Source organism: Megalobrama amblycephala, linkage group LG8, assembly GCF_018812025.1.
Source record: "Megalobrama amblycephala isolate DHTTF-2021 linkage group LG8, ASM1881202v1, whole genome shotgun sequence".
In the NCBI taxonomy this organism is placed as follows: domain Eukaryota; kingdom Metazoa; phylum Chordata; class Actinopteri; order Cypriniformes; family Xenocyprididae; genus Megalobrama; species Megalobrama amblycephala.
The window spans coordinates 920,035-980,982 of record NC_063051.1 but is presented as its reverse complement, the minus strand read 5'-3'; the positions used below and the strand labels follow the sequence as shown (position 1 = coordinate 980,982).

Sequence of the window (60,948 nt, the reverse complement as noted above, 5' to 3'; positions counted from 1 at the left end):
TTTTTATTGCACACCTAAGTTATATTTACATTTAAGTACACACTTATGAACACTTGAGTATGAAATGATTTAAAGAAACACCACTTCCCCTCCAATGCAAATCAAAATGTTAATGTAAATGTAAACTGTCATATACCTGAGGACATTTACATTGACAACAGTATGATTTATCCTTCTCTTTTAACTGCTGTTGAATTGAAACAACCTATAGGGAAACTCGCTTTACTGCTCGCTGTGAAAGGGAACTCAAAGAAAGAGGAACATAAATCAGCATGTTTATCCAGTTATTTTTTATTATTTCAGAATCATGCATTGTATTTGACTTCAGGGTATGTTTTTAACATCACTAATTTGTGCAAATACTGTACACATTTGCTGAAATGCACCATGAACACTGCCATCATAATGAAGGACAAAATGATCAATTTTTAAATGTGATCATCTGCAACTTTCTTTGGAACATGAATAAATGTCTCTCCTTCACAAACGTACATTTGTTTTCCTATCATGGGCATTGACTTCTATTGGTTTTATACAGAGCTAATGATATTTTCCGTTCCCTACATTTTAACACAAACTTAAGACGTTATTTAAGTGTGTTAATTAAGCTGTTTACCTTCTGGCGACCATTGGATGTAGATTCTGATTCACTTTTTGTAGTTTTAAACACATTTAAAAAATAAAAAAAATATTTGAATTATAAAACATTAGAGAGTGATTCAAAAATGTTATTTTATGTCTGTTTTCCACGTTTTACTATATTTGTGACTCGAGGTACATTAAAAAAAAATAGCGCGCGCGCGCGCGCACACACACACACACACACACACACACACAGAGCAGGATAGTCTCATTGTGGTGGAGCTACACGCGCGTGCTGAGGATATAAGCAGGAGGAGGAGGAACTTCAGGTCGCTCATTTATTGAACGTTTCTTCACATTAGTGCGCACTCGAGTGCGCCACACACGCAGGGAGCGAGACACACACTGCAGAGCTCTCGAACACACTGCGATCTTCACCGCGCGCGCAGCCGGATCATTAAACATTTAAAATTCGAATGTAACAGCGGCGGCGGGATGAGACATTCTATCCGTCTGTCGGCGCTTTGATAAACACACGTCACGCAGGATGGAGAGGGAACTTTGCTGAACTTACAGCTGATTTTTCTTTTGCTTTGCTTCAGATATGGTGAGTGCATCATTTATTCACTGATATTGTGTTTTTGTATTTTTGACGATAACAAACTGCATATATTTCCTGTCTGTGTAATAGCCGACATACTATCGGTTATCAGAAAATCTCGTGTTAAAAACGAAAAAGCAGGATCGCACGAGGACGCGTCTGTTAACTTAACATAAAGATCCAGATATCCGATCATACTCGAATTTAAAAAAAAAAAAAAAAAAAAAAACAGTCTTAGGTCTAAGGAGAACATTTTGTGCTTTAAAAGAAACACTGATCTTAAGAACTATAATGAAACATTACAAACTTATTTAAAACCATAGAGCAACTTAGGATACCAATAAACATATTTTTTAAAAGAGTGCAGACGAAATAAAACAGGGCTAGATTTAGTTGTGTTGTATGCAGTGCATTTTCAAACAAAAACCTCAATTTGTCATTTTTATTCATATTTTATGTTTTCACACACAGAATTAAAATGTTAACACATTGACAGTGTCCCACACACTTAAAAATCAAGACAAGGCTCTTAAATGGTCATTAGGTTCAGAACTTTTTTTTGTGAAAACATCTAAACACAGAAGAATAATCTCAATTTGCCATTCGTATTTTTCAGAAACATTTTACAAACAGAAAATGCTATAATTTGAAAACAATTAAAGATTAGTTTTCTAAGTAGTAGTGAAGGCATTAGTGCTTCAAATTGGTTATATTTTTAATTTGTATCATTAAAGAACACCTCTGTTTTTATAGTGAGACTCGAAAGAATAACAGTGGATAACAAAAACACTTACATCCCTATGAAGCAGACATAAAATAGTCATCTGAGGCCTTTTCCTCCCATCAAAAACTGATTTATATCAGCTAATAAGGCAAAATCTAAATGTGCAATGAATGTTGGTCATATTTTTGCTTATATCTTGGGAAGCTAAACATGATTTTAACTTATTCTCTTGGGTTAAAATGCTGTGAAATATTGCTACCTGCCATTTATAATGCAGTACTGAAAAGACCAAAGAAACTTAATTTAGTGCTTTTCACAACCCTTTTCTTAATAGTATAGAAAGTTCTTGAACAAAATACTTTGCTTTTTCATATCTAAACATTCTTCATTTAATTTTTCCACATCTGTACAATCACTCTTGGTAATTGTTTTTACTCACATTTTAGTAGTCTTAGTTTGTGCATACGTGTCTATTAATGCGAGCAGCGTTTGGCTGTTTGAAATAAAACAATGCCCGATGTCACATCAAGCTAGACGATTACTCTGAAATCGCTGAGGTGATGTTTAAAGTCGGGAAGTTAATAAGGTCATTTTAGGGTTCCTTGCTAAAGAGAAGCTTTCATCATCCTCAAGAAGCTCAATACATTCACACAGGTCACTGTTGCACAATTCCAAATTATTATCCATCCAGGTCTACAGCGCCAAAGTTAAAGTTATCCTGGATCGGACTCTGAGATCCAAAACCAGTTTCATTTGTTGCAGATGTAATACTGATCCTAAACTTTGGATTGTACCACCATCGTGACTTTGCAAAACCACAAACAAGTCCAAGAAATATTGACTCATGCATGGCAACTCAGTCATATTACAACGATAAACCGAATAATATTTCTCATTATATAACATACTGTACGCACAGGCATGCAATGTAGCTATTTTTGTCTTTGGTAACTTCACATATTGTGAATATGATGAACGTTCACCATCTCACACTGCTGTTTCTCAGACATCGAAACTAAAAGAACAAAATGGCACCACATTATTAAATTACTCGTATTAAATTTGGTCTCCTGCTGCCAGTAGAAATAGCTACTCTCTAATCTGTTCACACTTGATTCTTCTCTAAAAGATCCAAATTCAAACCTTTCCAAAAATGGACTGAGTGAAAATGAACCCCTTTTCATTCAATGCTTTGAAAATGGAGTCAGTATCACGATGTGGTTTTGGAGTACATGCAGGCATGCAATGGAAGATATGAAGCAAGCAGCACATGCACATGCATATTATTATTAATGAAAACAAATTAAAATGATCACAGATTGTTTGAAATCAGACATAAAGGCACCCATTCTTTTTTTCCACGCCAATATTGTTGGAAAAGACACGCAACAAAGGTCACGTGCAGTGGGGCGAGTTTTTGTTTTCAGTGTATAATACCATCAGGTCTCATTTTGAGCTCATTCTTCCTCTCTTCCCATCATGGTTCTGATTACTAACTCTAATAAACTGTGAATAAGCCGTACAATTCCTGGTCGAAAGCGAGGCCCGAGTTCCCCATCCTGAGCACCCCCTCCTAAGAAAACACAAATTAATTCCTAAAGTCCTCTGTAGCCAGAGGTTTCTGGAATGATAAATATTTTCATAGGAAGCACGGCTCTTCCTGAGTTTATCGGCGCTCGTTTCATTACGGGCCGGCCGGCGTTAACCCCTCGGTTTTAGGGTGAGGCTGGAGGCCTTGAACTTTGCTTCTGCTTTGAATTGTCAACCGATCCTTTGCTTCCAGATGGAAGATAACCTCGCTCGTAATGAGCAAAATATTTAGCTAGCGCCCACAGAGGTGTTCCCGAAGTCTCGTGAGTCTTGCGCAACTGAATGTGATCGGTAGCGCTGTCACAGTATGCCACATCATCAGACAGTCGCGACTGCGGCTCTTGATTCAGGCTGGAGGAATTTTTCACTGCTAAGGATGAAGGGATGAAGAGCAAAACCTATAATGCAAATATAGCAATGGATTAAACAAGCATGACTTTTAATCGTACAGCAATCTTAAAGGATTAGTTGACTTCAGAATTAAAATTTACTGATAATTCACTCACCCCAATGTCATCCAAGATGTTTATGTCTTTCTTTCTTCAGTTGAAAAGAAAGGGAAAACATTCCAGGATTTTTCTCCATACAGTGGACTTCAACAGTTACCAACGGGTTGAAGGTCCAAATGTCAGTTTCAGTGCAGCTTCAAAGAGCTCTACATGATCCCAGACTAGGAATAAGAGTCTAATCTAGAGAAACCATAAGCCATTTTCTAAGAAAAATAAAAATGTATATATTTTTAACCACAAATGCTCGTCTTGCACTGTTCTGCGATTACGTAATCATGTTGGAAAGGTCATGCGTGATGTAGGTGGAAGTCCTGCGGTAGGGCAGAAAACTCCTCCAACTTCAAAATTGCCCGACATCGTTGTTTTACCTTTTTGTGTGACCTTTCCAACATGATTATGTAATGTGTGGCACATCTCAAAGCAGTGCAAGATGAGCATTTGTTGTTAAAAAGTATATAAATTTTTGTTTTTTTAGAAAATGAGCGATGGTTTCTCTAGATTAGACTCTTATTCCTCGTCTGGGATCATGTAGAGCTCTTTGAAGCTGCACTGAAACTGACATTTGGACCTTCAACCCATTGAACCCCAGTGAAGTCCACTATATGGAGAAAAATCCTGGAATGTTTTCCTCAAAAATCTTCATTTCTTTTTGACTGAAGAAGGAAAGACATGAACATCTTGCATGACATGGGGGTGAGTAAATTATCAAGTTCTGAAGTGAACTAATCCTTTAAAACTAATAGCAACAAGCATCACTACTATTGCTGCTTATACTCTAGTCAAGCGTATACAAGATGGCTTTAGCAGAAGAGTTACGGTCAGAGGCCCAACGACAGTGAGCTGAACTTCACATAAACCCTCGCTTTGATCAGACGACGCTGAAGCACTAACCGTCTTTGATTACAACCAAAACTAAGAAGCTGTTGTGATCAAATGTCGAATGGTTTGAGTGATTTGTGTTACTCCTGAAGGTTTAATCACTGACTGCTCATCATTTTTGGCTTTCGGCACTGTACAGAACATCATTTACACAATGATGGAGAACCAGGAAATGTCAGAGAATATTATAATTGTGATTGGAAAAAAATTGTACAGATTCATTTGAATGTTTGGAAATCTCTCTGTGAACTCTATGAATTATTATGATTTGTTTTTAAATCTGTTGCCTAGTAATAATGAACAACAAGTCAAAAGGTGCAGGAAACATGAAGATACAAACTAAATTTTTGCACTTTCTGAACTAAATGTGAGCAGCTGTCATGATGCTAGGGTGTTGCTATGGAGTTGCTATGGTGGTTGCTAGGTGGTCGCTTACTGCTCCAAGTGAAAATTCTCTGATAATCTGGTCTATAGACATGATTCGGGTCCATACTTCAATGAGGGATTTTTCTACATCATTTAGTTTATTTATATAATTAACCAAAATTATAAGCAATGGAAACAGAGATGCTTGATTTAATAAATGACAAAATATTGTGTGCATGGAGAGATTTTCTATGTTAATCTGAGAAGGAAGCAACACATAGTTTGCAGTTCCCTTTCAATCTGACACACACACACATACACACACACACTCACTCATCCAAACCCCTCCTTTTCCCTATAGTCTCATTTTTTCACCAAACAGCAGCTGGTTCTTCAGCTATTGCCAACCTTTAGTCCTTATCTTATATCTTAGAGACAGACAGACACACACACACACACACACACACACACACACACACACACACACTCACACTTGCAGGCAGACATGAGCGTCATATGTATCACTATCATTGAGTCATAAAGCAAAGTGCTGTGCGTGTGTGTGAAAAAGAAACTAAATATTTTTCAAAAATAAATAATATATATTTTAACTTAAGTGCAAACTGAAAGCAATGTTTTTGGATACTTAAATGCATGCTATTTTAATTAAATGAAAATGCATTACAGTTTAAATTTCTATTAAATTAACTATTAGTTGAACTTAAGAATGCTTTTTTGACCCACTTCGTGTGTGTGTGTGTGTGTGTGTGTGTGTGTGTGTGTGTGTGTGTGTGTGTGTGTGTGTTCCAGCTGCTGTGATTCAGTGAATTAAATACTTTACATATGAAAGGTTCATCATTTTGAACTTGATGGATGCAAACCAAAAAATCTCATTATTCATTCAACAAATGAAGGCTGATATGAAAATAACATCATTACAGTGCCGACTGCTTGATGGAAGAACTTGGACGTTTCACACCACACAAATACTGTTATACCTTTCAGCCCTAATATAAATAATGCTTATATTGGAATTTTTTTACCGACACTAATTGCGTTAACAGCTCAAGCAGCTGACAGTCTAGAACAACAAAACTCAACACCACAGTCTCACCAGTGAGTAACACCACATCAATCAACATGTGAATGATTTAGAGATTTTCTCTCTCATAATCAATTTCCAACAGTGGCGACTGAAAAACTTGGACCGTATACAATCTAAACAAATTAGGTCTCCTGAATAAGCTAAAACGTTCCTCCTCTCTGCATGTCGGGCGCGTTTACACTTGCTAACCGGCCTCGGGGCAAATAAGCAGGAAATTTCTCAACACGTTTCTTTGATGAAGTCATATATCATTCACCGAGTGTCCACAACAATGTAAGCTGCGGATGTTAGCATTTGCAGCTTACGGTGTCTCAAGGTTAAAAGTTCAAGACTACTAACTGAATAAACTACTTAGTCTTCCTGGGTTGCGCATACATTATGCAGATGGTGCCAGGCTGTTTTGCAAGTCATGAGAGTGCTCAGGTTTTTAAATCCAAGTCAAACAAGAAGCAAACTCAGTTTCAAAGGAATATTCTTGGATAAATACAACTTAAGCTGCATTGAATAGCATATACTTAGGGTTAGTGATTTGAACAAAGCCCTAAACCAAAGTATAACATTTTGTCATAACTCATCCTGTAGCTTACATTATACATACTTGAGGTGTGTTGGTACTTTTCTAAGCATTCAAGCTGATGATTGGATGATAAAACTTGCCTTTGAAAATCATAGAGATTTGGGCTAGTAAACACCCACCATATATATATATATATATATATATATATATATATATATATATATATATATATATATATATATATATATATATATATATATGGGTCAATGACATGATGGGTAATTTTTTTGTCCAAAGGCCTTAATAATAATAAAAAACAAAGATATGACATCTAACGTATATAAGGTAGTACAACTAGATCTCTTTTATTAAATCCAAAAGGTTTTAATTATATTTTGCTACATATAAAGGTATTTTAAAGATTTTGAAGTGTCAAAAGTCATTCGGTTTAACCATCCAAAGGCCAATACAGCCACTTCATTTGTGATTAAAATAACTTAAAATGCAATAAATGTATATATTTTTTATTCAGGCATGATTTTATAACATCATATATCAACATAGTGCAAAATGGTATTAAAATTATGTGTAGAAGTCGTTGCTTCGTTATGAGAAAGAATGTCTGGAAAAAATAATTTTATTGACGTCATTCCGAGTAAACAATATAAAAACCAATATAAAGGGACCATTCTGGATCACATCATGCTGTCAATATCATGTGACAGGATGTGACATCATTCAGACACCTGCAAAGGACCACAAGGTCATGAAGCAAAGTAACTAACTCTCTTTTAACTATTTGAAAAATTAATGTTTTCACTTGATCATACGCATGTCCCGAAACATCAGGTCATTCAGTGCAACCGCTATAAAACATGGAAAATGTTGTAATATTTTAAAATCTTGTACTAAATATAAAATGTTTGACTGTGCTTTTGCTAGATAGCTAGATATCAGCCTGTTAGCATTGTTTGAAAATATCGTCATTCGGTAAAACCAAAAGTGCCATTCAGTAAAACCAAAATTTTGGTTAAACCGAATGAATTTTTGGTGACAAATTTTGTCCATCTTGTAAAAAATGTCAAAAGCAGTGTTAATTGATTATAAAAAAACACATAATTTCATTAACACGTAATAAAAATTCCAAATTAATTATATCCCTATTATGCTTTTTTACACTTTTAAAAACCGTATTCGTCAATGACCCATATTTAATTAAGAGTGAATTGAAAGATACTTAAATGCATGTTATTTTAATTCAATGAAAATGCATTATAGTTTAAATTTATATTAAATACAATTAGTTGAACTTAAGAATGCAACTTTATATGGAATTTCATCATTCTAATGTCTTTTTTAATATGCTTAAAGTATAGTGTTGAATGTAGTGTCAAGCATTTTCTGTAATCTGAAATATATCATTTCTATCGAAAACTTACATATCATGTATTTAAATATATTTGTATGATGATGAATGACAAAGTTGCAATTTAGTACATTTAAAATGTATCAACTTTAAATGTTATTAACTGTAAACACTAAGATTAAAATTATAATCAAGTACTTTACATGTGCTTTACTATGTTAATGACTTCATTAAATGCATGACAAATGATTATTAAAATATGATTTAAAACTTTAATGACATGATTACAAAGTGTACTCTCTTTTATTTTTTATTAATATTACCTGCAAGTAGTTTTTTTTTTTAAATGTATACTTTTAACTTTTTAAAGTGCACATTCAATACAATGAAGCACACTTCTTTTTCACAAGTGTAGTCGGTGAAATGTTATCCCAGAATATTTGCAGTGTTCTTTCGGTGTGCATGTGATTTGCATGCACTGAAAACACGCAGCCGTTTTAATGCAGTCTGAGCCTCCACACTACAACCGGCCAGATGTGTTACCTGGGAACAGAATGCCGTCTGACCGGGTCCCTCATAAGACGGATTCTGGGAGGTCCACCAGCTGTCCCCATCCATGACCCACGTCTCGGGGCAGCGCTCCAGGGGTAAAGGGTCCAGCAGACCTGGAGGGTGGCGGCAGTAGAGATGGGGGGATGGGTAGGATGAGAAATTGCGAACCGATGGGGCGAATGTCTGAACGAAGGGGGTCGATTACACATAAGTTGGGGGTTTTTGGGTGGGAGAGGTGATCCTTCCATACAAGCTGGCATGAAAGGTGGCTTTCTCCTCTTGGAGGCTGTCATGTGGAAAGCAGAGCCCACCGTGGCAGGCGGTTAGTGTTACACACAAACATGGTGGCCAGGAACATGCGGCCGAGCTCGGGCTGGGCTTTTTAATAACAGAAGCCAATAAATTAAAAGTCTATCTGCAGGATGGGAAACCGATAGCTTGGTGTTACTCGGAGAGAAGGCCTAATCCATTTTACACTTTTCTTTGTGGTATTTTCTGGACAACAAGCATTGTCATGTTTCTGTCTGAAAAGCAAAGAGGAAAAGAATAAAGTGACTTAGAATACAGAATTTTGATTTTTGAATACAGAATTGTACAACAGTTTATATTAAGCAATGGTAAAAATCTGTAAATATGGATTTTCCACACTGTATTTTGTGTGTGCTGATCTATTTTACACTTTTCTTTGCTGTATTTTCTGGACAACAAGTATTGTCATGAATGAGGAACTTGGAAAATATGCAAAAAAAATAAAAAATACAACTTTCCCCACTCAACGAGGAAAAAATGTTTTTGAACAAAGAATGAAATGTTTTGCAAATGTTTCAGTTTGAACATAGAGTGATGGTTAGATATTGCTATACAGTGGTAGAGGGGAATAAATGCTTTATAATATTAGTTTGACTGTTTTGGAGTCACATTTTGTGTTACGTAACGTGAAGCTGTTTTTGCACTGATGTCAGACTTCATTTGTTTTGAATAATCTTATCTTTTGGTTTGCGTCCATCAAATTCCAAATAAAAAGAGAAAATAATCAAAGTGCCTTTCATTTATAAAGTTTTTAATACACTAGATTTTCCAAAAATAGGGGCTTATCACATTATTATGTAACACATTTTTAATTCCCAGCAAAAATAACTATATCGTGATTCATTATCATGAATTTGGCCACTCACCTCTACATGTATATCGCACATTACATCATTGTGCATATGTCTTCATTGTGTCCGTGCAATACTTATCAGGGTTCCCATGCTCTGCTGCTCTCCAGCATTGATGAAATCCCTGGACAGTGATGTAAGTGCCGCCGCATCTCAAGAGACCATTACTAGGCTGTTATATCCCCCCCATCGCTCCATTAGCGAGCTAAAGAGCAGACGCGTGTGGCCAGCCGGCTTTATTTACGAGAGTCTGAGTTCAAAGGCTGCAGACAGGCTTGAGCCCCAAAGGCAAGTGGCCGTAGACGGGCTGTTCGGTTTGTGTGTGCATTTCAGATGAAAAACACCAGTTAGTGCATCAATTGAAATACTCCCAAAACGTGCACAGCAAGAGCCCTCGGGTTCAGCGCAATACAGTGCGAGCAAGCTAGAGTTAGTTTGACGTTTAGATAAGATTATTTACCTAATGTCAAATGCATCATTGAACTATAACAAGGTCTCAACGACCATTACTTCTACTAGAGTATTCGCTGACAATGAGTTGATTTCAGTTCAGCATCACAAGGATGTGCAAAAACACAAGAGTTCAATAGTTGCTGATAAATGTAAGATATTGGTCTGTTTCCACTGCATTTACAGCACTTTGTGTTATCAAGGCATTTATCAGCAACTGTTGAGCTCAGACACTGAGATTAAAACTTTTTGATCTGTGAAATATTCGCAAGGAAACTCTTTGCCACTCAGCAGAAAAGTATGGAAGCTTGTGTTCGCCATGAAATAAAAAATTACATAGGTAATTGCGACTTTTTTTCTCGTAATTGTTTATACATCTCACAATTCTTTTCAAAAAATGACTTTTTTTTTTCTCAGAATTGCATGATATAAAGTCAGAATTGCGAGTTATAAAGTCAGAATTGTGAGATATAAAGTCCGAATTGCATGATATAAAGTCAGAATTGCGAGATATAAAGTCCGAATTGCGAGATATAAAGTCCGAATTGCGAGATATAAAGTCAGAATTGCATGATATAAAGTCCGAATAGCGAGATATAAAGTCCGAATTGCGAGATATAAAGTCCGAATTGCGAGATATAAAGTCCGAATTGCATGATATAAAGTCAGAATTGGGAGATATAAAGTTAGAATTGCGAGATATAAAGTCCGAATTGCATGATATAAAGTCAGAATTGCGAGATATAAAGTCAGAATTGCATGATATAAAGTCAGAATTGTGAGTTATAAAGTCAGAATTGTGAGTTATAAAGTCAGAATTGGGAGATATAAAGTCAGAATTGGGAGATATAAATTCAGACTTGGGAGATATAAAGTCCGAATTGCGAGATATAAAGTCCGAATTGCGAGATATAAAGTCCGAATTGCATGATATAAAGTCAGAATTGCGAGATATAAAGTCCGAATTGCATGATATAAAGTCAGAATTGTGAGTTATAAAGTCAGAATTGTGAGTTATAAAGTCAGAATTGGGAGATATAAATTCAGACTTGGGAGATATAAAGTCCGAATTGCGAGATATAAAGTCCGAATTGCGAGATAAAAAAAGTCAGAATTGGGAGATATAAAGTCAGAATTGGGAGATATAAAGTCAGAATTGCGAGATAAAAAAAGTCAGAATTGGGAGATATAAAGTCCGAATTGCGAGATATAAAGTCCGAATTGCGAGATATAAAGTCCGAATTGCATGATATAAAGTCAGAATTGGGAGATATAAAGTTAGAATTGGGAGATATAAAGTCAGAATTGTGAGTTATAAAGTCAGAATTGGGAGATATAAAGTCAGAATTGTGAGTTATAAAGTCAGAATTGGGAGATATAAAGTCAGAATTGCGAGATAAAAAAAGTCAGAATTGGGAGATATAAAGTCCGAATTGCGAGATATAAAGTCCGAATTGCGAGATATAAAGTCCGAATTGCATGATATAAAGTCAGAATTGGGAGATATAAAGTTAGAATTGGGAGATATAAAGTCAGAATTGTGAGTTATAAAGTCAGAATTGGGAGATATAAAGTCAGAATTGCGAGATAAAAAAAGTCAGAATTGGGAGATATAAAGTCAGAATTGGGAGATATAAATTCAGACTTGGGAGATATAAAGTCCGAATTGCGAGATATAAAGTCCGAATTGCGAGTTATAAAGTCCGAATTGCGAGTTATAAAGTCAGAATTGCGTGATAAAAACTCGCAATTGCAAGAAAAAAAGTCAGAATTGTGACTTCATAGTAAACTGGGACACAAGAAAGAATGGCAAAAATTACAGATTACTTAAATCTTTCAACAAAAAAAATTTGTAATATTGTCTTAAATGAAATGGCTTGCTGTGCAATGAAACATTGAAACTAAACAATGAACCCTTTTCATATACTGTGATGGCGTGTTTCCACAGTTCATGACACTGTAAATCTAACTAAAAATAGTTTCTATTTTCATTAATGTACATTTATATAAGGACAATTCCTGCAAAGCATACTATATATAGAGAGCATCTGCTGCTCAGTACTGCAGTAATGTTTTTCTGTATTGTCCCTGTTAAATAAACAATAAAATAATATTAAATTACAGACAACTAACGTTGCTGTTCAGGTGTTTCTAATACAAGGGCTAAGGACGTGATGGCAAATTTACTATCTTTTTCTCTTTTGTAAAGTCAGAAACACTATCATGGATTTTTTTCTTTTGCTATTGGAGTAAATGGGAATGCAAAAATAATATATGTTGTAGTTTCCAGTCACCATTATAGAAGTTTACCCAACTATGACGGCTTCTGAGAACCTTATAAAGGTGAAATGGGTCCATATTCAACCAGTTCTCATTTTTGTAGCTCGAATACCTGCCCCATTGATCCCTCAGAGAAACTCCCGTGTGAGTTTAGAGGAAATTAAAGGGCAGATGGCTGCTCGCGGTCTGTCTGGAGTCACGGTGGAAATACGAGGGCTGCAGAAGTGCTGCATTGTTGTAGCGAGGTCACAGTGTCTCGCGGTTTCCCTTCAGGCGGTGCAGCGGTCACCCGCGTCCGGCGTACAGCGCCATATGGGATATAGCCCTCAGCTAGCGGCCAGAGAGCAGTTTGGTGACTTTGATTGAATGGTTTAGATGACTGTTCAGGTTGGAGAGCTCGCTATAGATCAGACAGCCATATGGCAAAGCTACGGCTCATGAATTGTTTCAAAGACAGCCAACCTGCTCTCTTAACCCGGTCATAATGCTCCTGTCAGGACATGCAGGGTATAGAGCAACAGTCGGGTTCTGGAAGTAAAAACTCAATTCATTTTCTCAACAGGGAAATTGATTTTAACCTACTGTCTAGTTCTGTCATTAAACACTAGATGGCACAGGCTGATGGGTCCTTAATGTAAGCTGATGATATTTACAGCGTTATCTACTTGGCACAAGCTGATTGGTTCATGTCGCATCTGCAGCCAATGAGATTGCTGCTCAACATTTGAATGGCTGGTTATCATTCACTATTGCAGTTTGCAGCATGCTTTCAGAGTCTAAAAACCCTCCACCTTCCCCAGCTCCACCTGTAAAGATCTGCTATGGGTAATTGATATATGCCATTTGTGCAGCAGCAGTATGTCTTACATACTCACAGCAGCGTATCAGCGTATGTATTGCAGTAGCAAGTTCCTGTACTTGCTCAGCAGCAGCGTAGCAGATCTGTTCCGCCAAGACCAAATATATTAACATTGTCATATCCATTATCCATGCTAAAACCTTCCGATAGAAACGGATATAAATGCTTTTGTTAGTCATCAGCCCCTATTTCAACGTATTTTAGGGCTGCAACGATTAATCGCGATTAATTGTTTGCAAAATAAAAGTCTGTGTTTACGTAATATATATGTGTGTGTTCTGTGTATAAAAATGTTATATATAAAATATTTGTTTATATGTAATATAATATATATATAAATATATATATTTATAATACATGCATATATTTCTAGACTTTATACCTGTATGTGTGTGTATTTATATATACATAATTATTATACACAGAACACACACATATATATTACGTAAACACCGACTTTTATTTTGCAAACGATTAATCGCGATTAATAGTTGCAGCCCTAACTTATTTCTAAAATGATAGTGTTTAACAGCGAGATTCCTGGTGGAAAACTACATAACCCATGATTCAACAGAGAAATCTCCACCAATCAGAGAATCGTGGAGAATTTGAGTTAATATAATGAAGGTGATTGGTTTAATCAACAGAAACTCAAAATATTATGTTATCTGAACCACATTAATTAAGTTGATTTGACAAAAGAAGAATGTTGTGATAAATCATGAAAATATTTTTTACTATCGTGTTGTTTTTTGAGACACAAAGCTATTTAGCATTATGTTGACACCAGTATTATTTTAGTATTATTTGTATTCTAATTATTCTAGTATTTATTAATATTTTGAATTGCTTTTATTTTTATATATTTTCAGTATAAGTTTTAGTAATTGTTATGTGCTTTTGTTATTCTTAGTAGTTTTTAAAAAATATATTTATTTATCTTTATTTTTATTTCATTCTTACTTTTTCATTTTATTGCTTCAACTTAAAGTTTTTTTATTAAATTTGCCAAGGCAACATTTCTCATTTTCTTTTAAGTTTCTTCTAAAAGTTATTAGAATAATATTTTTATCTTTATTTCAATGTTAATCTCTCTCTTTCTCTCTCTCTCATATATTATATATATATATATATATATATATATATATATATATATATATATCCTTTATTTATATGCAATAGTTTTATTTTTTTCCCTCATTTTTAATTAGATTGTCATTAGCAATGCTTCATGGGATTGTAGTTCTTTCTCTCATTAAAGTTAAGGACTTAAGGAGTCTTGTAACTTTGTCTTTTTGTATGAATTTAAAATACTTTTCTGTGTTTCACTTGTTTGGCTTGGTTCATGGCTTATAACTCTTTCACAAAGACTTGGGAAAAATACTTCCGGACCCAAGGCCGCTGAAAAAGTTGAGTGCTTCATCTTGTGTTCGTCAACTGGTTTAGTGCTGGGCAAACTGGTTTACCACGTTCATGCTGGGTAAAAAGAGATATACATGTGACAGCGCATGGTGATGTATGATGTAAGGCGTTGTGTGGAATACGATAGCCGTGAAAGACGCCAACGCTAGCAGAACAGCGGCGAGGCCAGGTGAAGCGCTGTGGACCGGCCGTGCCCCGTCCGGGGTTTGTTTTAGCTCAGCTTACCACTGTGAAAGGGGGTAGAGCGTTCTTTCCCATGCCCTCTCACTCCGGGACAAGCTCATACCAGGAAACACACTGCGCATCACAGGAACTCTGGGAGGAAGTCAGGATTCCACTGGGCGGCCCGTGTCAGCCGTCTCTCTCTCTCTAGCCACGTTTGTTTTCTTGGGAAACATTTTGTTAGGAGTGGTGCGTCAGCAGGTGTGATAAAACCATCAGTGTGAATCGCTGCATCTCTGACCTCCACAACAGCTCTTTCTGTTTTCTGAAAACAAGCAGAAATGTGTGAGAGCGTGTTTATATCAAATTAAAGGGATCTCAAAGGCTGCTCCCAGAAAGAGAAATCATCTACTTACCCTCATGTTGTTGTTTGAAAATCATGTTGTTTTTCGTGAGACACAAAATGATTATTTTCCATAATATTTGCTCTATTTTAGTATTTATATACTATTATAATATTTAGTAGTATTTTGAATTATCTTTTATTTTTAAATTTTCAGTTTTCAAGTTTTAGTAATTTTGTTGTGCTTTTGTCATTTTTTTTTTTATGAGATAGATAGATATATATAAATATGTATGTGTGTGTGTGTGTGTGTGTGTGTGTGTGTGTGTGTGTGTGTGTGTGTGTGTGTGTGTGTATATATATATATATATATATATATATGTATATATTATATGTATGTATGTATATATATATATATGTATGTATGTATATATTATATGTATGTATGTATATATTATATATATATATATATATGTATGTATATATTATATATATATATATATATATATATATATATATATATATATATAATATATATGAGATGCACCGATACTAAATTTCTCCACCGATACAGATAGCCGATTATTCAGAGTGATATCTGACGATACCGATAACGATACCGATAGTTTGGGGGTTCTGCCTTTTATACCCTCTTTTAAATTTTATTTAATTAATTAATCTATCATTATATAATAAATCATTATATTTTTAATTATTATGTTTAGAAAGAAATACAAATAAAAACTTTATTCTCTCCATTTCATCATCTTGTTTCAGAGTAACTGTTATCAGTTATAAACAAATTAACATTAAACCACATTAACTAAATTCTGAAGATTTAATTAATATTTCTTAACTTTCTGAATGTTATTAATTCATATAATTACTATTAATATTGAACATCAAACTGGTTTCTTAGCATTTTCTTTACACAAAGTACAAATTCAGTGCATTTTCCTGTCCTTTTTTGATTGACAGGATATATCGGCCCTGACTATCGGCTGTTTTTATACCGATTATTGGCCGATATATCAGTGTATCTCAAATATATATATATTTCAATTAAATATATTAAATATATTTCAATTAATGAAAACAATTTTCTTTAGTTTTAGATACTGTACAAATTACAATTGTAGTAAAAAAAAAAAAAAAAAAAATCATAAAAAAAATCTCAAAAGCTGTCAATATGACTTGTTTTCCAAGTAGGATTAGCTCTCAAATATTGTTCATGCTTCCATACAATCACTATATATGTGAGAACCTATAAGTTTGCATACAGTGAAATCTTATCTAAACATATAAAATAAAAACAGAAAATCATTGGTATAAAATGGTCAATGCCCTGCTAATAGCTTTAAAAACATTAAACATGCACTTTTTAAAATTTGTATTGTCTTCCAGGCCGATTCAATAGTGGTCTTAGACTTTATACTGTTGGTGGAAACTGTTTGGTTTATGCTTATTGCTTAATATTTGAACATTTTGGATTGATCAGGTTGATTGAAAGCTTGCTCATTAGCATCCATTAAAAAAACATTCAAATACCATCACATGATCATTCATGCCATCCATTTCTTTGGAAAAAGTTTCACCTTTAACACATCGAGTGATGGAATTATTGCAGCTTAGCTGTCGTTATAACAGTCACATGATATGTTTTCTTCAATCTTAAATACGGCGTACAGTAGTGTCGCAACTGTTTACTGAGAAAACAGAGTGAGCTGTAGCGAGACATTGTCTTTGTTTGTTTTAAACATTTTCTGGGTGCCGCCCCAACCGCAGCCGCCAAAACACGGCTCACCTCGCTGCTGTCTGAACTGTCAGATTAATTAAAAAAAGATCAGACATGTCGCGATCTGTGATGTAAATCACACATGTACATGCCCACTCTTGTGCGACTGTATGAAAGCTCTCGTTTTAGGTCTTATTTCACCTTTTCGCTCCCCTTCCTTTCCATCTTTGCTCCTGACAGCAGCTGCTCGCATCAGCGGCCGACAGATGGAGGAGCCCTGAGGGAGAAGTTTAGAGGAAGACGACATCTTTGTGCTTCTATTTTGTCAGAAGCGACCTTACGGCAAGCGCGTGTCTTAGACTAAGATGTGGACCGGGTCTTGACGTCATGGCATATTTATTCTGATACCGCAGTATTTTTCTCAAACATTAAGCAAATAAGTTCTAGATAGCAGCAAGAGAACAAATACAGACTTTACTCAAATACAAGCAAGGTTTTCTGTCTCGACACGTTTCCAATGGGAAGTTGGAGTCATATCACAATCAAAAGTCAGAGATCTCAATGCAAATTCAAACAATCCTCATCAAGTGATCTGAGCTACAATCCACATTGATTTTATAGCTCTGTCTGTTTGTGTCTGAGATAAAGACTAGACTAAACTAAACTGAATAATGACACTATTGTCTTCTGTAGAGCTGCTTATAGTTAAACTCTTTTCATAAGTGATGAAGTTATTGAACTGAACTGAATTGAGCTGAATAATCACACTACACTGGGTTAAAAACAACAAGTTGGGTTGAAAATGGACAAACCAGGCAGTTGGGTTGTTTTAACCCAGCGGTTGGGTTAAACGTTTGCCCCAGCCTGCTGGGTAGTTTTATTTAATCCATTTTTTTTTTTTTTAATTACTGTATTGTTGCTTAAAATGAACCCAAAATATGTTGGAAATTAACATTTATTAATATGTTTAATGATTAAACAATAAACATGTATTAAATTGTTTATTAATAAATGTTCACCTTTTGATTATTATTGTTGGCTCTAGTAATTATGTGTCTGATTTTTAATTTCCAACCTATTTTGGGTTAATTTTAAGTCAGATATAGTCATTTTTAAACAATAGTTGAGTTAAATAAAACTACCCAGCATGTTGTGCAAACATTTAACCCAACCACTGGGTTAAAACAACCCAATTGCTGGGTTTATCCATTTTCAACCCAACTTGGGTTGTTTTTAACCCATCATTTTTTTAGTGTATAAACACCCAAGTAAAAAAGATATATATTTAAAATACATTTATTTCATACTTTGTTCAAATATATTTACTGACATATCGCTTGAGACTTACGGATATAAAAATTATAATTAAACTTTATTTGAAGTACTATTTGTGTGCACATTTCATAATATTAAGCCTAAAATGTGTTTTAATGTCAATATTGATAAGGATTGTATGATCTCTGTATAATATCAGTCTTTAAATGTAAGATATTTAAAGTATACTTGCAATAGTTCCACTTTAGCACAATCAAATTGTCTTTAGTTGAACCTCAGCACTACTTCCGCACAATTAAAGTGCATTAAGTACAAAATTAATTGTTCTGATTTAGCAGACTTTAAGTATACCAGGTTAGTATACCAATTGCAGGGTAGTAGTATACTTAGCATGAAATAAATGCATTTCAAATACATTTGATTATATTTATTTTTCACCAGGGAAGCGCTGTATAATCATAAATATTTATAGAGGTGACTTGAGTTGGCACAGTTGAAACTTAAATGAACCTCTGAGCAATAAAATTCCTCTGGGTTAGCAAAAAAAATGGTCAACAAACAAGGTTATTGGTGGTGTTTCACCCGTATCTTCTCTCATTTGTATTCATGCAAACTACCCACATGCGTTTACCGCACCTTGACACCACCAGCTCAGAACAGGGACAGTTGCATTTCTTACATTTCAGGTGCAAGAACAACCACCGCTTTCCCCCCGTCCTGAACTGCTGCCTGCGGTTTACTTTGCCAAATTATGCCAGGTTCAAAAAGCAGGTTAGGCATTGTTCTGTTCCAGGAACACAGTCCTACCGAGCCGGTTTAAACAAACAAGCGTTTCACTGTTGTCTGTATCTCACAATTCTAATTATGTGTGTTTTTGGAAACCGCAGGTGCCTCGTCATTGAGAAATACTGTCCGTTCACCTTTTTTTTTCCCCCGCGTAAGGCACGATTAGACATGAATTGCGCTTTGTGCGTTTTTATGTTCTGGGTACTTCTTCGTATTTTACTTTCGAGATGCGTGCTGTTGGACCGAAGCCCGATGTGCTTTTTAGGTCACGTATTCCTAACAAACAGGTCTGTCATTTTTCAGGAGAGCTGACAGCTGAACGTGTGCAGGCGGAAGTACAACGACAGACACAGACAGGTCTGGATGAACTTCGCACTTTACAGTTTGGATTTAATGAACTTCCTCTAGTGCATTCATGCTGACTCAGATATAAAATGTTTAATATGTTTCTTTCGTTCACATGCAGGAGCCACTCGACCTTCACATCGGGCAACGATTTCAGGCCATGTGAGTGATATGACATACAGTTTTACCCACTGCTGTTCGAATAAAGACACTGGGCTTCACTTATACACTGCAAAAATTATCTTTTCAATCGGTAGTCTTTTTTTATCCAATAAAAAAGTCATCATCATCCTCAAGATACATTTACTTTAGAAGCAAAACTGTATAAAATAACAGCTTTAAACTTGTCTAAGCCCATAATTTTTAATGAGAAGAACAAATTTGGGTACAAATTAATTGCAAAACATTCACTTCAAGGCGACAAATGATATATACTTTTACTGTTGATATGTGGAGAATTTTGTTAGTGAATTTTAATTGATCAAATGTAGACAAACATACATAAAAACCTTGTCTTAAACAATACAATAAGAGATGAGAATCAAAAATTGTGGGGAATTTAAAGATTTCCAGTTCCACAATAAGGGAAAAATAACTGAGTTTGAGACTCATTTGTTTGTCCAATTTATTATAAAGAACCAGCGCATACGTTCCTGCATTGGATTCCACTTAATGATTTTGATTCCTTAATGATTCAATTAACGATTCTTTTAGCACTTTTGAGTCATGAGTTTGAGGCCAATTCATACGTCTGATTCATTAAAAATAACCCTCATCCGAGTCAATTCTCTTGAATTGGATTCCACTTAATGATTCAGATTCTTTGAATGATTTGTTTAGTACTTTTGAAGAATTGATAGCAAACTTTTGAGACGAATTTGAACAGACAGCACAACTAGTGTAGTTTGATTCATAAACAAATGACTCTCATGAAGTGGTTCTTTTTGATTAATTTATCATGAATCCGCCTCAAATTGGCTCATATGATTCATTTGATTGCATAAGAGTCATGTGTTCACAGATTGGATTCCATTAATGATTCTTTTAGTACTTTTTAAGAATTGATAACTCATGAGTTTGAGACCAGTTCATACATCTGATTCATTAAAAATAACCTGCTCATACAAGTCAATTCTCTTGAATTGGAATCCACTTAATAATTCAGATTCTTTTATGATTTCATTAATGATTTGTTTAGTACTTTTGAAGAATTAATAAAATTTAGACAAATTTCAACAGACAGCACAACTGGTATAGTCTGATTCATAAACAAATGACTCTCATGAAGCAGTTCTTTTTGATGAATTGATCATGAATCAGCCTCAAATCAGCTCATATGATTCATTTAGAGAGTCATGTGTTCACAGATTCCATTCCATTAATGATTCCGATTCCTTAACATTTACATAAACAATTATTTTCTTTTAGTAATTTTAGTAATAGACTTTGAGACAGGGTTATTATACAGTAGTAAACTAAAACCATAAAAAATAAATGTTTACTAAAAATAAAATATTACTATATAGTTTTTTAATTAAAAAAAAAACTTATTAAACTTATATTACTTCAATTTGATGTACTAAAGCTAGAATAAAAATTAATAAAAACTATAATAATAAAAATCGCAAAACCACACAACAAAATGACTAAAACTTTAAACAAAAAAATTTAAACTAACGTTACAATAGAAAGATGTTGCCTGTTTATTGTAAAGATTGGGTTTCTCTAACTGCAGCTTTTTGTTTTCACAGACCAGCTGTCCTCAGAACAGTCATGGCTGCTTACGGACAGACGCAGTACAGCCCGGCGTTACAGCCGACGGGCCCTTACACACCGTACACACATCACACACAGGGCTACAGCATGACGTCCTACAGTGAGTGCTCACTTCACAAGCACCCTAAGTAGTGCTCATCACAGCTGATTTGACTGCTGAGCATATCTCTTTCTCTCACCTGATCAGATATTAAAACAGAAGAGGGTTTGAGTCATTCTCCAGGTCAGAGCAGTCTGCTGGGATACACGTCGAATTTCGGCGGGACGCCACCCGGTCAGGCGCTGTACAGCTACCCCACACACGGTCAGTGTCACAGCCGCATCTTATCTATATGGTATTTTAGAACTTGGATTGGTTTATTATCTAGTTTTTGAATGATTTTTCCAAAAATGTGTACACTACAGTTCACAATTTTGGGGTTGGTAAGATTTTTTTAATGTCTTTGAAATAAGTCTTTTCTGCTCACCAAGGCTGCATTTATTTGATCAAAAATACAGTAAAAATATTGTAATATTTTTACAATTTAAATTAACTAATTTCTATTTGAATATATTGTAAAATGTAATTTATTCCTGTGATCAAAGCTGAATTTTCAGCATCATTACTCCAGTCTTCAGTGTCACATGATCCTTCAGAAATCTTCTAATATGATGATTTGCTGCTCAAGAAACATTTTTGATTTTTATCAATGATGAAAACAGTCACATTTTATGTGGAAACTGTGATAGATTTCTGAACAACATTTATTTGAAATAGAAATCTTTATAAATTTATAATAAATTTAAATTATAAATATCTTTAGTGTCACTTTTGATCAATTTAATGTGTCCTGAATAAAAGTATTAAATTCTTTAAAAACAAATAAAATAATAAACCATAGTGTATGTCATTAGATTTAAGAAATAATTAACAGACAGCTTGTCATTATCACAGAAAATAACCCAGACATGGAGATCAGGACTATGACAGAGGAAAAAAAATTGAGACTAACTAGCACAGAAATTGCTCACCGAACAATCGATTTTACAGTTTAGCATCATTTTACAAACATGATTGACAGAATATCCCAAAAGTCACTTAATAAATATTATCAACCAGAATATTATAATATGTTTTGCTGATATTGCCTATAGCTATAAACAAATACACATGTTTTTTAACATCTTTGTTTGGTGGATAATTAGAAATCCCCACAAACACACACAGATTTTTCAGGTGCCGTCTACAGTCGATCTCTCACACACACACACACACACACACACACACCTGTTCCCCATTATCCGCGGTCTGGGGTCTGGCGTCAGGCGTCTCTCTGGTTCTCTCAGGAGGTCAGAACCTTTCTCCGCTCCCCTCCACAACACGCTGGCCATTGGAGGAGCGTGTTTGCGTGGGAGTGAGTGTCAGACGGGATCTGAGCGTCGGATCGCAGTCAGTCACCCCTCTTCTGCCCGCAGTCCTGATTTTGCCACCGCAGTGTGAAATTGACCGTTCTCGGTCAAGGTCAAAGGTGAAGTGGCACTAGGCACGTTTTCAGGTTTAAAGGAATAGAATCGTTGACGTGTCATCATCATTTACTCACCCGCATGTCGCTCCAAACCGGCATGACGTTTTTTCTTCTGTGGAACACAAAAGGAAATGCTTTGAAGAAAATTGGAGGTGTTTTTTTTTTTTTTTATGCAGTGAAAGCATATATTGGCTGCAGGCTGTCAACAAACTAAAAGGACAAAAGAGCAACATAAATGTAGTATATAAAGGTATCACTTTATTTTGATGGTCCACTTTAGACATTCTACTGACTGTAAGTAACTACATGTCAACTTATTCTACCAACCCAAACCCTAACCTAACAGTCTGCTAATACTCTGAGTTGCAAAGTTACTTATAGTTAGTAAAATGTCTGAAGTGGACTATCGAAAAAAAGTGTAACCAAAAGTTTTCTAAAACCATATAACAGCTTTGTGTGAGGCAGGGTTATCAACTATTAAAATACATTTTTGTTAATTGAGATAAAGCTGAAATAAAATACAAATATTAGATAAAAAAAACAACAATTAGAAATGTTGCCTTTGCAACTAAGTTTTAGTTGAAGCACTAAAATTACTAACCAGAGGGGAAAAAAATAAAATAAAATATTGAACTAAAACTGAAATAATAAATTAAACCTAATTGGTAATATTTATTTTAAAAACAGCTAAGTAAAAAAACTAAATTTGACAAATGCACATAACAAAATGACAAAAAATTAAACCAAAAATTAAATTAAATATAAAGAATAGACAAAGGCCCATTCAAAATATGAATAAAAACTATGATAGTATATAAATAATACTAAAATAACTGGATTTAAAACATAATTCACTAAAAAGTCTCTAAAAATATCTTTTATTTGTGTTCCACGATAGAAAGTATAAATCATATTCGTTTGGAACGGCATGAAGGTGAGTAAATGAATACAGAATTTTCACTACTAGCATTCAAAGGTTTGGGAAAGAAATTGATATTTTATTCATCAAAAATGACATTTATAGTGTTAAAAAAAGATGTATATTTCAAATAAATAGCATTAATCAAGCTTTCTATTCATCAAAGAATCCTGAAAGAAGAAAAAAAAAACACTTTCCACAAAAAATATGAAGCAGCACAATTATTTTCAACGTTGATAATAATCGGAAATGTTTCTTGAGCAGCATATTAGCATATTAGACTGATTTCTGAAGGATCATGTGACACTGAAGACTGGAGTAATGATGCTGAAAATGCAGCTTTGATCACAGAAATAAATTACATTTTACTATATATTCACATAGAAAACAGCTGATTTACATTACAATAATATTTCACAATTTTTAATGTATTTTTGATCAAATAAATGCAGCCTTGGTGAGAATAAGAGACTTCTTTCAAAAACATTAACAAATCTCACTGATCCCAAACTTTTGTAAAGGTGTGTGTGTGTGTGTGTGTGTGTGTGTGAAATATTCCACAGACATTGAGACACACAAAGTCACAATGCACAATGACATCTACTTCCTGTCTGTCTAATTAGCATAATCAATGAGTTATTAATGCTCTAGCAGATAATATAATCTATTACGCATCATAGTGATTTACTGTAATTCATAAGCACCCCGAGACATCATTTACTGTAAAATTGTCCGCTCGTGAAATGGATGGATTTCTAATGGGTCTGGGAAAACGCGGTTACTACGTCTCGCGCTACATCTCGCCGGTCTCGTTTGATTTATAGGCGAATTCCAACAGCAGACCCGCTGTAGCATGAAATAAATAACCCTTCTCCGGGTGCCAAAGGTCCTCGCGTTTCACCGCTGTGGAGAAAATCAGAAACACGGCCGCGGCGTTCGCCCACTTCTCCCTCCTCCTTTGAAGACTTTTCGTTTGCTTCCTTCGAGATTTCGTGCTGTTTTGACAGAGTCATTTATCTAGGGCAGGTTTCAGAAAGAGACCGAGCGGGGATATGAAGGGAAAGAGACAGACTAAAGGGAACTAGACGGGTCTGGAGAAAGACAAGTCCGATAGCGGATTTACTCTCGGCTCCACGCTGCCCTTTCTCACCTGAACTGTTTTCGTAGTCATAAATCAAGCAGACTTTCTCTGAGCGCTTTAAACGTGTCTATATTTCACCAGCCGTCCACAAGCCGTTCCTCGGCCGCTGCCTGTCGTGTTTCCTGCGCCGTGTTTGTGTTGGACCGCAATCTCTGGAGCGTCAGGGCCAGTCTTTACCACAGTCAGCTCGAAGTACGCTCTTAAACTAGCTTTGTGCTTCTTTTCCAGGCAGCAGCATTTCTTCTGGAATTTTCCAGGGTGCAAACAGCATCACAGGCTCAACGCCATTCAGTCCTACACAGCAGGTGGGTCAAATTAGGAAAAATGCATCACGCAGCACCTTCACTACAACCACCCTTGAGACTAGACGACCTGGATGGATATACTGTGTACCCTTCGCCAAAAAATGACATGGCTACAGTATATCAGAATTACAAAAGTACATTATAGTTTCATTGAAGCCATGACTACAAAAAAAAGGGTGTTCTTCCTCTGTGTTTTTGTCTTGTTTTCCAGTAAAAACATCTAAACATTCTTAATTCAGTAAACATTTACTTGAGAAGCAAAGTGACTAAAAGGATTAGTTCACTTCAGAATTAATATTTCCTGACAATTTACTCACCCCCATGTCATCCAAGATGTTCATGTCAGGTTTTTGAGGAAAACATTCCAGGATTTTTCTCCATATAGTGGACTTCACTGGGGTTCAACGGGTTGAAGGTCCAAATTCAAAGAGCTCTACATGATCCCAGACGAGGAATAAGAGTCTTATCTAGAGAAATGATCAGTCATTTTCTAAAAAAAAATTAAAAAATGATACTTTTTAACCACAAATGCTCATCTTGCACTGCTCTGTGATGTGCCACGCATTACGTAATCATGTTGGAAAGGTCACGCGTGATGTAGGCGGAAGTACCGATCCAGTGTTTACGAAGCAAACGTGCAAAGACTAAGTCAGACGGAATTTACACCAAAAAAAAAAAAAAAAGATAAAACAATGATGTCGCATGACCTTTCCAACGTGATTACGTAATGCGTGGCGCATCGCAGAACAGTGCAAGACGAGCATTTGTGGTTAAAAAGTATATAATTTTTTATTTTTTTTTTAAATGGCCAATCGTTTCGCTAGATAAGACTCTTATTCCTCGTCTGGGATCATGTAGAGCTCTTTGAAGCTGCTCTGAAACTGATATTTGGACCTTCAACCCGTTGAACCCCAGTGAAGTCCACTATATGGAGAAAAATCCTGGAATGTTTTCCTCAAAAACCTTAATGAAGAAAGAAAGACATCTTGGATGACATGGAGTAAATTATCAGGAAATTTGAATTCTGAAGTGAACTAATTCTTTAAGATGTCTTGTTTTCTTATGAAAATTAAGTTTTTGCTTAAAACAAGAATAAAATATCTGCCAGTCGGGTCAAAAAAATAATCTTGTTTCTCCTTCGAATTAAGTTAATTCTTCTTACCCCATTTGCAGATTTTTATTGTTTACTCACTTAATTTTGATCTTTTTGTTTGTTAGTTTTTTTGCTTCTCAAGTCAATGTATCTTGATTTAAAAAAAAAAAAAAATTGATAACATTTTACAATAAGGTTCTATTTGTCAACATTAATTAACATGAACTAACAATGAAAAGAACTTCGGAAGAATTTATTTTAACATTAGTTAATATTAATTAATAAACATCAGCTATCATGAACTAAGAAGAGTTGTATTTTTATTAACTAACATTTACAAAGGTTAATAAATACTGTAACAAATGTTTTGCTCATTGTTAGTTAATGCATCATCTAACATTAACTAATGGGACTGTTTTACCAAAATGTAGCGATGGTATATGAATCAGACAGCCATCAGTGAACCAACAATAAGGTTTAGATGGTCCAGTAATGGACTTAAATTAAGAAAATGAGAAATAAAAAGTTGTCTGAGATTATTCTTTCATGTCATTGTGTCCATCAGGATTTCTCAACATATTCTAGCTACAGCCAAAGTCAATATTCGCCGTACTACAACACGCACTACAACAGCCCGTACATCACCACCAGCAATATCACACCCTCCGCCATCACCACGGCGATACCCTATCAGCACACAGATCATCCTGCTGTATCGACCAATCACAGCCCAGAATCCCACACAGGTGAGCTCTATGGTGAGAAATTAACATGCTATAGTATATATAGGGGATACTTATGAAAATACTATAAACACACTTTAGTTTAGGGTCCAATTCTCACTATTTACTATGATTTTTGCCGCAATACTGTTTAATAAGGTTAGAAGGTAGTTGTTAAGTTTAGAAATGATGTAGAATATGGTCATGCAGAATAAGGCATTAAAATGTGCTTTATAAGTATTAATAAACAGAAATATATTCTAGTAATATGCATGCTGATAAATAAGAATATATAGAATAAAGTTCAATATATAGGGGAATACTTCTTAAAATACTACTTCTTAAAAAAGTTTCATGAAATATATTTTAAAATACTGCCAACTTGTAAAAACTGTTAAAACTTTTAAAAAAACTTTTCAAGTTGCTCTAATATCCAGATTTTTGACTATTATGTCTCCTTATGCATGTAATAATGTGAGTATAAAGCAAAGCTTAATAAATAGGGAATACTAATGAAAATGCTATTAAAAATACTTAAATATATATACTTGGAAAAAATGGCAAAGACTTTTAAAAAAAAGTTGCTTTAATATCTGAATGTTTGAGTATGTTTCTCTCTATATATGTAATTTGAATATAAAGCAAAATATGTTTCAATATGTTAAATACATACTACAAAATATGCTGTATTATTTTTAAAAGTTTGTGTTTGACTCTATTATGTGTGATGTATTTCAGTATTTAATACAGTGGTGCTAACTGAAAACTTTAAAGACCATTTGCTTAGGTATTCAGATATTTTAGATGCATGTCTCTGTGTATATGACATGTCATCACATGTGTGTGTCCAACAGCAGAGTACCACGCTCCCACGAGTCCTCCAACTCCAGGAAAGGAGCAGGAAGGCGCTCCGGCGAGACGCAGCTCGGATGGGAAGCTGAGAGGCAGGAAGCGGGCCAATGACCCCGTACCCCCTCTGGACTCTGACATTGAGGTACAGATGCTGGCGATCACCGTGTCCCTTTCACAATGTCTTTCATTAACATTCCTGTGCTGCACACCGCAGGGATAACTTTCACATCCAACAGTCGAGTTTTGCAATGAGGTCTCGCAACAACCTAATTCAAAACTCAGAGGAATAGACAATGAATTTAAAGGCATAGTCCACCTAAAATAAATGTTTTATCATCATTTTTACGCATTCGAAACCTGTATGAACATTCTGTTAAATAATACATAATCATGCGTGCTTTGAACAACAGCAGACTGAAATACTTTACAAAAAGCTCTGTTGCTGTTGCAATATATTGTATATTAAAATATCAACATAAGTATTTGATTACGAGACCAGAGAAGCTGTAGTGTGTAGTTTGATATATAGAGCGTTTGCCTGTCCGCCCTTCAGCTGTGAGATGTGACTGACTACAATTATCAGCATATTTTTAACATAAACACAACTTTGAGATATTATGCAGTGTTTTGGAGTAAATACTTTTCTTGACTAGTAAGCAGATTATATTTGTGCTCGTGTGTGTGTGTGTGTGTACAGAGAGTGTTTATTTGGGACCTGGATGAGACCATCATCATTTTCCACTCACTTCTCACCGGGACATTTTCCACACGCTTCGGCAAGGTACAAACCAGTTCCTCCACTTCACTTTACACTGCTTTAGTTTTGCTTTTGAAGACAATACTGTGTTTTTAAGAGATTTTCTTTTCATTTTTATTATTATTTTGTATTTGTATCTTTTTAAAGTGGCAAGTTTGATATGAGATATACAGCTGTATATACAGTCAAACCAAAAATTATTCAGACATTTTTTTATATTTTTTTTTATATATATTTTTACTAGTGGGTGCAGGACACTATCGTTCATTTCTGTAAGTGAGGATAGCAAAATAAAGTAAACTGTGACATATTATACCCAAAAATTGGGTATGACCATGTTTTGCTTAAGTGCTGTCTGACATAATTAAGATTATTTTTTTCTGACACAGTTTAACTCTGAGATCTTGTCATATTTTATTACCTTTTTATTTTAAACTATAGTGAATAAACTGTATTAATGATTGAAATGTTCAAGGTGTCTGAATAAATTTTGGTTTGACTATAAAGAATCCTGAAAAACTGTATTACTGTTTCCACAAAAATATTTATAACTTTATATATATATATATATATATATATATATATATATATATATATATATATATATATATATATATATATATATATATATATATATATATATATATATATATATATTTTGTGGAAAACATATTGATATTTTTGTGGAATATTACTATTTCCACAAAAAAAAAAAAAAAAAAAAAATTATATTATATATATTTAAATATATAAAATATTACATTTTTGTATTATATCTTTATATATAGAGAGATTGCATTTATTTGACAAAAATACTGTAAAAAAATGATATATACACACACATTATATATATATATATATATATAATAGAGAGAGAGAGAGAGAGAGAATACTATGTTTTTTAAGAGAGTATTATTATTATTTTGTATTTGTATTTTTTAAAGTAGTATGTGTAATTTCCTATAGCAACAATGGCATAAATCAAAATATAGTCTTTTCGACTGTAAATTCAAAATTTTGTATATATAAAATAATAATGGAATGATGACATTTTATTAATCCAGAATGCATATAATATACATATACCAAGACTGCATTTATTTGATCAAAAGTATTGTTTTATTTATATATATATATATATATAATATATATATATATATATATATATATATAGTTACAATTTAAAATAACTGTTTTAAATATTTTTGTGGAATCCATAATACATTTTTTCAGTATTTTTTGAGGAGTAAAAAGTTCAAAAGAACTGCATTTATGTATTTGATCTATTTTTCCCAGTGAATAAATATGGTTCCACAGCTGTTTTAGAGTAATGTCGCCAGCAGAAAGTAAATGCGGACGAATGAAATGAACAGTGAAAGATATAATGAAGCCCCTCCTTCAGCTCCAGTCAAGCGGGCTTGTTATTTGGCCGCTCTGATTTGATTGACGCCACATGAACTTCTACGCAATCTCCAGGCAGCTGATGAGGAAACAATGGTCATGTTTCTTTTTCTTGGCCTGCAATCTATTTTGAATTCCCACGATCCCTTGCGGATTTGACGTGACACATTAGAGACTCTGAGAAAGGCCGTCTCGAGCGCGAAGCTCTTTGGACTTTCTTTTTGAGGACTGCAGAAATGTTGCCGTGACTAATGTGTCTAATTTCAGATCCAGGAAAAAGACTCCAAAATAGCTTTTTACTCCGGCAGGAATCCACTGGAGATAGAAAATCAAAGAAAACATCCATATTAAACTGCAATTGGGCTGGAGTTAAATAGGAACAAGTTTGATGTGTGTCATGACAAAGCTGCTTACGCTCAGACAAAGAGCCGCGATTGTGTTGGCTCAGATTTCGCATCTTTAAGTAACAGGATATTTAACACGCTTTTTTTATACGTACTTCATGTCAAAGCCATAAGCCCATCACTGTAAACAGCATGTTTGAGCTGTGATTGGCCCACAGCAAGACTCGGCCTACTCCATACAAAACCACTCTGAGTGTTGAAAGACGCCCGTTTTCTAAAGTGTTTTTTTTTTTTTTTTTTTTTTTTTTTTTTTTTTTAAGCTGAGGTGAACGTCAGAGGATGTTGGAGTCTCTTTACCATTCCACATGTCATTTATCCTTGATCAATATGTACACACATAACAAAGCTATGTTTTTCCAAATTATCCCAACCATTTATGGCCATAATAATAATAATAATAATAATAATAATAATAATAATAATAATAATAATACATTTAAAAAATTATAGATGGATAAATAAGTTATATAATAATATATAATAAAAATGAAGAATGACATATACGTATATATATATACGTATACATATACGTGTATATATATATATATTATATATAAAAGTTTGTGTTTACATAATGTTTATATTATATTTATATGTGTGTGTGTGTTTGTGTATACAATGTGTATGTGTATATATATATATATATATATATATATATATAGATATATATATATAGACATTATGTAAACAAACTTTTATGTTAGATGCAATTAATCACAGTTAATCGATTTGACTGCACTAATACATAAATAATATAATATATATAGTTAATATATATTATTTTATATTATATTTATATATTGATTGATTAATATATGAAATATAAAATGAATTAAATATGCATATATATATATATATATATATATATATATATATATATATATATATATATATATATATATATATATATATATATATAATATACAGTACAGTCCAAAAGTTTGGAACCACTAAGATTTTTAATGTTTTTAAAAGAAGTTTCGTCTGCTCACCAAGGCTACATTTATTTAATTAAAAATACAGTAAAAAACAGTAATATTGTGAAATATTATTACAATTTATTTTTATATTTATTTATATTTCACAAAGTAATTTATTCCTGTGATGCAAAGCTGAATTTTCAGCATCGTTACTCCAGTCTTCAGTGTCACATGATCCTTCAGAAATCATTCTAATATGCTGATTTGCTGCTCAAGAAACATTTATGATTATTTTCAATGTTGAAAACAGTTGTGTACTTTTTTTTTCAGGATTCCTTGATGAATAGAAAGTTCAAAAGAACAGCATTTATCTGAAATACAAAGCTTCTGTAGCATTATACACTACCGTTCAAAAGTTTGGGGTCAGTAAGAATTTTTATTTATTTTTTTTTTTAAAGAAATTAAAGAAATGAATACTTTTATTCAGCAAGGATGCATTAAATCAATCAAAAGTGGCAGTAAAGACATTTATAATGTTACAAAAGATTAGATTTCAGATAAACACTGTTCTTTTGAACTTTCTATTCATCAAATAATCCTGAAAAAAATATTGTACACAAATATTTTGTACAATTGTACACATTAAATGTTTCTTAAGCAGCAGATCAGCATATTAGAATGATTTCTGAAGGATCATGTGACACTGAAGACTGGAGTAACGATGCTGAAAATTCAGCTTTGATCACAGGAATAAATTACTTTGTGAAATATATTCAAATAGAAAAAAGTTATTTGAAATTGTAATAATATTTCACAATATTACTGTTTTTTTACTGTATTTTTAATTAAATAAATGTAGCCTTGGTGAGCAGACGAAACTTCTTTTAAAAACATTAAAAATCTTAGTGGTTCCAAACTTTTGAACTGTACTGTGTATGTGTATATATATATATATATGTATTGGTCAAAATAAAAAAAATAAAAAATTAAGGATGAATCATAAATATTTACAATATTACAGATATATTATATCTTTTATATTTTTTACATTGTTTTGATGATACATTTACACATGAGTTTGCCTCTGAAGATTTTCTTTTTAAAAAACAGATTTCTTTAAACCATGCTAATTTCAGTTTCTATTGTTGAAACAAAAATTACAACATTTTGGCAAGAAAAAAAAGTATGTTTTTGTTTTACCATATGTCTCGTAACTTTTTACAGTCCGTCCTAAAATCCACTCTAAAATGTTCATTTGTAATTCTAAAGTGGTACATCTATTATTCTGCGTTTGACTGCCACCTGTAATAAAGTCGTCCATTCATGGCGGTAGATTATGGGTTATTATCTTAAATAAAGCAGGACAAACTCACAGCTCCTCTGGCTATAGCATTCGCTAACAATGATTAGGTGTAGATGAAGAGACGTTCCGCAGTTAATCTGACACTAACCTCTGGCTGACACCTGAAGCTTGATCAACTGCCAAATGTAGGCGTTAAGCGGCCTGTTAGCTAGTGCGCACAATGACTTAGCTTATGTTAGCATGTGGCTTCAGCTACAGAATGAAGAGAGAACAAGAGAGAAAGAGAAATAGCTGTAGTTTGACATGCTTCTGATTAAAACCACAATGACTGCGCTGAGTGATCAGCATTCTTGTCAGACAAAAACCTGTTGTACCGCACGCTCCTACTCAGAGTGAGATTATACAGTCATTACCTGTCACTCCTGCGCAAAGTTCAGGTATGAAAACTAATTTGATGTGCTCTTTATGTTTTGATCCAGGACTCTGGCAAGGCTGTTTCTCTGGGCTTGTGGATGGAGGAGATGATCTTCAACTTGGCTGACTCACGTCTGTTTTTCAATGACCTGGAGGTGAGCAAAACCTCAGAACCAACAACAAAATCACTTGCGATTTTTAATGCCATTGTGTTGTAAAAATGATGTCGCTTATAAAAATACAGGTAAATTATTTTATAATGTAAGTAGAAAGAGAGCACAGTGTGGTATTAGAGATGAAACTAGCAGAAAAGTTCACAGTCAGTTCATAAAAAAAAATAAAAAAAAATGAATGGCAGCAGAACGCTGTGATTGACCAATCAGAATCAAGTATTCCAGAGAGCCATGTGATCTTGTTGGTCAGAATCTGCACCTGTTAGAGAAGTAAGAGCTGTCAATCACAAAGCTCTACATATTCCCCACCCCTCATGACTTCATTTGTTAAGTATTTTTGCTAATTAGATAATGCTTTCATTTCATTTATTATGTATATATATATAATTTGTTATATACATTATTTAATATTAATATATTAAACTTTAAAAGTTTTAGCTTTTGTAATGTCACCAAGGCTGCATTTATTTGATCCAAAATACAGTAAAACTAATATTGTGAAATATTATTACAATCTAAAATAGCTGTTTTCTATGTGAATATATTGTAAAATGTAATTTATTTTTGTAATGCAAAGCTGAATTTTCAGCATCATTACTCCAGTCTTCAGTGTCACATGATCCTTCAGAAATCATTCTAATATGCTGATTTTTGTGGAAAGCAAGATAGATTTTTCAGGACTCTTTGATTAATAGGAAATAGAAATGGGAAATGGAAATCTTTTGTAACATTATAAACATCTTCACTGTCATTTTGATCAATTTAATGCATATTTGCTGAATAAAAGTAATAATTTGCTAGCATTTACAATGCAAAATACAGATTCATGGGTGGTCATAAATATTTACGACTGGTAAACTTTCAAAACAAACAAGAAAAGTGAATTTAGGACATGAGAGTGTTTGTTCAGTATATGCAGAGTCAGTGTGTGAAAAGACCTCGGTTTGCCCTCTGCATGAAGAAAGAAGAGATTAGATGCTTTAAAAGCTTTCGAGGAGGTGGTGCAAAAAAATGACAACATTTGAGTGCTTAATTAGTGGTGTGTGGCTGCAACTGAAAAGAAGATTTGTCCCGGGGAGGAACAACAGCCCAGGGGCGGAGGGCACAGGTTTTAATGACAGCTCCTTCCCTCTTGTTCTGTTTTCCCTGTAATTGCCCTCAAATAGTCCAAGGCATCATTCAGCATTCAAACACTGCTCCAGTTCAATCGATCTGTCAGATGGGGAACAGAAAGCTGCCGCGGGCAAAATAACTGCACGAGGTCAACAGCTTAGAAATACAGGTGTGATTGATGGCCTAATGTGGTCATTTAATGCTTTAATTAATCAGAAAAATCTAATTAATGTCTGGTAGAGAAGATATCTGGGTAGCAGAATAATTCAATGGTGAAAAGCAAAATTTGGGATGGGTGATTAATATCAGAGATATGTGGTTGGAAAACAAATTTCATGCATAAAAGAATAAAAGAACATTGAAGAAGGAATCTACGGAGCCCCGCACATGACATGTAGGGAAAAAGAGTAGGCTAAATCGTGCGCATGATTTAGTAATTCGTTCCCTCGATTTATAAATCATGCATATGATTTATAAATCGTGTGCACAATTTAGCAAATCGAGAGAACGAAATAGTAAATCTTGCACACAATTTAGCAAATCAAGGGAACGAAATAGTAAATCGAGTGCACAATTTAGCAAATCGAGGGAACGAAATAGTAAATCAAGTGCACAATTTAGCAAATCAGGGGAACGAAATAGTATATCGAATGCACAATTTAGCAAATCGAGGGAACGAAATAGTAAATCGTGCGCGCAATTTAGCAAATCAAGGGAACGAAATAGTATATCGAATGCACAATTTAGCAAATCGAGGGAACGAAATAGTAAATCGTGCGCGCAATTTAACGAATCCAGGGAACAAATTACTAAATTGTGCACAATTTAGCAAATTGAGGGAACAAAATAGTAAATCGAGCGCAGAATTTAACAAATTGAGATAACGAAATAGTAAATCGAGCGCACAATTTGGCAAATTGAGGGAACAAAATAGTAAATCGAGCGCATAATTTAGCAAATTGAGAGAACAAAATAGTAAATCGAGCGCACAATTTAGCAAATCGAGGGAACGAAATAGCAAATCGAGCACACAATTTAGCAAATCGAGGGAACGAAATAGTAAATCATGCGCACAATTTAGCAAATTGAGGGAACAAAATAGTAAATCGAGCACACAATTTAACAAATCGAGAGAACAAAATAGTAAATCGTGTGCACAATTTAACAAATCGAGAGAACGAAATAGTAAATCGAGCGCACAATTTAGCAAATCGAGGGAACGAAATAGTAAATCATGCGCACAATTTAGCAAATTGAGGGAACAAAATAGTAAATCGAGCACACAATTTAACAAATCGAGAGAACAAAATAGTAAATCGTGTGCACAATTTAACAAATCGAGAGAACGAAATAGTAAATCGAGCGCACAATTTAGCAAATCGAGAGAACGAAATAGTAAATCGAGCGCACAATTTAGCAAATCGAGAGAACGAAATAGTAAATCGTGCGCATTATTTAGCAAATCGAAGAAACGAAATGGTAAATCGTGCACAAAATTTAGCAAATCGAAGGAACAAAATAGTAAATCATGCGCACTATTTAGCAAATCGAAGGAACGAAATAGTAAATCGTGCGCACTATTTAGCAAATCGAAGGAACGAAATAGTAAATCGTGCGCACTATTTAGCAAATCGAAGGAACGAAATAGTAAATCGTGCACGCGATTTAGCGAATCCAGGGAACAAATTACTAAATTATGCACACAATTTAGCAAATTGAGGGAACAAAATAGTAAATCGAGCGCAGAATTTAACAAATTGAGATAACGAAATAGTAAATCGAGCGCACAATTTAGCAAATTGAGGGAACAAAATAGTAAATCGAGCGCAGAATTTAACAAATTGAGATAACGAAATAGTAAATCGAGCGCACAATTTAGCAAATTGAGGGAACAAAATAGTAAATCGAGCGCATAATTTAGCAAATTGAGAGAACAAAATAGTAAATCGAGCGCACAATTTAGCAAATCGAGGGAACGAAATAGTAAATCGAGCACACAATTTAGCAAATCGAGGGAACGAAATAGTAAATCATGCGCACAATTTAGCAAATTGAGGGAACAAAATAGTAAATCGAGCACACAATTTAACAAATCGAGAGAACAAAATAGTAAATCGTGCACACAATTTAACAAATCGAGAGAACGAAATAGTAAATCGAGCACACAATTTAGCAAATCGAGGGAACGAAATAGTAAATCATGCGCACAATTTAGCAAATTGAGGGAACAAAATAGTAAATCGAGCACACAATTTAACAAATCGAGAGAACAAAATAGTAAATCGAGCGCATAATTTAGCAAATTGAGAGAACAAAATAGTAAATCGAGCGCACAATTTAACAAATCAAGAGAACGAAATAGTAAATCGAGCGCACAATTTAGCAAATCGAGATAACGAAATAATAAATCGAGCGCACAATTTAGCAAATTGAGGGAACAAAATAGTAAATCGAGCGCACAATTTAGCAAATCAAGAGAACAAAATAGTCAATCGTGTGCACAATTTAACAAATCGAGAGAACGAAATAGTAAATCGAGCGCACAATTTAGCAAATCGAGAGAACGAAATAGTAAATCGTGCGCATTATTTAGCAAATCGAAGAAACGAAATGGTAAATCGTGCACACAATTTAGCAAATCGAAGGAACAAAATAGTAAATCGTGCGCACTATTTAGCAAATCGAAGGAACGAAATAGTAAATCGTGAGCACTATTTAGCAAATCGAAGGAACGAAATAGTAAATCGTGCGCACTATTTAGCAAATCGAAGGAACGAAATAGTAAATCGTGCACGCGATTTAGCGAATCCAGGGAACAAATTACTAAATTATGCACACAATTTAGCAAATTGAGGGAACAAAATAGTAAATCGAGCGCAGAATTTAGCAAATCGAGAGAATAAAATAGTAAATCGAGCGCACAATTTAGCAAATCGAAGGAACAAAATAGTAAATAGTGCGCGCGATTTAGCGAATCCAGGAAATGAATTAGTAAATCGTGAACACAATTTAGCAAATCGAGAGAACGAAATAGTAAATCGTGTGCACAATTTAGCAAATCGAAGGAACGAAATAGTAAATCGTGCACGCGATTTAGCGAATCCAGGGAACAAATTACTAAATTATGCACACGAGAGAACGAAATAGTAAATCGTGTGCACAATTTAGCAAATCGAAGGAACAAAATAGTAAATAGTGCGCGCGATTTAGCAAATCCAGGGAATGAATTAGTAAATCGTGAACACAATTTAACAAATCGAGAGAACGAAATAGTAAATCGAGCGCACAATTTAGCAAATCGAGATAACGAAATAATAAATCGAGCGCACAATTTAGCAAATCGAGGGAACGAAATAGTAAATCGTGCGCACAATTTAGCAAATTGAAGGAACAAAATAGTAAATCGTGCGCGCGATTTAGCGAATCCAGGGAACAAATTACTAAATCGAGTGCAGAATTTAGCAAATTGAGAGAACAAAATAGTAAATCGTGCGCGCGATTTAGCGAATCCAGGGAATGAATTAGTAAATTGTGCACACGATATACTTTTTTTCTTGCATGTCATGTGTGTGGCTCTGTAGGAATCCATCCTAGCACTTGAAAAAAATCTAGTTATAATTACAGTAATTTAAGAACAATAGAAGTCAGTGGGAGGTCGGCACCATGATATAAAACATGACATGTTGAGGCATATCAGTGAACAAAATGAAAAACAATAGGAGAGCATGGATGTCTTTTGTCAGTGCTAAAGGCTGAGTAATTGTTTTGCGTTGATTAGCGTAATTCAGTTTGTAAGACTACGCGATTCCAAATCTTTATTCAATTTATGCATTGCTAAAACAACATGGAGAAGCACACTAGATAATTATCTCAAGTACAGAGCAGATGTTCAGCTTATACATCAACCATTGTAATTAGTGTATACTGGCAGTCGTACGTGCAAACTCAGCCAAGACGAAAGCTAATTAACGCATGATATCTGGTTTGGATGGTGAGGTTCTGTCTGCCATCTTTCTGATATTTTACCCTCCAGTGTTAAAGGCGCCTGAACGTCTTGGGTCGTGGTGGCCTGTTCCTTCTTTTTTAATACTTCACTCTCACTCTCATCGTCGTTCCCTGAGGCTCGGCGACGGGTGAACCTGTCTATACACAGTACATCACTTCGTCGGCTGTAACGTATCCACCTCATGCATATCTGCTTTCCTTTCATTTCCCAGGAATGTGACCAAGTTCACATCGATGATGTGGCCTCGGATGACAATGGGCAGGACTTGAGGTAGCGTATGACTTTCCTTCATCTAGCCAAGTGAGCAACAATATGAGCATTTCTAATAAAATCCATATTATGTGCCATAAAGGGATCCTTTTCTTCACATAATGGCATGCTACTGACATGTTGAGTATTAAAGGTTGTTGCTTCCAGACTCTTTATGATGGACATTAATCACACATTTAACAGCATGTCCACAGAATTATTAAAGGAACGGTCTTCTTGAAAATCAAATTTCTGTTCTGAATTGACTAACCCTCTCATTTCAAACACAAATTTCCATTAAAAACACAAAATGAGACCATTTATTATAGCTTGTGACCACATCTGTCAAACTCCAAAAATACTAAAAAGAAAGCACAGTAAAAGCAGTCTATATGATTTAGTAAATATATTTGATTGTAATTTATTTAAAAATATTTTATTGATTTTTACTCAAAATATCTTATTTTAATTTACTGATTTTTTTTTCAGTCTATGCATTTATTTACTATGAACTGATGCTATATGAATATTAAAAAAAAAAAAAAAAAAAAAAAAAAAAATAATATATATATATATATATATATATATATATATATATATATATATATATATATATATATATATATATATATATATGATTTTTTTAAAAGCTCCAAAAGTACAAAACAGTACAATAAAAGCAGTCTATATGATTTAGTAAATGTTTTACTTATTTTAAAGTGTTGTTGATTTTTACTGAAAATATCAATATCTTATTTATTCATTTATTTACTTACTATAAACTGATGCTATATGAAAAAGCAGAAGAAATATTAAAAATACTATATTAAAAATAATATTTTGTACTTTTGCTCAAAGTACAAAAATACTCAAAGTACCATAAAAACAGTCTATATGATTTAGTAAATATCTTTTAATTTAGTTTATTTTAAAATTATTTCAATTAACTGATTTTTTTAAATTAATTAATGAATTAATGCATTAATTAATTTACAATGAACTGATGCTATATGAAAGAGCAGAAGGAATATTTTTTTCCAGAAAGCTCCAAAAGTACAAAAACACAAAAAAGTACAATAAAAGCAGTCTTATGTAATTTAGTAAATATGTTTTATTTTAATTTATTTTAAAATCTTTTTTTTTTTATTTGTACTGACAATATGTTATTTGAATTTACTTTCCCCCCCCCCCAGTTTATTTATTTACTATGAACTGATGCTATATAAAAAAGCAGCATATTAAAATAATATTTCATTAATTTCCTTTTGTGAAATGACATGGTGAATAAATAAAGACAGAATTCTCATTTTAAGGTGAACTATTCCTTTTACATACTGTAATGGTACGCTGACATACTGGTTATAAAACATTATAGTTTCTTATCTCAGTTTCGAGACAGACCCTCGCTCTGGTTCCAGACATTTTACGACGGATATTAATCACGCTTTTAGGAGCACGTTAGTAGAAATAATAATGTAGTTGAGTGTTTGGTGGGTGTAGAGCGGATCTAAAGCTGACCGTATGTGTGTCTGTACTTGCAGCACGTATAACTTTGGCACAGATGGCTTCCAGACCCCAGCAGGTGGAGGCACGCTCTGCTTGGGCTCAGGTGTTCACGGCGGGGTCGACTGGATGAGGAAACTTGCCTTCCGCTACCGGCGAGTGAAAGAGATCTACAACACCTACAAGAACAATGTAGGAGGTGAGAAGAGAACACTGCAGCATTCAACACACCTGCTCTCACTGCTGTGACTACAAGCGTAATTAGGGCCTGAAATGACTATTATAAAACAGACCGTTCCGCTTCTGAAATCTGATTGGTTGAACCACATTGGAAGCCGTTGTAAAATAGCTGAAGCTGTACACACACCTGTAACCGCACTTCAGCTGACGAGTATATTAATGCATCAACTGCAAACATTGTACAGTTAGGCTAAAGAACTGTTACTAGGTAGAAAATTATGATCAAAATAATAATAAAAGTAGTAATAATTTATATTATTAATTATTAATTTTATTATTATTGATATCATTAATAATAAGAAATAATTACAATATTATTATTGCAATAATTCTTGCAGCACGTAATATAGTTCATTAGCCTTTTATTGATAATGACAGCACTTTAAATATTAATATTAAAATATTCATTATTTAAATATATATATATATATATATATATATATATATATATATATAATTTTATTGATAATAAGAGCACTTTAAATATTAATATTGAAATATTCATTATTTAAATATATTTATTTTATATTATATAGGGGAGAGTGGGGTAAAGTGGGACAGTTTTTACATTTGCTCCCCTCTAAGCGAGCTAAAATGATATATCAGTAAAATGTACACCTTTCCCATTAATTCAGGATGTTTCCTAGCCATGGAAATGATCAGAATGTATTCAGGATGAAGATCCATGAAAATATGATTGTTTTTAAAAAAGTCATCTTGTGTCTCACTTTACCCCAGTTTAGGGGTAAACTGAGACAGACCACAAAAATCAAGGGGGTAAAGTGAACCAGCTGGGGGTAAACTGATCCACTTACTTTTTCCACTGTGAAACTACCATAACAACACTTGTTGTAACCGTTTGAATCCTGACAGCTAGTCTGACAACCACACATTCCAGAACTAATGTCGGACTAGTAACAAAATCATGGGGATTGGTCAATTAAGCACTTTTTTTCCTAAACACTTGAAAGTAACTTTGAACAAAATCAAATACAACATAATATAATTCAAAATATTTTAATTAACATTCAAATGACAGATAGAACCAGTAAGATTAGAACACAGTCTGGGGGTCAGAACACAGGACCCTTAGGGTGCGTTCACACTTGTCATGTTTGGTTCGATTAAAACAAACCCTTGTGCGATTGCTCAGTTAGCGCGGTTCATTTGAACATATGTGAACGCTGCCTAAAAAGAAACTCTAAAAAGGATAGAATCCTCACGCATGTTGGTTTTTCTTGTCATAGTCGCAAGTTTGCCCATCACAGGCATCAGACGCGCGTCTCGTTTGTGTGTGTAACGGATGGATTCCCGCCGCTATTTTGACTACTTTACACATTTTATGAGCTCTTCATGAGTTCCCAGCTGGTCAAAATACCATCACATGCAGGCTACGCACACACAAAAAGCGCATTTACCTCAGCACACAGCATTGTTTTGGATGTTTGTTAAAGGTACAATCTGTAATATTTTTTTCCGCTAGAGGTCGCTAGAAGCCTATTCAAAACAAAGGCGTAGTTTGATGGCTCCAAATTTTAGAGCAGAAACTTGGGACATGTGGTCTCCATCTCAACGGACGGTGCAAAAGAATAGGGATTGGAGTCGGGAAGAATTCATGTTCATGGATGCGATTATTAACGTTACTGTAGTATGAAGCAGAGCAGGAGCGAGTGTTGTGGAGCTGAACGAGGAGCTGGAGCGATTGATCAACACACGCCTCACGAGCAGCGGGACTTTTATTATGACACAGTCACCGGCGCCGCTTCCGCTTTTCCGGTCATGAGTATGAGGTTTACGGGAGCTGTCCTTGTCGACAGAACCAGCGGCAGATGGTAAACAGTAATTATGTTCCATAAATAAGTAACACAATCCACCATAAAACGTGCAAGAAGTAAATAAGGAACAGCTTGAAGCAAGCTAGTGGTTTGCTGGACGCTAGACACTACTTCCGCATTTGTCCACGACACTGTTGTCATGTGGTTTCTACGTCAGTAAAGGCGGTAACAAAGGGTAACCAACGTCATTGACAGGCGACTGCACTGCCCCGTGTCACTGTTTAGAATGGGAATTTTCTCATGATTTACAAGGAGTTGAAAACATTAGAGATATTGTTAGTCATCAGCTGGACAAAATATATAACACTAGCCTAGTGGTTTTTGGATATTTTACTGCGAATATCTTACAGATTGTACCTTTAAGTTCCAATTCAAAATAGGCAATACATCATAAAATCTGACCAATCACGTTGTGAATGTATTGAACGTAATGAACTCAAGGTTCGGTATCTTTTGGTTTGGTGATAAAATTGCCAATCTGAACGCTAATTGGACCGGGACTAAATGTTTTTTTTTCTTCTTTGGTCCGGACCAAATAAACCAAATGAACCGAACTACAAGTGTGAACGCACCCTTAGAGCCAGCTAGTGTCTGGAGGTCAGAGCAAAGCACAATCAGAACCAGCTAGAACAGCCTGGGACTCAGAACACAGGACTAGACCCACCTGTATTAGAACATCAGCCTACTGTCATACTCTACAACTAGGCCTACTCTACATTCCAGCCCTGAAGGTTACAGGGAAAGATGAGGAGATGCTCTCTCCATCTCTCCAGGCCTTTTAGGTTGAGGCAGCTTCTTTACCACATCACTTTTAGGAACATGTGCCACATCATTCTCCTCGAGGGGTGTTTTGCCCCAGAGGTTGTCTTCCTGGTGTTTTGCCTAGGCATGATGGCTTTTCTACAATGTTTATGACATTAAAAATAAAACATATGTAATGTAATATTACATTAAAATATGTTTAAGACTAAATTTAACTTGTGCCTTATGTCTCACTTTACCCCAAAGCATTTGTCTCACTTTACCCCACCACTACATTTTAAAAAAAAAAAGATCACTCTTAGCAATTCAGGCTACTCTTCAGCTTGCATCATCACATGGTTTTATATGTTGATAGTTCATCAACATGTATGATATAAGTTTTTCTACCTGAATCAGTTTGCTTTGGCACAACAGTTGATTAAGTTGACCGCAAGAAAATTTACTTTTATATGCAAAAAATATATTTTTGTGAAAAAAACATGCTTAGCACAGCACCATGAGGTCCTCTCCTTCATGGCCAAGGGGAAATGTGAGGGGCTTGAAAACATAATTGTCACATAACCACAAATGTGTTCCTTTGTCGAGATACAGGGGGTGTCTCACATTACCCGATGTCTCACATTACCCCACTCTCCCCTATACATATATATAAAGGAGAATTTGGTGTTTCAGGCTCTTTTGATCTAGTGAGATTTTAGAAAATAAATACATACAATTAAAAACATTCAAAATGAGTGAAAGTTGCAATTTGGTTTATCATTAAGGTAAAAATTAAAAAAAATAATATTTTTATTATGGATTTTCAGTTCCTTGAAATGATGAAGGCGTGGTAAACAGTTTACAATGCACTTTTAATGTGACCTTTATATAACAAAAAGAAAAATTATTGAAATGTCTTTTTCTCATTTCAATAACAAATCAAGCAATCAATCCCAGAATGCAAGTGTCTGTAGTTTTAGAAACACACAATGATTTATTGTACATTGGTGTCTTTTATCATATTACTGTTGTTGTTTTATAAAAGCAACGAGTCACTCAAAGCCGTGCTTTACACTGATTTTACAATTTGTGACAAACAAATTGGTCTTGTAAAAAATTGTGCAAATTGGTTTTGTAAATGGTAGGATTGTTGGGCAGTCCGAAGCGGGAAGAGTGGCTTCAGCTGAGGCGGGAAATGGAGGTTTTGACGGATCTTTGGCTGACACAGGCACTGAAGGCCCTCGCTCTCATCAACTCCAGGTGAGGAGCTTTAATACACATAAAACAATTCAGGACTTTGATAAAGGAATAATCCGGGTTAAATAAAGAGTAAACAGGACGTGTGTGTGCCGTAGAGTTTTAAGAGCAGGAACTAATTTCCACAGCATGCCACAGATACTGAATCTGGAATATTCTTTTAACAATAGACTTATTTTACTGCAAGTTACAGCAGTTTTGTGTCACTCAAACATAACAGGCTTGGCAAGCGTATCACCCTGTCAGCATGAAAGATTGATGACACCAACAGATGATGATTAATAATAGCACTTGATATGCCAAGATATTTCAGTCTCAAAAGTGAGGTTTAGCAGAATGTCTGAGCTCAGGGAACGACTACCCGATGGCCAGCGTGAACAGCGCTCGGGACAGTAGATTGTACTATCACTTACCCGATCGGGCCAGTGCTGCATCATCACAACTGTTCATCATTTGCACGTGTTTTTAAGCCTGGTACAATTAAAATATTCAAGTGCAAGAAGACGCTGCAGTTTCATTCTAAAAGTTGTAACTTCTTCCTGAGTCTCTCCATCAGTGTCGACTCCGGTTTGAACAATGTAAGGCTGAACACCAACACTAACAATCCTCATTTTGGCTGCGTGAGATTCTCCAGCTTTGTTGTTGTTGAGCTGTTAAAGCTCCGCCCTCTTCTGGAAAGGGGGCCGGGAGCAGCAGCTCATTTGCATTTAAAGGGACACACAGAAAAACAGCAAATTTGACAAGCTATAATAAATGATCTGTGGGGGATTTTGAGCTGAAACTTCACAGACACATTCTGGAGACACCAGAGACTTGTGAAAGGGGCATTAGGTACCCTTTAAGTGAATGTAAACATTTGAAAAATAAAACGCACGTGTAACAGTATATTGGATCCATGCTTTCGCTCTTAAAGTGACAGCAGCCTAATATTCCTGCTGCTACCTGTTTTTAATTTTAAACAAAAGACTGAACAAATCACTCACTGCTCTTGTCTGGATAACTTTTTGTTACTTTAATAAGGATTCATTTATACAGTGAAGACTATGCAGTGTTATTTTACATTCGATTATTCAATTTCTGTACCTGAAAACTATTGTTAGACCAACCTGAAAAACATAAAAAGCACTGTTTATTTCATTTGAATGTTTGTTCTATTGTATTTATTTGTGCTATTGCTCGTAATTTGGTTATATGTTCTTATTTTATTACTGACAGTTTACTCGTCTTTAACAATATTTAAAATTCACACAAGTCAGGCTAGTAGTTTTTGGTGTCATAACCTTACAGTGTAGTGGCCAGAACCTGTCAAGCTCCAAAAAGAACCAAAAATCATCATAAAAGTAGTCCATATGACTAGTGCACCATATTTCAAGTCTTCTGAAGTCCTACAATAGCTTTGCGTAAGGAACAGAACCAAATTCAAGCCTTTATTCACTAAAAATCTTCTCCTTCATCAAAGTTCTAAATTTGTATATTTTACAGGTCCTATTTGCAGAAATTCCGATGTAGAATTCCAGACCAGTTTTTGTTTTATTTGTGGCTGCACTATTCCTTTAAGAATCATTTTTACAAATGAGATAACTTGCATACGTTTCCTTTCACAGACCAAACTGTGTGAACGTGATGGTCACCACCACGCAGCTGATTCCAGCTCTCTCCAAAGTGCTTCTCTACGGTCTTGGAGGAGCGTTCCCCATCGAGAACATCTACAGCGCCACCAAAACAGGTTCGCTGCCTCATCAAGTGCTGCATTTCACACAGTTTTCCTGATCTAGAAACAGAAGTTTTAACGTTGTGTACGTGTTACAGGTAAAGAAAGCTGCTTTGAGCGCGTGACTCAGAGGTTCGGCCGGCGAGCCGTGTATGTGGTCGTAGGGGACGGTGTCGAGGAGGAGACGGTCGCCAAGAAGGTATGCAGGAATGACTCCAAAACGCATGCTGAATGAGTAATCATGCATTATGGTATTTTTAGTGTAATTATGTGTGATGGCACCTATTGTATCCATTGCCGTTCTTATTCCTCTTCTTCTTCCGCTCTGGGAGTCTATGGCAGTCCATAGAACCGCTTACAGGAATGTTATGAAATTTGGCATACTGATAGAAAACAGTCCCAACATCAACTGTAGCAAACTTGGTGTCTTGGTGTCTCTAGATCAAATTCTCTAGCGCCACCACTTGTCCAAAGTTTCACTCATGTTTACGCTAAAGGGTTAGAAACAAACTTCTTGTTTCTTCTGATACCTTAGCTCAATATGATTTGATTACACCCTACATGTCATTTTTGACATTTGACATGTCAAAGATTGACATTTGACATGTCAAAAATTGACATTTATTATGAAAATTGAAAGAAAAAAAAAAAAAGAAAAAAACTTTTTCGCACTCCTCCTAGACAGTTGCTCCAATTTCATGAAAATCAAATCAGATCATCTTCATTGTATGCTGGCAAACAAGTTATTAAAAGCATTTTGATAACCCCAACCATTCTCGAATAACATGCAAATTTGAAGAGCATGCCAAATTGGACACAAGGCTATATCTCCGCAATGCTTTAGCATATTCTGACCAAACTTGGTACATGTCAACACAAGCATCACCTGAGGCTACATGCTGTGTTTTGGCACAGCACCACCTACTGGTCCAAAAATATAAGCTATTTTTGCTTATAACGTACGAACGATTTTGCCAAAAATTATAAAACTGATCTTGTTAGATTGAGGGCAGCATGACGAGTTGATATCCAATTTTGATATCCAATGATAGCCAATTTTACCATTTTGGGTGTTGGCTATTTTTTTAATGCATTTGCGTATCATTACAAAACTCGGTATGGGTCATTAGCACAATGCCCTGAAGGAGTCTGAGAAGTTTTGAGACAGTGCCACCTAGTGGTGAAATCAAATATTCATAAATTTTGATGTGGTTGACTTATTTTCATGGGAGTCTCCTAACATTCCTAAATCCTTGCCGAGTCCAACGATACCTAACATGCTTCGCCTTATAGTTTGCACAACATTGTGATTTAGCTTTAAAACAACATTCGTGAATATCTTCCTACCACCATAGGTAATTTGGAAAATTAGGTTGTAACTAAACATTACAGCCCAAATGCCAAAATTTGCAAGAAAATGCAAAGTTGTGCAAATCTTTACTGATTTTTATAAAGTAAATATAAGAATAACTTGTAAATTAGTAATATTTCAAGACGAACACTTACTGGACTGAAGCAACTGAGGTTTATTGATTATCATACATCATTTTTTAGAAAAATCAAATGTGTCAAATATGACCATCAGGCTTTTGAGGAAGGTTTATTTGTTCATCTCTCAATCATCATTGTATTGCATTGCATTATATGTTCTTTGATTATAAAACTAAAGCATTTAAATATCATCTTACTAAGACATTATTTCCAGATATAGAGTGATGGCTGATATTTATATGAGTTTTTATATGCAAGTATCTGGTATACTGTTATAAAGATTTCATTGATTTAGCATCAGAATTTCTTACATTTTGGTCATATAAATATTAGTATCTGCACCAAATTGCCTATTTTTGTTCAGTTTGGGCCTCCTCGAGTTTGAGCTCCAACTTCTTACTATATTAGACTCTATGAGTCATAAAAGCCTGATGTATCAAATATGACACTCAACAAAAACACATGCTTTTTAGATTTTTTTATTTTTTTTCTCCTCCAAAAGGTCAATAAACTTGAATTTTAGAAAATTAGATATTTCATATGTCAAGCTTTACAAGTTGGTATTGTATAAACTTTAACTTGGTTACTTTCTCGTGTCCTGCAGAAGAACATGCCGTTCTGGAGAGTGACGTGCCGGGCGGATCTGGAGGCGTTGAGTCATGCACTTGAGCTGGATTACCTCTAGAGGGCAGCATCTGCTCGTCAGCGCTCCAGCCCGTCTGTCTCCCGCTGCGCCTCAGACGTGTGCGGTCGACAGGAATCACATGACCGAGCCAAGAACTGCAGGACCAATCAGCAGGGAGCAGCAATCTTACTGGAAATGTTTGCTTCAAATCAATCCAAGAAAAACACTTTTGTCTCTTTCTTGCTCTCCACCTGAGAGGCTCAGTTCTTTCATTCACTTTCCTTTTCTTCACAACAGCACTGCACTGAAAACCAAGACCCAGCAAAGATTTATTTTAAAACATCTGTGTTTGGAATCGCATATTATCACACTACTCAAACCAGTTCTGCAGTACCGTATATACACCCGGATGACACTGCATCTGCTCAAATGTGTAGCATACGACAGAGAACGTTGATTTGATTGAATATTGCGATAATATAAATATAAAAAAATGAATCATTAAATAAATGTTAACTACATTAAAATGAATTAAGATACATGCTATTGTACTAAAACTGCAGAAAAACTAACCCCTTACTTTTTATACGAGTACAAAGTACTGCAAATCCACCTGTTTGAATTGAAAAACCCCTAAAGCGATTTAAAAGTGAACTATGAAATTAGCGAAAATATTATAGCACATTATAATGCTACTGTTACTAAAAGAAATCACATTATTAACTTATGAATTTCAGTGTCCTGTGAGTTTCTAACTTCTTTTCTTCCGGCACTAGAAACTGTCTCTGGAGCATCATGTGGTTTGTTACTGGATGTATATTTGTTTAATGTTTCTTGTACTTTGCTGACGTTGATATATTACTGTATGTGTTGCGCTGATCCTGTGATCCTCTGACCTGCATGTGCTCTTCACACAACCTGTTCTGTTCGCTATGATTTGTATATAAGGTTTTATTGTTGATTATTTCTGGGCTTATTATAATAGAATAAAGATAAATTAATTCATTCTCAAGGCTCCTTCTTAAAGCTGCATTTGCCTTGTGTGGAAAATTGTTACTTCAGAGATATAGATACTGTACACACACACACTAAAGTTTGAGATCGGTAAGATTTTTTTTTTTTTTGGTTTTTGAAGAAGTCTCTTTTGTTTATCAAGGCTGCATTTATTTTATTGCATTTCCAAAATACAACAAAAACAGTAATATTGTGAAATATTATTACAATTTAAAATAACTGTTTTCTATGTGAATATATTTTAACATATAACTTATTCCTGTGATCAAAGCTGTATTTTCAGCATCATTACTCCAGTCTTCAGTGTCACATGATCCTTCAGAAATCATGCTGCTCAAGAAACGTGTATTACTATCATCAATGTTGAAAGCAGATGTGTACATTTTTTTTCAGAATTCTTTGATGAACAGAAAGTTCTAAAGAACATCATTTATCTGAAATGGAAAGCTTTTGTAACATTATAAATGTCTTTACTGTCGCTTTTGATCAATTGAATCCATCCTTGCTGAATAAAAGTATTAATTTCTTTCCAAAAAATAAATAAATCTTACTGACCCAAAACTTTTGAACGGTAGTGTGTAATGTTTAAAAATTTCTATTTCAGATAAATGCTCTTCTTTTGAACTTTCCATTCATCAAAGAATCCTGAAAAAACTGTATACCGTTGTTTTTGAGTTGATTGAAATAAAAAAATTGAGTTACAATGATAGAGATTGATTTAACAAATAGAAACTCATAATATGTTATCTGAACCACATTAATTATCTAAGTTGATTTGACCAAAGAAAAAAAGTTGTAATAACAAATCATGAAAATAATTTTTAGAAGCATTTTTTTTTTTTTGATGATATGTAAAATTTGTCTATACTATTTTGAGGATCAGACTTGCTTAATTGGATCATAATTAATTGCATAATACACCTGTATTATGCACTCACTGCACAGGAGTCGCAATCAACTGCTACAATACAAGCTTTGCTGCCATCTGCTGGAACCTAACCTCAATTACACCAGCTTACCTTGAATAACACATTTATCTAGTTTATTTGTACAAGAGCTTTTTTTAATGGCCCTTGACAGCACTTTACCAACAGTCTGCACATGTTGTTGTCATCGCAACTTTGCACCTTGAGTCCGTGCCACATTACAACGCATAAAGAGACAAACCACTAAATACAATCTGCCCTAGATCAGAGTGGTTGTGTATTCAACACTTATTTGATCAGGTTCTGTTGACCGATCATACCTAATGCTCGTAAAGGAATGCGTGGACGAGTTACTCCAGAGCTCAGCGGCCGTTTGATGAGTGCCTACAACCCTGTTGTGCCCTTGAGTGAGTTTAATCTGAAAGCAAATGTCAATGACTCGCCTCACAAGTTTGTTTTTCAGATGAAGGTGTAGCGGAGAGGTTATCCTGTTCTAGCCCGTCACCGGGGTCATCCTATTATGATTCAAACCCATCATTTGCAGTGTAATATCTGGTTTGTGAAATGTCTCGCTCTATAGAATAGAAACCGCATAGAACATACCTGAAAGTCAAAACAAAAACATCTGAAGACGAGGAGCTTTGAGGAAAGAGAGACTTCTGCCTTTTCTCAATCAGTGCTGTAAAGACATGTCAACATTTAACATCATTTCATTGGTTTTTTCTTTCAATGTTCATTTTGTTTGCTTGTTTATTTGTTTTGGCATCGCTGTCATTATAATAAACAAATGTGAACATAAGCGGGTTCAGATCATGAACTTCATAGACCACTGCTAGATCAATCTGGCAATGATTTTAAAGCACTTACACGTGTTTGCTAAAATCAATATTAACTTTGAACATTTGATTATTTACATTTGTAAAGGTTTCTCCACCTTTTTAAAACAACAAAGATTAATCCTTTTTTTTTTTTCTTATAAAATTGCCTGGAAAGTGTTGAGAATAAAGATTTGGATAAGGATTTTAATACATAATTTAAATTGTTGTATAGTATTTAGATTTTTAATAATACATATATGCTTTTAAATTCAATTGTAATATAAATGATAATTATATTAAAAATAATTATATTGTAAATTAAAACTATACATGAAATTGAATATAAATATATTAAATATATGAATAGCAATGCCAAATAAATTATTATTATAAAAATAATATTGAATAATATTCAAATTGATTGTATGATATAAAATATATAATAAATAATTGTTGATATTAATATTTAAAAATAATGATCAAACAAATTATAGTTATTATAATACAAATAATTATAGAATAAAATAAAATAATTATTCAAAAATATAATTTTATAGCAATTTATAATTACAACAAATATAACAAACTGTAAAAAAATATAAAATTTAAATTGTATGCAATTGTAAATATAAATAAAATAAATAAATAAATATTTTAGTAAATTTTTAGAATGAGTTACTAAATCATTTATTATCTAAATTATTATTTTTAACAGCCAAATTGCCTAATTGAATATACATATATTAAATATATAAATAATAATAATAAATAGATAATTATTCAATAATAATTATTATAAAAAATCAATTATATAAAAAATAAAATTATTGTTGATATTAATATTTAAAAAGAAAATATAAAACAAATTATAGTTATTATAATAAAAATAATAATACTTTTATAGCATATAATAACAAATATAAAAACTGTAATAAAATAATATAATTTAAAAATTGTATGCAATTGTAAATATAAATAAATAAATAAAAAGTAAACTTTTAGAATGAGTTAATAAAACATTATCTAAACTAATATTCTCTCTTTTTTATGCATTAAAATGCATTATTCACTGAGCCTGAACGTCCTTAAAGAACTTAAAGCATTTCAACCACACACCAACTTTAACCTGTTTATTTGTCCCAATGTCCACTAATAATGGGGGGTCAATTTTAACCACATCATGCAAAGATCAAAAAAGCAGGTGCTCGCACAAGTCACACACACTCAACCCCAGCTGTTGACTCTTGAGTTATTTGTCATCCAGCATTCAGCATAACAAGTTTATGGCTACAAAGTCTACTATGTTCCAGAGTCCGTCCTGAAAGAGACCTTGAGGGGTTAAACCTGCGAGGGACCGTGACCTTGAGCAGCCGCTGATTACGCGACCACACGCCATCAACATGTAACAGCAACGAGTTCACTCACTCTCTAGTGCCCTTGATGCACTCGCTGGACAGGAGACTGACATGTACCATGATACAGCACTTATCATCTGACACACGCACATTCATTTCAGGCTCTTTTGGGGATGTAATAACCCAGTGAGAATGACTATAACTCCATGCTGTACAGATTACTGCTGGACTTTTCAATTCTCACCTAAACTTGAATGCCCTCACAAAGTTTGTGTCACAATTTGCCTTTTCATTCAAATTACTGCAATGCACGAAAGGTGCTGATTTAAATTATAAAGTATTTATAGACTACGGTTGTATTTGCTGTTCAAATAGTCAGAATTTGCTATTCGAATCATCGATGCAAAAATGGGAATTATGAAAAAAATACTAAATTGTTATGAAATCAGTTGCTAAAATTAGAGATGCACAGATATATCAGCCAATAATCGGTATCAGCTGATAGCCGATAGTATGAAAATTTGCTTTTATCGGCCATACCAATTATTGGCCGATATATCGGTGCATCTCTAATTTTAGTAACTGATTTCATAACAGTTTAGTATATATATTTTTTTTTCATAATTCCCATTTTTACATCGATGATTAGTTTGATCATTTTAATAATCAGGGACGATATATCCTGTCAATCAAAAGAGGGCAGGAAAATGCACTGCATTTGGGCTTTGTGTAAAGAAAATGCTTAGAAACCAGTTTTATGTTCAATATTAATAGTTATTATATGAATTAATAACATTCCGAAAGTTAAGAAATATTTATTTAATCTTCAGAATTTAGTTAATGTGTGTTAATATTAATTTGAGTAATGTGTTTGTTTATAACTGATACCAGTTAGTCTGAAACAAGATGATGAAAAAGTTTTTATTTGCGTTTCTTTCAAAATATAATATTGATAATATTTTTTTTTAATTTTTAATAATATAAAAATATCTCTTATATTAATTTTTGTATATGTGCATCAATGTTAATTAAAATAAATTAATAAATAATATTGTCATAAAAATAATGACAGAATGCAATACTTTCTTTTCTTTATGCAATAAATATTTCCTATCATGTAAAAAAAAAAAAAAAGATTTACATAATCAATTTTCCTTCTTTTGTTTTTGTGAGATTGTTTCATTATTGGCCAGGTGAACTAGGGAACAGAGATGTGTGAGATGCTGGCAGAGGTCACACGGTGCACATTCCTGGCCAATGGTGATTCGCTGTGGGGTTGTAGTTGCTGGAGTTCACAGAACACAGGTACTCGCCTGAACCTGAACGCTGGCATTCATCCAGGAGAACGCCAGCGCTGACCACTAACCTCCCAACACACACACACACACACAACAGTAAACACACTCACACATCTGCTGCTGAAACACACTGAGAGCTACAGCTTGTACTCAGTCAGTTAAAAGTGCAATAGGACATTTTCAGAGAGGCTAGCAATAGCAAGCTAGTTTCCAAATCATAACATCCCATCTGTCAGCGTTCTCTAAAGCCAGAGAAGCGTCCTGCTGCAGCCTGTGGTGGACATCCAACCCGGCCCACATCCAAGTGTGACGTAATTAACTTTCAACATTGAGAAGACTTGTTTGGTTAGTTCACACAAAAATGAAATCCGAGGGTATCTCATCCACACATAAGCAGCAACGACACTGCACCTTTTTAGGTCCAGAAAGGTACTAAAGACATCGATAAAAAATGTCGATGTGACTGCAGTGGTTCAACTGCAGTGTTATGAAGCGACGAGAATACTTTTTGTGCCCAAAAACAAAGCAAAAATAATGACTTTATTCAACAAAGTCATACTGCTATGCTATTTTCATTGCAGAGCTTTAGTGTTTATGTCTGAACGCGGGCTCACGAATGTGCCATGGTGCTCACATGACCAGAGCCGGCCAATGCTGAGCTGCCGTTCGGACATAAACACTGAAGCTCTGCAACGGAAATAGCATAGCAGTATGACAGGGGACAGACGAATTTGTTGAATAAAGTCTTTATTTTTGTTTTGTTTTTTGTGCGCAAAATGTATTCTCGCTTCATAACATTAAGGTTGAACTACTGCAGTCACGTCAATGGTTTTTAAAGGTCCCGTTTTTCGTGTTTTTTTGAAGCTTTGGTTGTGTTTATAGTGTGCAATATAACATGTGTTCATGTTTCGCGTGTAAAAAAACACAGTATTTTTCACATAATTTACTTATCTGTATACCGCTGTTTCCACTGTCATAAAAACGGGCTGATAACTTCCTTGTTCTATGAAGTCCCTCCTTCAGAAATACGTAACGAGTTCTGATTGTGCCAGCGGTTCCTGTGTTGTGATTCGACAGCAGCTTAGCGAACCTTGCCCGGAAAGGTCACGCCTCTTACCATAACGTGGAGATGTATGCGCTCAGTGTTATTGCAAACATGTCTTTAATTTTACCCTATCAATTTGAGCCGGAATCAGACCCGGTGATTGGACTGCGGGATGAAAATAACAGCGTTTCGACAGCGTAGTCTCTACAAACGCAACTCTTGTGTATTCCTGTGGGCGGAGGTTAGTCAAAAAACTGTTTTATTGACGTCATTAAAGAAGGAAGTAGAGGGATGTAGTCCAAACTGGCCGTTCGATGTAGGCGACTTCTGTTAAATAAAATATCTCGCTTGGCATTGAACTTTGAGCTTTAAAATTTTACAGATTCTATTTATACTCTAACAACAACATTACACACTAACTAAAGTTTGAAACATGGGATCACGAAGAACGGGACCTTTAATACCTTTCTGGATGTCAAAAGGTGCAATGCCGTTGCTGCCAATACCCTCTGATTTCATCAAAAATATCTTAATTTGTGTTCCGAAGATGAACGAAGGTCTTAAGGGTTTGGGACGACATGAGGGTGAGTAATTAATGACAGAAATTTCATTTTTGGGTGAACTAACCCTTTAAGTCTTCTCAATGTTCAAAGTTAATGAGGATTAACTGATCCCTAAACCTACCCCAGGGTAGGTAGGTTTAGGGATCAGTGTTTGGTGTAGGCAATATACTACCCCTTTTACCCTCACATCCAATTCTTTATCATTTACTTATTATATTTGTCTTTTCTGAAACACACCTAAAACCTACCTGAAACACTCAAAACCTATCATTATGCTTAAAAACCCTTTCAATCGGAAACCTACAGACAACAAATAGTGGTTTCCACAGCCAAAAGGGGATAGGGAGTAACGAACGACTCAGATCGGGAGGTGAGGTAAACTAACAGACTGCTAAGCTGAACTGACAGACCCAGCAAAGCAATGAATTAATCGTTTCTGTTTCTCATTATTTGGCCTTGCATTGCAGTTTCTTGTTCTAAATGTAGGACTATGTTGGCAAAGCATCACAAGAGACAGCGTTAAACTACCTCATGTCTCAAAGCAAATAACATTACGATAACAATGAACGTAAACAATTTGGAAAGCTTTTACCTGACTGCTGCAGATTAATTTCGGTGTTGATACTGTACATGGAAACGCATAATTCAGAGTCTGAGGACTGCAGCAATTAACATTTTGTCAGAACCACTAGTAAATTACACATTATTTTGTTTTGTTATCTGTTCAGAATCATGGACGAATCGTGATCCCCGTTTAAAAACAAAAATTGTGATTCTCAGTTTATCCAGAATAGTGCAGCCCTAATCACTAGTTTGGAAAATGTACATAAACATGCTGGACAAAATACACATTGAAATACTTAAGGTTAGGGCTTGATGATAAACCCTAACCATAAGTATCTGCCTTAACAAGATACAATTATAAGCCATTCTGTTGCATGCTGGGAATTATTGGATAGTCGTTAACAACTTTATGCAAAGCAGCTGTCCCACAAGAATCACAAACAGGATTGTGTTGATTTTCAGAGTACGGTGCAGAACAGAGCATGTTGTACGAGAACTCGTTGAAATAAGTCAAAGGGCGATCATAACAAGGTGCCCCTGGCAGCACTAAAATATAGCTGTTGTTTGACTGAAGCACAGAAACAGTCCCCGGGCTACAGTTTCCCCATCTTCTTTTATCAAGCGGAAGAATTTGTGGTTGCACAACATGCTCGTAAATTTAGTGTTACACTCAAGGAACTCAAGGAAGCTGACGTCATTTGAGAAAACATAGCGGTGGGCAAAACAACCATCTCTAGAAAACAGGCTCGGGCAGGTCATTGAGAGCGCTCGGATATTGTACTGCTGCAATGAATGAAACAGAGATGAAATCTGGATAGTTTCCACCAGAGGCTGCATGCAGGGAAAATGTGGTCGGGTGTTTGTAACTTCACTCTCGCGCTCAAAGAACAAGCATTACAACATTTGTCCCAAGAGTCAACGTGCCAAAGCCATTCGGGTCTGGCGTGGTTTGAGGGAGCGGTCAATGCTTTTAAACTTGACCATGATGAGGAGAGGCCAAAGCCAAACAACGTGCCTATAAAATACGTCAAGCATCTGGAAGTCAAAAGAAGGACAAATTATTATAGTAGTAGTGGAATATTGTTTTGCAATGTTCCCAAGTATGATCCAAGAATTTATCAGTGCATCATGACCACCACTTATACTTAAGTGTAGGATTTGTTCTAGACTTGGGCTTATTTGACTTTGACCAGTAAACAATTACATAGCAATGCCCTAGCAATCACCAGTACATACAGAAACAAAGAAAACAAATTAGCAAGAAACTAAAAAACACCCAGAAGACTATAGCAACCGCCCAGTCAAGTCAAGTCACCATTATTTATATAGCGCTTTTTACAATGTAGATTGTGTCAAAGCAGCTTTACATTGCCCAGTACACTCTGCACAGCAACAAAATCAAACTATACAACTGTATAGCAATGCGCTAAAAACTACTCAACAGATAAGTGCACATCAGTGCAATAAATGCAATTTGACACACCCCGTCAACCACATAACAATGCCCTAGCAACCACCTGTCAAAGCTCTAGTAACTCTAACCTAGTAAACCAAATACCAATGCAATACAAATACAGAATACATTTGCAAGTGCATAGCAATGAACTAAAAATAATTCAGCACACCTTAGCAAATGCATACCACATAGCAATGCCCTACCAACCACCAATCAAACCCTTAGCTACCAACAATATATGCAGAAACAAAGAAAATCATTATTAGGCTTTTAACAGCACACTAAAAAACACTTAGAAGACCCCATCAATCGTATACAGTAGTAAGGCTCTAGCAACTTTCTAGCAACCACCTAGTACACACTAGTAACTGCATAGCAATACAATAAAAAGCAGCACATCCTAGCAACTGCAAAACATAGTAATACCCTAGTAAACAACTATCAAAGCTCTAGTAACCCTAACCAAGTAAATTCCATGCCAATGCAATACAAAACTGTCAGAACACATTCGCAAATGCATAGCAATGAACTAAAAATCATTTAGTGCACCCTAGCAACTGCATACCACATAGCAATACCCTAGTAACCACCTATCAAAGCTCTAGTAACCCTAACCAAGTAAATCCCATGCCAATGCAGTACAAAACAGCCAGAACACATTCACAATTGCATAGCAATGAAATAAAAATCATTCACTGCACCCTAGCAACTGTATACCACATAGCAACACCCTGCAATCACCTATCAAAGCCCTAGTAACCCTAACCAAGTAAATACCATGCCAATGCAATATAAAACAGCCAGAACACATTTGCAATTGCATAGCAATGAACTAAAAACCAATCAGTGCACCCTAGCAACTATATACCGCATAGCAACACCCTAGTAACCACCTATCAAAGCTCTAGTAATCCTAACGAAGTAAATTCCATGCCAATGCAATATAAAACAGCCTGAACACATTCGCAAATACATAGCAATGAACTAAAAACCATTCAGCACACCCTACAAAATATATACCACATAGCAACGCCATAGCAACCACCTATCAAAGCTCTAGTAACCCTAACCAAGAAAACTGAATGCCAACACAATACAAATCAGCCAGAACACATTTGCAAATGCATTGCAATGAACTAAAAATCATTAAGTGCACCCTAGCAACAGTATACCACATAGCAACACCCTAGCAACCACCTATCAAAGCTCTAGTAACCCTAACCAAGTAAATTCGATGCCAATGCAATACAAAACAGCCAGAACACATTCACAATTGCATAGCAATGAAATAAAAATCATTCACTGCACCCTAGCAACTGTATACCACATAGCAACACCCTAGCAATCACCTATCAAAGCCCTAGTAACCCTAACCAAGTAAATTCCATGCCAATGCAATATAAAACAGCCAGAACACATTTGCAATTGCATAGCAATGAACTAAAAACCAATCAGTGCACCCTAGCAACTATATACCACATAGCAACACCCTAGTAACCACCTATCAAAGCTCTAGTAATCCTAACCAAGTAAATTCCATGCCAATGCAATATAAAACAGCCTGAACACATTCACAAATACATAGCAATGAACTAAAAACCATTCAGCACATCCTACAAAATATATACCACATAGCAACGCCCTAGCAACCACCTATCATAGCTCTAGTAATCCTAACGAAGTAAATTCCATGTCAATGCATAAATATATAATGCAACTTTTATAAATCGTTAAAATATTAATAACTTTGACGCTGTGAGCACGGACACTGTTGTGTAGACTGTAAGTATTTAAAATGTTAAACTTTTTAAAATGATTGATGTTTAATTTGAATAAATATCGCTCATAAACGGCCGTCGATGGCATTTGCCAGTGAAACGAGTTGAGGCTTAGACCCGGAAACGGCGTTCCTTACGTCACGACTTAACAAGCGGATTTAGAACACCCTAGCAACTGCAAAGCAATACCATTTATCGGTTGCCAGAACCAATAAATCATTAGACCGTTACCTCAGTAAGAACATGATGTGTCCAATTTGTATCCAATCATATTATTCAGAGCTTTAATGTGTCACAATGTGTCAACACCTTTTCTAAACAGCTGTCTGGTTTATGCACAGGTGTTCGCTATATATTTTAGAAAATCATGTATAGTAAAGACCTAAGTGGGAGCTGAGTGATTTGAATCAACCAGTTGTTAAATGCTGGCTAAACACCAAGAAATATTAAGCAATCACTGTGAAGGACTGTCAGCTGTTGCGGTGGTTGGTCACTTATACAACCCCCATCATAACAACAAGCAGCGATAAGCTCATAATAACACTGAGTCACTTTTGAGTGACATTGGAAATGGAGCTGGAGTTCTTCCTAAAGATTTGAATGACTTTATCCTTTTAAAATATCTCAATACAACCATTTCAGTCAAATAAACCTTTAACTCGTAGGGGAAAAAATTAACCCATAGCAAAAGTTTAAAAGTAGCCCAATTCTGTGAGAAAACCACAGACTTGGTAACCCCGGCACAATGCCCTTTTGGGGGTGCAAAATGGGTCAAGTAACACTGTCAACACCTATCAGTTGTAATGTAGGTAAACAGCCATTCATCTTTGTTTATTTTTACTTCTATTTTCTGTCTAGATAGAAATAGATTGACTTGAGCCAGTAAATAACCACCAAAATACCCTAGCAACAAGAAAAAACACCTTAGCAACTGCGTAGAAAGTGTTGAGGATATTACAATTTACCTAAAATTTAAAGTAGTTCAATCACAATCGAGTTACCCTATAGATGGATGGATGGATGGATGGATATACATACAGATGGATGGATGGTTGGATGAATGGAAATTGAAGTTTTATGAAGCCACAAAACTCATTAAAACATCACAAATTTCATTGGGGATGAATCATTTTTAAAGGGATGGTCTAGTCATCATGGCAGTGGTAATTGCAGCCAGATTTATGGGAATGTTTTTAACCTTGTGTAAAACAACCTCAAGATTCCAGTCTGAAAGTTTTTCCGTTCAACATGTGGAGGTATTTATTTGTTCCATTTGATTTGCTACCACTAATTTTGTATGTGATCCACATAATTCCTTTAGTGAAGTGCTAAAACAACACAGACATCATGTGCAAATGGCAGAAAATCTCTGTGGAAGACAAAACTAACAGCTGGAAAAGAAGGTGCACTCAAGATATTTACAATTCATTTCAGTTCAAACTGATCAGTTAGTGACCGCTTCAGTTCTCAGGTGGATTGATGTGTGTAGGGTAATGTGCAGGCTGACATTTTCTGTGCTCCTGTTTGCTTACTCATAACATGATAAGATAAGGCTAGCTGGATTTCTGCTTGTTTCCGAAAGGCTCTGCACCCTAGATAGGGTTTATGCGCCCTGTGGGACACAGTATCTAAGGTCAAGAGCTTCAGCAAATTTACCCGCGGCTTTAAGTAGCTTGGTCGGGGTCATGGAGGACGAGGGGTTTCATCACCTAAGAGTCAGGCAGTTTACTGGCTCTTTGCATCCGCTTAGTATTATGAGTGAGCATTGACTGTGTGGGCTTTGTTCAGACAGGCAGCAGAAATATAACTTAAATCCTTTTAGTTGAACTTCCGTTTTGCGGCAGCTCTGTATATTTCTATGGCATCACTGTCAAAGAGTAATTAGCTGGTGAAGTGGATTTACTTATTGTAGAGTTTATGAAAGTGATCACGAGCACTGTAATGTTTAAAAGCGGATGTCATAACAAATGTCTGTAGACCGGGAAGATTTTAAAACAAGCGGCTCATTCGTAATTGCGTAAGATCTTACCTTCATGCTGTGGAAATACAAAATGGAAGACAGGACGC

At 34.8% G+C, this 60,948-nt stretch overlaps 1 protein-coding gene across 1 annotated transcript; it reads left to right on the top strand.

Annotated features, from left to right (window-relative positions):
- Window positions 1–850: 850 nt before the first annotated feature.
- On the top strand, window positions 851–49,070 carry eya2 (EYA transcriptional coactivator and phosphatase 2). Its single transcript, XM_048198615.1, has 16 exons — window positions 851–1,189; window positions 19,567–19,620; window positions 19,730–19,770; window positions 21,360–21,484; window positions 21,572–21,688; window positions 25,178–25,254; window positions 26,913–27,093; window positions 27,924–28,063; window positions 28,619–28,702; window positions 33,186–33,275; window positions 38,624–38,682; window positions 40,203–40,363; window positions 44,126–44,240; window positions 45,842–45,963; window positions 46,047–46,147; window positions 48,044–49,070. The coding sequence occupies exons 4-16, from the start codon at window positions 21,382–21,384 to the stop codon at window positions 48,122–48,124; spliced, it is 1,431 nt and encodes a 476-aa protein (XP_048054572.1). The 5' UTR covers window positions 851–1,189; window positions 19,567–19,620; window positions 19,730–19,770; window positions 21,360–21,381; the 3' UTR covers window positions 48,125–49,070.
- Window positions 49,071–60,948: the final 11,878 nt, after the last annotated feature.

Bases quoted from the DNA above. Each gene is read 5' to 3' on its own strand.
- eya2 (XM_048198615.1), top strand. From the start codon at position 21,382: ATGGCTGCTTACGGACAGACGCAGTACAGCCCGGCGTTACAGCCGACG. The intron at 21,689-25,177 runs GTCAGTGTCACA...CTTCTTTTCCAG, and splicing joins GTACAGCTACCCCACACACG to GCAGCAGCATTTCTTCTGGA. The intron at 46,148-48,043 runs GTATGCAGGAAT...CGTGTCCTGCAG, and splicing joins AGGAGACGGTCGCCAAGAAG to AAGAACATGCCGTTCTGGAG.